The sequence below is a fragment of the Megalops cyprinoides genome, chromosome 10 (assembly GCF_013368585.1).
Source record: "Megalops cyprinoides isolate fMegCyp1 chromosome 10, fMegCyp1.pri, whole genome shotgun sequence".
NCBI lineage: Eukaryota > Metazoa > Chordata > Actinopteri > Elopiformes > Megalopidae > Megalops > Megalops cyprinoides.
Window position 1 is genome coordinate 17,399,869 of NC_050592.1, and position 72,089 is coordinate 17,471,957.

The 72,089-nt window shown below is 39.3% G+C and overlaps 3 protein-coding genes across 4 annotated transcripts; 2 read left to right on the forward strand and 1 right to left on the reverse strand.

Moving 5' to 3' along the window:
• The first annotated feature begins 4,997 nt into the window (after positions 1 to 4,997).
• LOC118783947 (integrin beta-8-like) lies at positions 4,998 to 20,856 on the forward strand. Of its 2 annotated transcripts, none has more exons than XM_036537881.1 (15): positions 4,998 to 5,616; positions 6,120 to 6,205; positions 7,783 to 7,954; positions 9,833 to 10,079; positions 10,636 to 10,801; positions 13,097 to 13,255; positions 13,567 to 13,662; positions 13,762 to 13,851; positions 14,436 to 14,579; positions 15,354 to 15,711; positions 16,882 to 17,104; positions 17,582 to 17,685; positions 17,926 to 18,042; positions 19,496 to 19,653; positions 20,308 to 20,856. In XM_036537881.1, the coding sequence occupies exons 1-15, from the start codon at positions 5,529 to 5,531 to the stop codon at positions 20,419 to 20,421; spliced, it is 2,322 nt and encodes a 773-aa protein (XP_036393774.1). In that variant the 5' UTR covers positions 4,998 to 5,528; the 3' UTR covers positions 20,422 to 20,856. The 2 variants fall into 2 exon arrangements, with proteins under 2 accessions (XP_036393774.1, XP_036393776.1); XM_036537883.1 differs by having other exon boundaries at positions 6,123 to 6,205.
• Positions 20,857 to 26,855: 5,999 nt separating this feature from the next.
• Positions 26,856 to 44,449, forward strand: abcb5 (ATP-binding cassette, sub-family B (MDR/TAP), member 5). Its single transcript, XM_036538069.1, has 29 exons — positions 26,856 to 26,962; positions 27,778 to 27,883; positions 28,072 to 28,186; positions 28,882 to 28,939; positions 29,225 to 29,375; positions 29,820 to 29,898; positions 30,260 to 30,451; positions 30,657 to 30,828; positions 31,024 to 31,148; positions 31,285 to 31,462; positions 31,566 to 31,679; positions 31,791 to 31,901; positions 32,619 to 32,744; positions 33,277 to 33,480; positions 33,937 to 34,107; positions 34,302 to 34,463; positions 35,491 to 35,700; positions 36,255 to 36,398; positions 36,795 to 36,899; positions 37,380 to 37,457; positions 37,608 to 37,691; positions 38,324 to 38,527; positions 39,075 to 39,175; positions 39,726 to 39,866; positions 40,088 to 40,244; positions 40,418 to 40,615; positions 40,969 to 41,175; positions 42,402 to 42,548; positions 43,154 to 44,449. Exons 2-29 carry the CDS (start codon positions 27,841 to 27,843, stop codon positions 43,349 to 43,351), a joined length of 3,975 nt encoding a protein of 1,324 aa, XP_036393962.1. The 5' UTR covers positions 26,856 to 26,962; positions 27,778 to 27,840; the 3' UTR covers positions 43,352 to 44,449.
• Positions 44,450 to 52,184: 7,735 nt separating this feature from the next.
• sp8b (sp8 transcription factor b) lies at positions 52,185 to 54,150 on the reverse strand. The gene is made up of 2 exons (XM_036539677.1): positions 54,116 to 54,150; positions 52,185 to 53,546 (listed from the first exon to the last, which is right to left on the reverse strand). The coding sequence occupies exons 1-2, from the start codon at positions 54,134 to 54,136 to the stop codon at positions 52,185 to 52,187; spliced, it is 1,383 nt and encodes a 460-aa protein (XP_036395570.1). The 5' UTR covers positions 54,137 to 54,150.
• Between the last annotated feature and the right edge of the window lie 17,939 nt (positions 54,151 to 72,089).

Below are 72,089 nucleotides of genomic sequence, written 5' to 3' on the forward strand. Positions count from 1 at the left end.
ATTAAAGTTATATATTGTTTACCTAGGGAATGAGCTATTAGAGTATCCTGACATTTGGCACAGATTGACACTTCATTTCAATTTTTTTTTAATCTGAAGATATCCTTTTTGGACATACCATATGGAATTTGAATATATCATTTTCCTGTACTCCTGTTTGTCTAAGAACTCAGTCAAAGCAAATAACTGCTGAATTAATTGTTTTCATATCTGGGCTCAAATACATCTTTCATGTTTGTTTTCTATGGTGAGTTGGTACCTTAACGACTTTTCAATGTTTTTATTTATTTATTTAAGAAATTATAATGGTGTGGACATCAAAACCCTTTGAATATGAGGATATATTAAAGCAAACATTCTTAAAAAGGACATATTCAGCTGAAGAGAGAAATATATCACTCTCTTTTAGAGCTGCTTGTGATTACAATAATAAATATTTAACTTTTTATTTTATTTTATTTTTAATGCTTTTGCTGTTGCTTGAATCTTTTTGTTATTGCCAGTTGTACACATTCAGCCTCACCATAACACTGTCTGCCCTTACACAGGAGCACAGACATACAACAAATCAAGCATCTGATATACTAACAGATTAATGGCTTTTTTTTACATTACAAATCTCAAAGTTCACAAGGGGCAACTTCAGATACTTTGGCCTGTATGGCCAGCCTGCATTTGGAACAACTGTGTTACCCTACTGAGCTACTTGGGAGCAACTTTTCCATTTTCAATAACATATAGATAATTAAGCAGTGAACTGTGTCATACCATAATCCATATGTTTGTCAAGAATGGATAGTCATTTTAGAAAATGTAATACCAACATTTTATTGAATCTGAGTCATCTAATTTGAACGAATTCTAGGACCTCTTTCTGCAAAAGTTCAAATATCGAACTTGGCATCTGTCTCTGCACAGCCACATCCTGATATCCAACTGTAATTACTTAGGCACAGAAGACATTCTTATAATGCATCTCTTCTTAACACTGATGTGTCCTCAAAACTCCATTGTATGGATGACATGGAAATATCAGCTGGGCAGGTCTATCTATCAACTCAAGACAGGTTTTACACTTGTTATTTTTAGTCACGATGGTCTGCATGTAAAGGTCTACTCTCTGCTGGGTATCACCCATAAGGTCCCAGGATGTTGTTTCTAGCCAGGATTCAAAGATTTATAGAAAACCCTCAAAACAATAGAGAGGGACTCCGTATGGTCTTTTACTGGCCCACTCATTTAATTATGCAGCCTCAGATAGGGCTGGTGCAAACTCATCATTGACAAACGAACTGCTTTCTTCCTGCACTCATTCAGAACTTGAAAAGTAGTTTTCCTTTAGCTGAACCAACTCATTTGGAAGAGGTCAACAGAAGCACTGTTTTTTCTGTCCTAAAATTCTCTGGCATAATTTAGTCAAGCTCTTCATGAACAGTGAGGGCTGTGACCACTAGATCTGGTTTCTTAGTTCCCTGGCCAGAGGTTGTGAGTCATGACCACCCTTCTGATTTTTCACTGAATGACCCCAGCACAGGTGTGGTGGGTTTTTTCCCACAATGAGGATATTCAACATGCATTTTTACAATAATTCCTATTTCCAGAACTCACACTCTTTGTTCCCATAATTTTGATATTCCCAGTCTTGCAACATGGTAGCCACTGATGTCTCAGATGGACTGAAAGTCACAGATTCCTATAACCAGAAGACAGTGGTTTCATGTTGTTGAACTATTGTGGTTCAAGATTGGGATTTAAAAAGGGTGGAGGGGGGCACTGTGACTGAAGTGCTGGTCTGTACACTTTTGGTTATTTAACAGATTAATCGATGTGGCAGTAATTATGGCTGACCGCCTTTTCCAAAGAATGACAAAGCAGTAGGGATTTCCCATTTGAGTGGCTTCCTGTGGTGAATTTAACCAGCAATTTAGAGATTTCTCTGTGGTTCTCATGAATATACACTTTCTGGAAACCCATTCATGTATTTCCATACACTTGAACTTTTTTGGCTTTACCATATGCAGTGTTTATCTGATTTCATTCAACTCAAAGTGGTCAACATTCAGCACTATTTTACTGTACTGTAGTTGCAAACTAAGAAGGGTGCATTTAATCTAACTATTATGACACTTTAATCTAAAAATGTTTACATATTTTACCTTTTTCTCAAGTCTGTGAAATGAACAAAAGAACTATTGTTTAAACTTTAACCTTGGAGTTAACATTGGCCATTAATGCCATTGGTCTTCATGCATGAAAAATGAACATAAATCACATAAAGCATCTTATGAAGCATCCTGATTCATTCATGTACTTGCTTTGTAGATTTTATGCATAATTTACTCTGATAAAGGTAATTACTACTTATGTATTCAAAAATATAAGACTTAGATAGTAAGGAAGGGGTAAAAAGGGGGAATATGTCTAATTCGGCTTTTGCCTTTACTAACTAAATTAACAGTTTTTTAATGTATACATATTACATCTCAATTATATTTCAAGATGCAATAAACTAAAGATGTTGTGCACAAAAGCCTAGAATTATTTCTGTACACATCCGTAGAATGGATAATATGTCAAAAAGGTAAATGAAGAATTAACATAAAATAATACATTAGAATCAGAGAGCGATGATTGACTTCAATGGAACTAGACAATGTCTTCTGTCAATATGCCAGATCTAACTGCATGTATGAAGATTTCTGATCATGTGTGGGCTCATAATTACACAGAATTTTTTTTTGTTGGGTCTAAGTATTAACTTGGGGATTTTCAATCACCCTAATTGGTACACTTTTAAACAGAAGCGCAATATGAAGCTCAAAGGGGAAATTCCAAATGTTAAGCAGAATTTTTCAAAAGACACCAACTCAGGTAAAAGCTGAGTAAAATGGGAAGTGTCCAGTGTACCAGAATGGAACAAAGATAAAGGACCCCTGAAATACAGTGTTATTGCCCCGTTTAAGTGTGCAGCGGAACAAACTGACAGCGACTTCACATATGAGTCAGAACATTTTCAAAACGCCTATGTGACGCCAAAGTACAAAAATCACAAGGTGATATTTTAAGCACATTGCTTCAGAAAGTGAAAATGTGATCATTTTTCCTTTACACAGAACTGTTGTTTTTTTTCTTTTCATTTCACTAAATGATATCACATTTCTAGCTCTATGACCTGTAAATCTCCAAAACATTCACATCATACCACCATTTATAAAACAGTGAAGCAATACCGCATGTACTTAAGTTAGCTAACAGCAACATATTAGCAGACTCAGACAAGTAACTTTTTAAATCTCTGGTTGGGAAACTGCAGCAATGCAGAATCATAGTTTTGCATCCACTGCCCTGACAATCTTCAGGCCATGTAAGATGATTGGTGTGAGCAGCTCTGTGAAGTGAAAGCAGTGTTGACAGTAGTGGTAAGCAGCTACAGAAGCCTTTTAATTTCCAAGCACTGATTCTTAAAATTCAGAAACTATCTTCATCAGTTGTGATTGGCAAAGGAAAGGTGTGTAGCCTCTGAGAGCAATACATGTTCAGTGTTTATAGTGAATAGTAACTGCAACTGTGGTAATATTTTTAAATGTGTAAAACTGATGCTCTGTTTCAGGTACTGCTAGCTAATCACACATGGCACCCCTTAATGTGAATCACTGTCAACAACAGTTTGTTGTTGATTGCATATTAAAATGTAAAGTTGTTAGGCAATTCTCAATAATTTATGGCCAGCCATGCTGTTATTGTGAAAAACAGCACGGCTAGAATGCCAAGCAGACCAATTACATTGCATGGTTGGATCTGCCCATTTTATAATAGAGTGTGACACCCACACACCGGATGCCTGGGTCATTGTGGAGGGGAAGAGACTTATACTGCAACTGTACTCGTGAACAACCACAGTGCAAGTGGACATGTCTTTACTTTGTGTGCCATTTTAACTGTAACAGGTAAGTACACACTTGCAGATGGAGGGGAAGACTTTAGGAACGGGTGCATTTGGGACAGTCACTGTCACCATGTGGCCATGACCCTCATGACCCACTGAACTTGCAGCTGAACTCTTACCAAACCACACATTCTATTTTCAAAGCAACTACCAGAGAGACATCAGTAAAAGCCCTGTCATTTTTTCCAATGGTTTTCTGTTATATGTCCCACATAAAATGCATCATCCCCTTTCTCCCTTCAGTCCTTTTCTATGTGCTCACACAAATTTCCTGAATGATTGGACTGGTTCCCAAACTGTACCACTGCCATCCAATTCAATGTATTCTGTGCCTCAGTCTGGCAAAAAGGGCCCCCATTGTCCCTTGGTTGGTTTCACTCCCTGAAGTGAGGACAAGCTTGGCGGGGAATGTTACTGTGGCCTTTGATTGAATAGATTTCTCAGCACAGAAAAGGTGCTGTTTTGTTGTGGCCTTTTTTCCCAAGTACAATCCGTATTTAACCCTCAAAGTGGGGGATAGCAATGAGACTGACAGCCTTAATGAATGTGGAATGTTTTTTTTTTTTTTTTTTTAAGAAATTATATTTCAATAATTTAATGTCAGTCTTCCCCTGCTGAGTCTGGGATCCTCTCTCGCTCTGCGCATTTTCGCATGGATTATAAATGCATGACTTCTTTGTTATCTGAAATCTGGCGCGAGCGCACAGTAAGCCATCTGCACGTTAACCCTGAAGTTTCCTCCTTGCTCTACGCTTGCCCGAGTGACTAAGCAACGCAGAATTCCTCGTTAATGGCGTCAGTCTTAACACTAAACTGTGAGTTTAAGTGAAAACCGCTTTCTGACGTTTATTACCCCTGCCTGTTTCGTCGACACACTCACACACACAGACATAAAGGGATAAGTCACCCCACAAAAAGAACGAAATAAAAGAAAAGTGATATCATCAAAATTCTTTCTCCCGCCTACTCACTGGTGTAAGCACTTTTATTCATTAAATTCAGCAGTGGGCTGCACCGTTCCCATGGCATTAACTGACTCAATACCGCAAGATAAAGGCGAGCATGGAGCGGAGACTTTCAAACCGAGAGTCGAAGGAGTTTGAAATAAGCAATGATAACAACATCATATCTTTCTGAAAAAACTACTGATGCCCAAAACGAGACTACGCTGCGTTTCTTGTTTCTTCACATTGAGGATGCAGGGTGCTATGAGGGCCGTCACCTGCGATCTGATTTACGGGGAGGACAAATCGCACGCACGTATTGCAGTTAACGAGCTACCTGTTTTCACTTTCTGATAGGCGCTGTTATGAATCCGTTGCGTTGCGGACAAAACAAACGACCCTTGTTTTCAGATTCCCATGATAATCTGCGGCGAGGAATGTGAATGCGGGGGGATTAACGGAGTTTGTTCGTTAAATACAGAAACGTGCTACAATACAATGCGAGCCGTGCGTTCCCGTTCCTGCCTTTTGTTAGAGAGAAAACGGGCTCCCTGTCCTCCCTGTGGAATTTCTCATTAGCGTTTGAAACTCCCTGGCATCACGTCTCAGGCTGAACCGTGTCCGCCTTCAATGCTGCTATGACTTCCTGGCTACGGAAATACTGCCTTCTACATCGTGTGGTGTTTACTGTATCTGTCACTGCCTTGCTTACACCCTCTCTGTCGGGTAAGTGTGGATGAATGACTTCGTGCATACCTACTATATGTGTCTGCTTACCCTAGGAAAAGAGGGCTATTTTAGGAGCACAATCATTCTTTTTCTGTTCAAAATAGTGAAGCTTCTCTTTTGGCAATATGACATTTAATTCTAAAATTGTTTTTCAGTAGCCCGTAAAATGCCCTCATGTATCTCATTAAACAAGGTCATCTGCAGAACATGACAAAGCTACCACCTGCAGTATACGTGCGACTGTAACATCGCAGACCAATGGTGATAAGTGAATAACTATAACTAGGCTATAGGCTATTAACTAGCTACATTAAAGCACAAAGTGCAAAAACTGTGTCTCCGATGTACTGTTTACCTGTAACCTCTTGCATGATTGCATCAAAGGGTCTCTTTAAAATGTTACCTGTCACTTTTCAAAGATTGCATTCAGACCAACTTGTGGAACTCGTGTATTTCCATTCATAAAGTTGTAATTTCACCTTTTAACTTTAACTTGCCAGCAGATAACGGCTGTGCGTCACCTTCCATAACAACCTGTAATGAGTGCCTGTATCGCGGACCTGAGTGCGGTTGGTGTTTTCAAGAGGTATGGTACTTCTGCTCCTGTCTTCTACAATCGTACGGTACCGATCACTTCTTGACGAAAGGGTGATCTAATATTGTACTCTCCGGGGAAAACCGCGCTCAGCTGTTTCATCCAGTCAAATCAGTACCAGAATTTTTCTATCACTTTAGCGAGAGATGATTAACCAAACAAAGCAAAGCTTTGAGGACCTCGAGCATGTCTTTCGTTTGTATACGTCTGCGTAATGTGGGGCTTCCCAGCGAAGCCACGCTTCAGTAGCAGAGAGAAATGCAGTCGTGGTAAAGTAGGCTTTGGGAGCGCTGAAGTGAAAGATTCACAGCCTTGTTCTGGAGCTTATGTGACAAGGTCGGAAAATTCCATGTTTTCTGTTTCTCTATGCACCCAACAGTAACTAAACAATCTAACTGGGATTGCAGGGTAGCCTTTACACATATGTTAGTGACACCTATGTGACTACTGTGGCTTCACTTAAAGTAATGCAGGTCCAGATTAAATGTGGCGTCAATGCCCCTTGCCCTTTACTTAATAGTTAATTAAGCTTGTTTAAGATTGTTTTTCTTGTGTTTTTACACTACACAATGAGTGTTCCTGAAATTAATGTTAAGTATTGTGCAAGTAGTAGATAAGAAACATTGTTACTGGAAACCAGCACGTTATGGTATTGTTGCACAACTGCGGTGTAACTCACTTCAATACTTTGTTTTGTCACTAATGTTTTACTATGATTTCGTCTGAGAGTAAATAAATGACATACCAGAACTCACTTCACTTAGAAACTTAAGCAACAGCAGGAATTTTACTTGCATGTTTGTCAAAGGCATTTTTGTGGTTGTCTGACTGGCATGAATTTATAATTAGACCCTGCAGTTTTGCTCTACTTGTTTTATTGCATGGGTTTCAATCCTCCAGCACTGAGAGGTCAGTACAATTTCAGTTTTAAGATGCATTTTAAAAATGTATCCCTTTGTAGTACTTCGATCACCTCAATTAGTCCTGTAATTACCAAAAATTAAGTGCGCAGGCTTGACAGTGATGTTTACTGCTGCATCTGTCAAATCGAGAACGACTCAACTCTTTTTCCCCTGCGTCTTTGACAGAGGATTCCCCCTTACCCACGTCAGACTCAGACTTTTTTGTTATTGTGAATGTCAGTCTATTATTATATGCAGATTACATTTATTAATGTACCAGGCGGATATTGTTGCTCTTGCACACAGAAAGAAATTATTCTTGGCATTGCTCATCTGAGCATGTTTAATTTCCTCCTCCCTCACTGATAACTACATTAATTGTATTGTTTCACATCAATGAACTCTCAACTCTTACAATTATACATTTGGTAATTGTATAATTATTCATGTGCCTGTGGTGTTTACTAAGATTAGGGTGGTGCCTGCAGGGAGGTCTGGAGGATAGCGACTGAAATACTTGGTCACGTAGTTGAACAAAACTCCACAACCTATTTATAGTGTAAAATATATAGTGTGGGTGGAATACGTGGGGTTCACCTGACCTTTAAAATGATCTAATCAAATCTGCATTCTGTAGAATTGACCTTATTTCTGTCTCTTGTGCAGGGGTTTCTAGACGGAGCACAGGTAAATGAAAGATGTGACATTGTTGCCAACCTGGTGCGAAAAGGCTGCAAAATGGAATTTATTGACCACCCTGAAGTTATAGTGGAAGTGGACACCACTCAGTCCAGCGTACAGGTGACACCCAGAGAGATTACAATTCAGATACGGCCAGGTTTGTTGTCATTCCTTCCTTTTACATTTACATTTACATTCATTTATTTAGCAGATGCTTTTATCCAAAGTGACGTACAAAAGTGCATACAGTAAATATAGTGACAGTATGGGGACAGGATGTGTACAGTTCCACAATGAGACAGTAGTTCTCAGCTGAGAGCAAAGTCTGTTTGAGGATGCAGTGCTAGCTAATTATACAACAGAATAAAGGTGGTAACAAAAAACACACAGCAATTTTTAACAGCACTGATCCAGATGGGGAGCTGAAAGATGACAGCAGACAGGAGTTGGGAAGTGCCTGGTCAGGGGGGGTGATTGTGTGATAGGTCAGTCCAGATAGTCTGAAGAGATGTGTCTTCAGATCACGTCTGAAGGATTGGAGTGATGGAGCTGTCTGTAGCGGGACAGGGAGTTCGTTCCACCACTGGGGAGCGTGGAGGAGAAACGTTGTTGCCTTGCAGAGTGAGAATTTACAGTTGTGAATGGGGGTTCCTCAGTGTGTACCCTGTACTTCGGGTGTTATTATGCTGCATCCCTGGAGTGTGACAGTGGAGGGTCTGTGTGCTGGTTTTTGCTCCAGCCTTGGTGCTTAATTTTGCAACTAGCTCATTCATTTGCTTGTTATGCCATATTAATATCAAATCATACATTTCAGCAAAATATTGCTCATGTGGTGAATACTTAAATGTTTCACTGCAGTCTATGTTATAGAAGTGTATTGGTGTAATTATTGTGAATGTATACATTGCTGGTTAATCACTTGGCCAGATTAATCCATGGTAATTGAAACAAAATCCAGGATATGACACCCTTTCTTTAAGTATCTGTTGAGGCTCTAGTCCAGGGGTGGCCAACCCTCTCCTGGAGAGCCACTTGTCCTGCATGTTTTATATCTCTCCCTGCTCCAACACAGCTGATTCAAATGATCAACTCGTTATGAACTCCTGAAGCTGCTGAATAACAAACTGATCATTTGAATCAGCTGTGTTGGAGCAGGGAGGGATCTAAAACATGCAGGAAAAGTGGCTCTCCAGGAGAGGGTTGGCCACCCCTGCTCTAGTCCCTAATTCTCAGGTGTTCCTTCTTCAGGACAACACATCTCCGATCTTTAAGGGTGGCACTGATGTTACCGATGCAAGCCATATCTCAGATTCGAAGTCACATACTGGTGCATTGTAGGCCTTTATCAGAAGGAACCATTAGACATGCATGGAATTGGACTGTTCTAAGGAAGATTGATCACATATGCTCTATGATTTTACATTTAAATTTAGAACAGTAGAAAGTAATTTATATGAATGTTAGTTTTCATTTGCTCCATCAGTTTCATTTGACTGTATTTTCCCATTTTTGCTGGGATTTGCAACACAGGATTAATAATAATGAAATATGTAACAGAAAACAGAATTATTCAAAAATTAGAGTAAATCTATCATAAAATGAATTAATGTCCTACACCAAAGAGCTGTTTTAAAGTTGTGTATACATTTTTCAAGAACAGATGTGCAGGTCACATGTAAGGAGAATTTTTAGGTGGTCATCGTACAGTGTCAGTTTGTGAATTTGATCAGGATACTGGGATTAACACACTTGCTCTCTCAGTAAATATTAGGGTATTTTTGATGGCCACACTAAGTTTTGACCCCAGTCTCATCATTGGGGATTTACTTGGTCCAGAGGAAAGAGTCCCTCCTACTGGCCCACTAACACTACTTTCAGCAGCAATCTGGTCTTTCCAGGAAGTCTCCCACCAAGCCTAGTCTCATTTAGCATCAGCCATTCAGCTCAAGAAGGAAACAGGGTGGTATGGCTACTACTTGTAAATGGAATCCACCCATTATTGTATAATTGAAAACAGAATTTTATTTCCTTTCAGGCAGTGAGGCCAGCTTCATTTTGGCAGTTCAACAGCTGGACCGATACCCGGTGGACATGTACTACTTGGTGGATGTGTCAGCATCAATGCAGGACAACTTGGACAGGCTGAAGTCTGTGGGCATCGCCCTGTCTCAGCGGATGAAGGAGTACTCCAGTGACTTCAGAGTGGGGTTCGGCTCCTTTGTGGACAAACCAGTCTCCCCTTACATCAATGTTCACCCCTCCAAAATCACCAATCCCTGCAGGTGTGTCTCTTCAGCCTCGCTTAACATTCTACATCTAGTCCATGAGTCCCCATTGAAAAGGCAAATGCTATAACACTTGGCCTGGTCACTTTGCTTTTTTAGCTAAACTCTTGTCTAAGGATAAAGCTGTATATTTGTGATCCATTGTGTTTTGGTCATAAAAGAACATAAGATCATAAGAACATATCCAGTGTAGCACAGCATTGGATTAATCATCACAGGTTTTCAGGTCCAGATGGTGTGTAGGGGACAATTTTTAACCTTTAGTTGCGAGTAGTTGTGTAGTATGTGATAAAAGAGTCCTCTGATTTGTTCTGGTGAGAGGATATTTGTTTCCAAAATGAGTGACAGATTTTAGTTCCCATTAACACACCTGAAGGTGTGGGTCGCATATACTTAGTTGAAGGTTCTTACCATTACAGAATACGGCTGATGAGAAGTGAGATGTCAGCCAACCACACTGAGGTCCAGAGCCTGTTCATTTTCTGAATTGCCTTCTTGTGCTGCTTCTTACTGTCTCTCTTGTTTCTGATATTCTCATGGCGTGACCACTCAGTGACTATGACATCCAGTGCCGCCCCGCGCACGGCTTCATCCATGTCCTCCCCGTGACAGAGAATGTGACAGAGTTCACCCGCGTCATCCAGCAACAGCGGATATCTGGGAACATGGATACACCAGAGGGAGGCTTTGACGCCATGCTGCAAGCCGCTGTGTGCCAAGTGAGCGTCCATTTACCCCTGATTTCCCACCCTCTTTAGAAGACGGCATTATTTTGAATACATTTAATTGTTAATGGCTACAGTTATTACTATAAGTTTGTCCTCATGTGCCCAGCATTTACCCACTTACCTCTTTCATCAGTGCCCTCCAGCCTCCTGACCTTTTTGAGAGAGAGAGAGAGAGAGAGAGAGAGAGAGAGAGAGAGAGAGAGAGAGAGAGAGAGAGAGAGAATATTACTGTCATTGTCCAGGACAACAAAACTACAGTTGGTGTACAGTAAAATTTTTGTGGTTGCCAGTGGCATTGACACATAGTCTCATTTAATGCTTGGTCCAATTTTAGTATAATTCTATTCCCATTTCAATTACACTGAAATGTGCACTTATCAAGCTATAGGTTATGTAATTGGACAAATGGATAATATTCCATGTAAATTGGTGATTTAGAGAATGACATTATAATGATCATTCATTTTATAAGAACATAAGAAGTTTAATGACAAGAAGATGCCAGTCCAGACAGGCTTGTCATTCTTTTCTCAAGCCTGTTCTTATACTCTCTAAGTGCCTCTGCTTTCACTTCAAATGCTGGAAATTATTCCATGCACACAAGCACACTTCCTGCCATGGCAGTGAATGAATCAAGTCACGATAACTGATCACTCAGGAAAGAGCAGAAGATCTCAGAATTAGTCAGAGGTTGACATCTTAACTTGTCATTTCACCAAAATCCAAAAAATAAGATAAAATGGGCTAAATGACCTGGTCTCCTTAGAATGGTCTTGTATTCTCATGCATAGGTAAATCATATAGGCCACCTTCCTTCCAAAGAAACAATAACATTAACACAAACCCAGTACCAACCAATGTTGAATGTGGTTAGTAATACAGTACTCCTTACTGTAAGAGTTTCTGATTTGAATCACTAGCAGGTCACAGGTTGATGTTTAGTCAAGGTCTAGCTCATGTCTGGTTTCTCTTTTCATTGCAGATGAATAAAAGTTGATTTTAGTTTCAATGAACACAGAGGGATTTCTTTTAAGTCCATGGAAACTGAGAATGAAAGAAACACATGATGTAGATCCAGAATGAGGAGACCATTTTGAGTCAACCCTGGGAATTCCCTTGCATTCACTCTGTGATCAGAATAATGTGGGAATGGTGTTAAGAATTTTTGGCTTTGTACTGTAAATGAACTTGACTGGTTATCAGTGGATTGGGTGGGTTTGAATCTCACACAGGGCACTGCGTTTCTATTTTGTAAATAAACATCCTGTGTTAACTGTTAAATTGCAAAAATTATAAGATATGGGCAATAAGGTAACATGAACTTAAGTAACCTTGTTTGTCCCTACTAAGTAAATTTCATAGTATCATTTTTGTATTTTTATTTTTGTTTATTTCAATGCTACTACTATTACAACTACTACTAGTACTGCTAATAATAAATATAGATGCAAGCAGAAATGCTGTGCAAAAAAGCTGTCTTTTCACACTGGTGTTGTAGATGTGATGAGTGAAAAAATGTCTAACAGGTTTCATGATATTTATGTTTGTACTTTATTGACAAGAAGTAAAAAATCCATTATGACCGTATGCAATGTGACCAATACCCATAAGATCTAGTATGGTGACAGTATTGTGTAGAATTGCATCAAATTCTGTAGAAATGGTTTATTAGTATTTCCCAATTGAAACAGTGCTTCAGATTGATTGGCACATAATGATTTTTAGGTGTATCAACCCATCCTTTGCAATTTAGGTCCACACTAAGTATTTTCTTTTAAGATTAGAAAATGACAAGCAATGCCAATTGCTTTTGATGCCTGTGTTTTTAATGGATACTGCTTCAGTGTTGTGTCATGTTTCAGTCCCTTGGCATATCAATTTGACAATGATTGAGCCATTGTTGAATGAGACTGGCTTGTTTGCATATGATGCAAAGTGATTGGCTTGAAGCATCCATGTTTTTGCATGGATTAACTTTCCCTAGCAGTTTACTTTGTAATGAGTGCAAACATTATGTTTGCCAACATAATCTTTGTATCACATGAACAGTTTAGGAGAACCTGCATCATTGACTAAAATGCATTTTAGTCAAAAAAAATTCAACATCATGGTCCCAGCTAATGTAAATTGGACAAAATTGTCATCCCTTGCTTTCTTCATAAAAATGATGATGCTTTTATGTAAAGTTACCCAAAAGTCGTTCAGCTGCCCAGGGATTGAAATACTGAAGCCAGATCCTGTTTTGTTGTTTTCATTGAGGACCTTATAACCTGTTACTGTTTACAGAGTGAAATTGGCTGGCGCCCAGAAGCAAAACATCTGCTCCTTGTAATGACTGACCAGCCCTCTCACCTGGCCTTGGACAGCAAGCTGGCTGGCATTGTTGTGCCCCATGATGGCAACTGTCACCTGGAGAACAACACATACACCCAGTCCTCCAACATGGTGAGGAGTGAGATTTCAAATATTTTACTCAAATATTGGAGAGTTGTTTTCCAAAATTAAATTGCAGAATCGTTCTGCAATGTTCTTTCAACATTTCAGCTCCATGTTTGAAAATGAGCATTTACTTGCACTATCATTTCATTGAAAGTGTTCAGCAAGATGAAGCAAATACACACTCAAATGGCCCATAAGGTAGTTTTGTAAATGCATTTGAGCACCTCCCCTAGTTTTTATTTTGTCACAGAGCAGAAATTAGGTGGCATTTAATCCATGATGCTCTCATCAAGTGATTCTTCTTTGTGTTGTTTCAGGAGCACCCCAGCATTGGCCAACTGGCAGAGAAACTGCTGGAAAACAGCATTTATTCCATTTTTGCTGTGGAACAGGTGCAATATAAGTGGTATGAGGTAATTGTTTTATAAAATGCAGGGTGTAAAGTATTTTTTATGAAGTTGGTTTGGTGTATGATCTGTGGAAATACTGAGCTGTCATTTCTCCCTAAATAGGATCTCATTCCCTTACTGCCAGGTACCTATCTGGGAAAACTGCTGCCTAAAGCATCAAATCTAAAAGATTTAGTCATTGAAGCCTACAAGGTAATAACTTTAACACCTCACTAACTGTGTGAACATTCATTTGTGCAGTATTACAGGCCAGGATTTATCCTGACCTAGCCTAGTTAACCTGAATAACACTGCTTGTCTAAGATGTGTACTAATCCGGGTCTCTGAAACCACAAGGGCATGTGTAAATAAAACATTGTTTTGTCAAAATGCATTGCATTTCAAATATTGTCAAACAGAATGAGCAGGGTTTAATATATATAAAAAACATTTATTTTTAAGATTTGTATTTGGTGTAAAGAATGGAAAAGTACTGCTTTGTTCTAAAATGAGGGGGGTGGGGGTGACAAGAAGTTGTTGGCACGCACAGTAGACATTAATCTCATTGGAGGCACAACAATCTATTGTGCTCTGTTCAGTAACTGCAAAATCCCAGAACTCTGCAAACAGAGGCCTCATTATGAACAAGAGTGACTCAGAACAGCCCAGTTCGCAATTCTAATTAGCGGCAAATACAAAAGTGCTATTTTTAGGCACAATTTTCTGCTTTAAAACCTTCATTTAGATAGCAGATAGAATGATGGATTTGATAGGCGCCCTTTATATTTGTGTTCCAGAAGCTCCTCTCAGATGTGGAGGTGGAGATTGTGGTCCAGGACCATCAGGCACACAGGTTTCAGTTCAACATCACAGCTCTGTGTCCAGACGGGTCCAGAACGCAGGGCCGAGGCAAATGCTCCAATGTCAGGCCTTATCAGAGAGTATGCCGTACTTACCTGTTTTACGTCTCGTAAATTATTTGGTACTTTTGTGAATCCATTTTCTTCTCATTCTTGACCATTTTTTTAATGATGGTCGGCAATGGCCCCATACTTAAGGATTGTGGATTCAAATCCCAGATGAATCCCTGCTGTTATTTTCTTGTTGAAACTTAAGTGCTAATTGCACAAATTTCATTGAAGAGAGTATGGTTTGGATAGCATTTTTCTCTTTATTGAGCGCATGATGAAATCAATGTTTTTAATCTTAGTTACACATGACAGTTTAATCATATATACATTAATATAAAGGATATCACAGCTTGAAAGGACTTCTCAAGTTTATGTGGCCACTTTTGTGAATTTCAGACTATTTTGTGTTTGAATTATGTTTAGTCTGAATTGTGTCCTTGGGACATGGTAAGCTTCACAAAGACAAAAAACACTTCTAGAAGCATGTGCTGCCAGGACTGTGACCTTGATCTCTGAAAGAGGCCAGTGTACTGAGAATGTGATTAAGCTGCATTGAGAAGATTAGAAATGTACATGAGTTACGGGCAGTTGTTCTTTCATTTTGCTGCTTTTCACATGTGAAATAGGTGAAATAATCATGAAATAAGGCATAATTCTTCTAAAGCACGAAAACAACAATTTCGTCTGTACAGTATCCCCAGCTATACCTCTTACTACATTCAGTAGGTACACATCAGATAACTTTCATTGCTCAGACGAAATAAAGATGGTATCTCATCACCGGTGTGTTTTTATCTTTGGAAGGTTTTCTTCAACATCACCATGGGCATGAAAACCTGTCCCGTCATGGAGGAGGAGGTGCTGATCTCAGTCAGGCCCGTGGGGTTTAACGAGACCACGATGGTGCGGGTGAGGCCCTTGTGCAGGTGTGGCTGCTCAGAGCGGGCCGGCTGCCTTGACGAGGGGGGGGGCCCAGCCTGCGACGAACTGGGTGCGGCGGCGGACTGCAAGCCCGCAGGGGCGAATCTGGAGTGCAGCGGCAGAGGAACCTGTGTGTGTGGAAAGTGCGCGTGCGACCGCAGCGGCCTGGGGACCATCCACGGGAAATACTGCCAGCTGGATGACTTCTCCTGCCCCTACGAGCAGGGTCTGCCCTGTGGAGGTCAGCACTTGAGTGTAATCATTACTCCACATGACCACAAGGTTTTTGTAGCATCACGGAGTGTTTCTGATGCACAGCCCAGATGTGGAGCATGTTTGACATTATGGCAATTTTCTAGATAACAGGGATGGGTCTTGGACTCAGCCCACACATGTAAACAAACCTATAGTTGGGCCAAACCCAGACATAAAACAGCCTGCCATTAAACGCAAACAAAGCCAGCGCAAAAGAATTACATGTGTTGCCAACACATTTAAATGCTTGGGCCTCACCGTTTGTCACAGAAATTGTAATGAGACCCATACACTGTCATCAGTGGGAGATTCCATATGCATTTTCACTCCTCCAGGTGGCACATTATAACATCGATCACACAGAAGCGATACAGCAGAACAGTCAGAATAATAGAATTGTAGAGATCACAGAGATCACATCTGGCATGTCTGAATGGTGGTGGTTAGTGAATCCTTTTCAATTCAGAAAGGATGAAAGGAATAATTCTTACACATTCTTAGATTTGTCATACTCCTTCTATTTTGTTATGTTAACACAAGATTATTTATGCTCTCACAATGTCAAACATGATCACCGAAAGACTTCACTACCACTTGTTTTCATGTCATTATACTTCATGTTAATGACAGAGGACAGCTTCTGTTCAGCATTGCTGCCATGCTATTTCATTTGCAGGGTGTGATTTTAAATCCTGCTACAAAAATGTTTGCACTAGTGTTTTCTGAATGTTCGTAACAAATGCAAAATTCCCACAATGTAATTTTAACATGTCTATCACCAGTGCTCAATGGGTCATAGTTAGACTTGGAAATGTTAAATCTGAGTTGAAATAATCCCATGTCTGAGAATTCAAATTGATGAATCCAGTGAGATCAGCATGATTTAGTAACTGTGCATTGACATGAGAGCCCAGTTTGACTGTATTTGTAAGACGCAAGTGCTTATTTTGTGGTTCTCTCTAAACAAAGGCAAGACCCATAATCAAACCTTCAATTTATGAAGCACCAAGAGTATTAATTGGAGAGTTACAGGCAGGTAAAACCAAGGAGAAAGGCCCATCTAAATCCCACAGAGCAGTAGAAAGTCATGGTGTCCTTCCACCTAAATAGTCCTGGATTCTAATGGCTAACGGCTATGCTTTGCTTCCTGTGTCAGGGCGTGGCCAGTGCGTCTTGGGCGAGTGTCAATGCTCGAGTGGCTGGACAGGAGAGAGCTGTGGGTGCCCCACCTCCTCTGATGGCTGTCTCTCAGATGATGGGGTGCTCTGTGGTGGGCGGGGCAGGTGCGTCTGCGGACGGTGCCAGTGTGATGACCCTCGTCGTTCCGGACAGTTCTGCGAGAAGTGTCCCTTGTGCAATGGCTCCTGTCAGTCACACTGGTAATGGCAGCTCTCTCCATTCGCCTCTCTTACATTGTATTACATTCTATCAGAGTTTTTTTTCTTATTAGAGACTGTCTTCGCCTGAGTGATCTTGTGGCGTGGTGTTCCCGTAGTGCATGCATATTGCTTGAAGCTAGAGTCAGGGTTCTCTAAGCCCTTGAAAATCTTGAATATTTTCACCCTGGAACAATATACGAAAATCATTGAAAGTGGCCAAATGAAAACTCACTCACATTTACATTTTACAGGAAGTGAACTATGCCTATCTGTCTTCTTTACTCACAAGATTGACTTTCATCACAAGCTTCATTTATTATGGTGATATGGCTAAAGTTTTTGGTAGGCTTGATAGGTACATTAAGCCCACATTATAAAATGTCATGTGATTGTGTGTTTGTGTGTGCTGGTGAATGCATGTGTTAACATCTGCTTTTTATTCTACTCTCATTTACAGTTGTTTGTATCTTTTTTCAGGCGGTGTGTGCTTTGTCACCTCTCATATGGTCTTTCTGCAATGGGAGCTAAGGAATGCAATACCACCTGTTCCTCTACGGTGCACTATGTTGATGATATTTCTGGTAGGTCTCCCTCTCCCTCAGACTTCTCTTCTAGCAAATCAATGCAACACTTAGGACATGAATTCCTGTGAGAGACATTGCATAGCCATTAGTGGGTAGTGGGATGCAAGTGTCTTTAGATATTGTGCAAGTTAGTGAGTTGGTTAACATATTCAAGTTATGTAATTTTGAGCGTTTTCTTTACTGTCCCATTTGAAGGGGAAGTGTGACTGATGCATTTTGGTCACATGCTCTGTTTAGGTTCTACAGGTGATTCTTCTAAGCGCTGCCTCTACCCAACTCATGAGAGCTGCCACTGCGTATTCCAGATGGACTCTATGCAGGGCATCACAGACATCCTCATCAGCCGGCATCCAGGTGAGAAAACGCCTCACTGGTCTTCTACCTAGAGCATCATAGGACCGTGGGCGTCATTACTGCTGCATTGCTGGAATGCCTATCATAGACTGCTAGCTACCCTACTTGCAGTATACACGCATGGAAAGGCATAAGGACCATATGATTGTAATGATCATTGCAAAAGCTCCTCAAGGCAGCAGTAGTCACTCTTATTAGTGCTTGCTGTTTATTTTACATGTAGTGTTGTTATGTGATTTGGGTTCTGTGATTTAGTGACAGATGTATGGTAGTATGCTTGGCTTTCCTTGTATAGTCAGGTTGAACAGGTTAACTTGGAGTAGGGCTTGAATAGTGTTATGCTCACACTTGTTGGTTTAGCAGTGTTATTAGCCTGGTCTGACACTGTTGCTCATTCAGCTTGAGTGTATTTACTTATGTTCTGTTGTGCTGGAAGTGGGCTAAGGATAACATAATTTATTAGATGAATATAATGTAATGTAATGTTATTTGGCTAGACCTGCTTGAATGTGGCTAACTGCACTTCTATATGTCCAAATTTGCTCTTGTATGGCTAAATGTTTTACAAAGGGATAACATTAAAGCCCATTGTTTAATGACTCAATCCAGTGTACAAGTGCAGTTCTAGAGAAAGAAGAAAAGAGTACAGTCTGTGATATACCGCTGTGTTGTGTTTGTCTCTAGTCCTGTATCAACAGTCCTCAGTCCTCCTGTATCCTCTTCAGTTCAGACACAAAAACATCCCCTTGCGCAACTCCCACTCCCCGCACTCCCACCCTACTGAAAAGCCTAAGCCATTGTGTGTGTCCACCCCTCAACCCCCCCCCTCCCCCCGATGACAGACAGCTCATCAAAATCCTCCCCTCCACCCCACCACCACATCTCATCCCCAACTCTCAAACCACATCTCCATAGCAACTGACAAAATGTCAATACTTTGGGTTCTTTGTTTGTGGGATTCTGTAGCAGTATTCCTCAGTTTAAAACATGTATGGGTTTGGTCAGATCTGCGGGACAGTCCCAAAGAAAGTCAGGACTGGGATTTCCCCACACACACCTCACTTACTGTGAAATGAGTATCAGTTTCTTGTGTGGTTTGTGTGCTTTGCTTCCCTCTGGAAACAGGGGGAAATGGCTGACTGGAAAAAATATCATTTTACGAGCTTGTGTCTGTACCTAACTAGTGTCCCTTCTTACCAATTTATATTAGCTGCCCAGTGTTAGATATTTAGCCATTAGTCATAAATGTTACAAGCTTGCTACCATCAGGTCTGCATATCCTAAACTGTTCAAAAAGAGAACATAAATTGGGCCCATGTCGTCAGAGACCTAAAAAGGACCAGGAAATGGATTGCTGACATCACTGTGGCATCACTGTGGCAGGCTTTTAGAGTCTGTTGGTCCATTCCTGGGAATGGTGGGTCTAAGATGCTTGTTGTTCCTCTTGTTACAGAGTGTTTTTCAAGCCAGCGGTACATCCCTACCTTCACTCTGGTCTTCTTCCTCACGGTTCTCTTGGGTTTGAGCCTCATAGCTGGGCTGAAATTCCTGCTGATTCAGAGATCTCAGACCCCGGGTGAATCCACCATCGCAGTGTACCACGTAACTAAGGTAAACAATTTCTTCTGAGACATTTCACAGGGTTAGGGTGGAGCAGCAAAATAGTGTAATAGTGGCTACCCATTGCACTGACTAGTCATGCCAAGAATTTTGTACACTGCTGTTTTACCCACAACTATGCTGCTTTACTCAGTCTAAAGCAAGAGGATATTATCTATTAATTTTAAAGTTTAAAGTTATTGGAAAACATTTGTACCCAGGATGACATACACACCCCATTTGTATAGCTTGATATTTGCAGAAGTAATCCAGGGTAAGCACCTTATTGAAAGGTTCTATAGCAGTGCCATACCAGTCACAGCCCATCACAACTATGTCACACTATTCATCAACTGTACCAGTAGTTTTAAAGTCCCTGCTTAACGTAGGAGAAGTCATATGTTCTCACTCCCACCGAGAAGACGATAACCTACAGCAGGGAGCATTACATTGCATTATTGGCATTTAGTTACCCATTTATACAGCTGGATATTTACTGACGCAATTCTGGGTTAAGTACATTGCCCGAGTGTACAACAGCAGTGCCTCAGTGGGGAGTCAAACTGGCAGCCTTTTGGTTACGAATCCCGCTCCTTACCACTAAAACACTCTTCTTTCCTGTTACCAACTGAACCAGTAAGTTTTAAAGTCCCTTTTTTAATGTAGGAGAAGTCCTATGTTCCAACTCCCACCGAGAAGATGATAACTTACAGAAGGGAGCAGCCACCGGAGATGCACATCCATGTTCACAAGATGCCCCTGAATGAAGCTTGGCAGTGAGGCACAGGGGATAAAGACCTGTCAAAACAGCACAGCTCCTTATGTTGACTGGTTCAACACCATGGTGAAAAAATGCTCTGTGACTAACAAAACATAACAGGCTGCCCAACCGTGTAGTCGGTTCATTTAACCAAGTGGTCCAGGCCAGCATCTCACATTTTCTGCTTTATTATTTATTAGATGGAGGGGACATTTGTTATTGACTGCCCTTCAGTTCACTGAAATGGTTATGTCTGGATTCTTTTATTCTTTCTAGGGCTCAGGATAAGTAAGCCATAAGTGGTTGGTGGATGATCAGATTTTTTCTAGAACTGGACCCCACATTCATTCTCCACAGGGTATTGAAGTTGAGTAAAGGTACTCGTACATAGACACAAACTGTAATATTATACCTCTATGAATGAGTCTCGGTCATGAGGTTTGCTGAGAGGCTGCAGGGCAGTTGTGAATACTCCTACTCCTGGAGTTCACAGTCCTGAATACCTTTGAAACTGACTAGCAGATGATTAACATCAGGAGCAGCAGGTGAAGGTCAAGTTGCCAAGTGATTCAAGTTCTCCATCTAGGTGATTAAGCAATTCATTATGAAGAGTTAAAATGCCAGAAACATCTGGTTGCGTGTTCTCTGTCTTTATTTTGAACTGAATGCACTCTGATGTTGGACTTTAAGTTTGAGGTGTCAATGTATTTCACTGTCAAAGCAAAACAGGGGAAAGGCAATATTTATTCAGATTGTTTCCTTTAATGGTTTTTGATACAGAGATATAACTTTACACTCTTAAACTGAGAATTAGACTGCCTCTTCCAATAAATCCTCCACCAAGGCACATTTACTGTATTTGAACAACCAATGTACATTTCAAAACACTACGCACTAGTGGTATTTTGATGCCACTACAAATCAGTGAGATGTTTTCATGGATGTGAGAAAAACAAAGCATATGCCACTAGGTGCACCTAATGTAATAAAACCTGAAAATGAATGCTAAGTAAAATTATTTACTTTTTTATATCAATGAAAAAGAGGCACATGTGAAGACATGGTATGCTGAGACATTTTTTGCATTACTATTTTTAAATTAAGAATTCTTGTCTGTTCCATCTCAAATGAATAATCTGATTTTTTCTGTTTTTGGGGTTTTCATTGGATAAGGTTGACTTCATGGCAGAAAAACGTTTCTGAATCAATAGTAAAACCAACCAAAGCCTGCCACCCAGTGGTCAAAGGGTTGTTACTGGATTCTGAATAAGATCAACATTTGGTAGCATTACCAAGGAAACGGTCTGATTCTGTTATGCTTCATATAAAGTGTAACTTCACAAGACTTCATCACAAAGTACAACATTTGCCTATTACTGCCTTAAAAGCTCATGAAAGTCTTATGTGTATTATGAAAGCCTTATATTGCACTTAATATATAATGTGATGCTATATTCTAGCCAACTTCTCAGAAAACAATGAACACATCTAAATATGTGAATCTGATTTCAGTCTCACTCATTGTCAAAGAAGCATAAAATGTGAAGGACTTTGGGTGGTTTGTCTTTGCAATGAAATGCAAATGATGTTGTGTGCCTGTGCTTCAGGAGCATCTTCTCAAATACTGTATTTGACCACATCTTGTTTTCCTCACAGAAATGTAGCATTTTAGTGTAGCATACATAGAAGTACAGTGTTGTGTGTTTTTGGTAGATTCAAATGAAAAGTGCTTTACTACTGTTGTACAACTGGAAATTTGAAGACATGCTATGGTTGAGAAAACCTGTGATGAAACCTTTTTTTATCTGTGGAGCAGTGTGCCACCACCAGGGGGCAATATATGATTGAGCTGATCGTTAACTTCACAGGATCATATGGAGCTACAAAGCAGACTAGCAAATTACACCAGCAGTAATACACTCCTGAGGTTCTTCCCTTGTGTCAGTAGGAGTGACCTCTGCTGTTGTTACTGGCAGACCTTAAGACTGTGTGTAACATTAGGGAGGTGTTGACTGATTCTAGACTCTCAGTACTCAGCAGAAACATTGAAACCAATTCTGAACATGCAACAAGTTGTTGGGCATCAAATAACCTGATTGACTGAACATGAACAAGAGCCATTCTAGAGAGAATGTGTTTTGACTTCCCTTAAGATTGACTTGAGTATGGTTTCCTCAGTGTAATCAAATCTGGTTTGAATGTTTTCACTGAACAACAGGAGCTGTAGGCTTAGAAAGCACCATTCACACTAACGCTACAAAGGGACTGAAGGTCTCCTTATCACAGTGGTTTAGGTTGTATCTGCTGGATTGAATCTGTGTAGCATCTGACTCTTTGAAAATCTGTAAATGAAGTCTGTTAGCTCTAAGCCTTCATCTGCCAGGATTGTTGGAGGTCTCACCCTTTCTGCTTGTCTTTTGAAATTACTTTTAACATTTGTTTACATTAGCTGCTGTGAAAGTTTGTTTCAAACACTAATATTTGTATTTATTGAACGTTTTGAGTTATTTTTTCTTGAAACCAGATTTATTTGTTGTATATTTTGGATTATTTAAGTTCTTTTTCGTAGACATTTTAAGTACCTGAAACATTTATTTTCTAACTGCCATTCTTGTGTTTAATGTACTATTTTCTCTTAGTTTAATGTCATCTAAATCCTGAGCTTACTAGAAAATGTAGATATAGGGTTTTGAATAATTCCTAAAACATCCTCATTCCAATAATTGATACTGTAGAGTATAGGGCATTGCTGTAGTCAAGAGAAATAAGGTGCATTCATGTGACATAAAATGCACTTTTCTGTTGGTTTCTGTTCATTTTTCTTACATCATTTCTAATTCCTGTAAATTGTGCTTTAAGATGTAATAATGTTTAGAGTGTTTCTTAATAAAAACAGCAATGGTGTGGAACATTTCTATTTTTGTGTTAATTTCAGTTTTCTACCTTTTACTTCATAATGTCACACAATCACAATATCAATATGTTTTTGCAAACTGCTCAGTCTAATACATTATCTGTTGTTGCATCCTAGTTGCATTCTGGAGCACTCATCACTCCATATAAAGACACTCTACTGAACACTCTTAACAAAACCAAACAAAAACAAACTGAACCCTAATTTAACTTTTATTGAATATAAGTGTCCAGAATATGTCTACAAGGAAAAACAAAGTATTGTTATGATGTTTGGTTACATAATTGGTTATGATTAATCTGATTAATCTGATTAAAATTGGCTGGATTAACATCAAGAAGAAAATGTCTGTACTTGGAGTGATAAAAATGTTGATTTGCATGAGGGTTGGCTCAAGTCCCATATACATGTGGATAATTCACGTTCCTAGACTCACATGCCTGTACACGTTCAAAGGTGAAAAGAGTTTATCAACTGTTCTGTTTATTTGAGATGATTCAAAACTTGATCATCAGCCGTCTGCTGCAACAATGAGAGAGAAATGACTGAGGAAAAAAAACACATTTCGCAAACATTTCATTCACATGTTTTACTTTGGTATTAACAAAAGCCTGCTTTATTTTTATATCCTGTATTTATAATGGCCTTTAATGCAAATGTTTTTTTTTCCCCAAAATATCAAAACTTGTTGTATAGCCACAGCCTGGGACATGAGACCATCCATATTTAATAAGCATAGTAAAAGCTTTTACTACGACTAAAGACAATTAGTATTTTGATCAGAAAATGTAACTCATTATCTGTTGCCATTGCAATCAGCCAGTGTCTAAAAATCCCTATAAATGGTCAATAATGTTGAATTATTCTTAAGGTTTTTAAGGAGTAGGTGAACTCTGCATCCACCTCTCCTGTGCACCTTTACCTACACAGATGCACTTAGGGATTTTTACCTCTGGCCTTCCTTCTTTGACACACACAAGTTATGTGAGAGATCCACTTTAGTTGCATGAGAAAATGCGACATCCCCACTAACCGGTTTGGTTAGCATCAACAACAAAGGAGAAGCTGGCTAAAGTTCAGAATGTCTCATGCATTTGAGTTCATTACTTAAAAGGTGTCATCCAAAAAAATGTTGAAATATGGTATAAAAAAAACATTTAACACTCTTAAATGATATGTTCAGTAGATTCATCTACTGATAATAAATCATAAGTAGATAAATTTATGAAAAATATCATGCATAGATATAAAAGAGAATTAAAGTGTTAAATCTGATACTCTTTCCAAGACAATCATAGGTTCTGATTCAGAGGTACAATCTGTGGTCTTGTGGTCAGTACATCTGTGTTCTAGAAGTAACTGTTTTCAAGGATGACTGGAGGTTCCATGTGGATAGGTTTAGCAGGATGTGGTGAGGCTCTAAACCAGTTAAAACTGTCTGTTGACCACTAATAACAATGGACAAGTCAGTCTTTTGATTAATTACATGACAGTCAATGACAGTTCCTGAAAGCTATTTGGACAGTACTGTATTTGAATCCCTTTCTATTGTAAATTTTGCCCCTGGATTTAATTCTGAACCAAAGACATTGTTTTATTTTTCTCCTTTATAGTATTTACTTTCAACCTCAATGAAAATTAATTCAATTGTGATGCAACATCATTAAGTATGTGTGTTGAAATGCAAGAGATACAAATCACAGCTATGTTTTCTAATATTGTGCAATATTAACAATAACTGTGTGCATATACAGTTAAGGTAATACAAATGAAACATTCAGGTTCAGACAAGTAAGACATTAAGAAAGGAACTTCCAAATCCATTTCCTCATATTTTTTGTGGTTGCATAAGTTGAAATATATTGTATGTGTCAATGGTATGTGAGTGCATTGCTGTTGGGGAAAAAAAAAATCAAAACTGTGTGTGAAGTTCACATACCAGTCCGTAAATACTAACTTAATCTTGAATATCAGTGTGGGTAGAAGTGCGTTATTATGTTGTGGATGAATGAATCAGTACTCGTGAAAAGTGAGGGACAGAGAGCATCACCTCCAACACACACTCAGAGGCACACACAAACGCACGCACACACCAACCTCCCCCTTTCCCCCAGACATAGAATGCTACACCTTGTACCCTGTAATGTCGCACTTTGTGAAATGCCACACCGAAATCTGAGTTTCATCAGCATATTAATTGCACAACAACAATTTGCTGATGCAATTTGATGCAGTTGATAGACTCCTGTTTGAGAAGAATTAAAAAGAACTGGACTATGGAACCTAAACAATTCTACAAGGCAGGACTGTGAATATGAGACCTTTAGCTGTAGTCATCACAAAATTGAGTAGATAAATTCCACAAGGGATAAAACTACACAAAGGGCACCCAATTAAATTTCAGCAAGCATCATATTCACTTCTCAATCATTGATTTCATTTATTTTCATTAATTTATTTTACCTAGAAAAAAGGTCCCGTCTAGATAAATTCTTTTGAAAGGCAGTCCTGGCCAAGTGGCAGTACCAAACATTTACAATACATTCAAACAATACAGGGCATATTTGGAGAGCTTGGAAATGGGTGTGGAAACAGCAACAGGAACATTCCTAGTTTAGAGTATTGTGGGTCATGACTTTAAATTCAGAAAGGGCAACAAAGGTAACAGTTTGGAGTGTTTTTCAACAGGTTTCTAGCCCAATATGGATCGTAATTTTCAAGCCCTGTTTCCAAGTTGTGAGAATGGTCGAGATATAGGTTATAAAAGATAACATGGAACTAGAATGCAGTTTATAACTTGGTGCTCCAATATAAGCGAGTGCAGAGGTGGTTTAGCTAAACAGCATTCTAGAAATGTGCCATTAAGTGAATCTGTAATTTTAAATTACGTTAACTCACCACCTGATGATGGGTGAGTGACCTTGTATTTATGCCAAAACATAAAGCACCAAGAAACCCTCTGTCTAACGCTTTCACAATTGTAGAAGAAGCAAACATATAGAATAATATCGCCATATGTATTATATCGCCCTTGGCTTCAAATAGAAAAGCAAGATTTGTTATGAAAGCAGATAGCCAATTTTAGGGTTTTTATTGTCAATTCCTTTTTTGTTTTAACCTGAGAAGCAATTTAAATATTTATATTATTACTTTTTTGTAAGCCATCCTTCATCACAATTCAAGATGTCAGACAAGGGGTCAAGGATCACCCAAGTCCCGAATCTTTCGCAAATATGTGAGAATGCTTACCTATTATCATTCCTATTTCTTTCCTCTCACTTTCATGTTGCTCTGTTTCGGAAACATAATTTATTTTGACAAAACTAGAAATATGTATAGTTGGTGCTTCATACACCAATCGCGATGATAAATACCTTTATGAGCAGAGCGTCGTATTTTAGTCACGTGTTCCTTTCAGATGTAGTTGGCAAGTGTCATCGGTGCTACCACCGGCGGTGATACCTGACACTGCGGCTTTAAGAGGCGAGGTCACACTTCAAGCAATGGCGCGGAGGATATAAACTACCGCTGAACTGAAAAGTCGATCTTAAGGGACCTCTCATGTTTCATTAGAGCAAGCTCACCTCGAGGAATGATTCCGCAAGAAACCTGACATAGGCTGCCTAAATTCCAGGAAACCGTTTCACGTGAGTTGCGTATGCCGTTATTGTGGTTGCTTTGTAGATTTTGTAGTTTTATTAATTAGTCAGAGCCATAATATTTATTCAAAGAAGGAAAAAATGCAATGCTTGCCGTTTTTCTGTCATGGTATTTCATTACTAACATTTCGAGTGGATACTTTGAAATTAGCCTCTGAGAATAAAAATAGATGTAAATAGCTCTTAAAACGGTTTACATTTGCGCTTTCAAAGTTTAAAAGTGTCATTTTATTTAACGATGTAATAATTGTGTAAAATATAACAAATATAAAATAAGTATGACCAGTTGTATTTTCACAGTGCGTTTTAATAGCCTACACACATCATTCGTTTGAAAAACGAATGATACCATTCATTCGGTTTTGACGTGACAATGATTTAAATATATGAAACGCGGATTTACCTTGTAGGCCTACATTTTAGCGTCAATTATTCAAGTATGAATTAATAAATCAGGATTTGTGTTTTCAACAAAAATCCCTTTAACAATCCTTTCACATCAGTTCCTTAAGTAGATTAATTTAACTTGCATCGTGATGTACAGTACTATACACAGTGCCCACTGCTTCCGAATGAAGGTTAACAATGGACGTGTGCGTTTAAAACAACTTTGTTTTTTTTGTTTGTTTTGTTTTTTACAATGAGAAATGTACCTGGCCCTGCTCTTCAGATATGTAAAAGAAACATGTTTTACGTGTAATAGAAGAATAGCATGTAACACAAATATGTATGTATGTATGTATGTATGTATTCATTTATTCATTCATTTAGGCCTATTTATTCATTCATTCATTCATATACAGTGTATCAGTTGGAGGAGCTGCGTTTGTTTCAGAAGCTGAGTAAATCTACGCAACGGAACTATAATGAGAGACACTGTAGTCGAACTTCAAACAACACCCCAGGATGGTATGTGCTACCTCTCGACAATCAATAATTTAATATGTTGTTTGAAATATTTGATGTGCTGTTTAAATATGCATTGGACTACAGTTCCTACAACTAAAGAACAGCAGTGTATTACAAGAACTCAGCATGTCAACATTAAGGATACGCACGACGGAAAAAATATAACCCCGGCCTGATTCTGTTCTCAGAACTCTTTCCAGAAGGGTACACCAACCTGGCTTTCGTGCAGGACGAGAAACCCAAAGAGGAGCCTCCTCCCCCTGTTGAAACACCCCCCAAACAGAAGAGACAGGGACTGTTCAGGTGACGGGAGATTCACGTTCTTTCTTCTCTTTCTTTCGGATCGGAGGTGAAATAAATTGACGCTGCATGCTTCTGATCGCAGCTATGATGTATCGGCAATGGAATATTTGGCATGCTAAGTGGAGAAAAATTAGACCCCAGGGTCAGACCAACACCCGAAATGAATTCAATCATAGAGAAATCCATTCATTCTTATAAATCGATGATAATCATTCTAAACTTACAAATGATCTTTTGTTATGTCTTCTTGCTTTATTACTTGTTGTTTAATGCATCGCTATGCAGTATCAATTACATTTAATTGTGTGATGTTGAATTAATTCACTAATGTATGTGTAATTCACACCTCTTCCCTGTGCAACTCACAGTGGTGCAGTATCATAGTGGGTACTGCAATACTGCACAGATAAATAGTGATAGTACTAAATTGTATCATATTGTTGCTCTTTAACTCTGAGTTGCAAAATAAAGTGTAACCAATAGTTTTGCTGTTAAGACCAATGTATTCTGCATACAGCCTGTACAACACTACAAAGGTATTGACTGCTGTGAATTCAATATCATCATGCTAGTTTAAACAGCCAGTTGTTGGTGTAGCACTGATAGCAATTGTATTTTGCCCAAACATAACAAGGAGTGTATGTTTTTATTTGATCATTGGTCATTATAAAGGCAATTCTCTGTTTATAAATTAGGAAGAAAAAACCTGATGAACCAAAAGAGCCTATGAAAACAGTTGGATTCTTCCAGCTGGTAAGATGACAAGTCACTCTAAAGGCACAGAGCAAATAAAGCAACATTTTCATTCTCTAATTTAAAAGTGTTCCATGATTGATTGGATCTATTAAGAAGCCTTTGTTCAATATATTAGCAATGCGCTTTACAGTCTGCCCAGGAACTGCTACGCTGTCAATTCTACACAGTTGTATAAATACACTTAAAGGCACAGTACATATTTGCCAAGTGTTGCTGCTCAGGGTAACAGTGTCCATCAGCTCCCATTGCGTGACAGAGTTTGTGTCTGTGACGTCTGTGTAGTTTCGCTATGCCACGCCCCTGGAGATCATCCTGATGATTGTGGGGTTACTCTGTGCTGCGGCGCACGGCGTCGCCCTGCCACTCATGACAGTCGTCTTCGGACAGATGACGGACAGCTTTGTCCAGAGCAGCCAGCACATCAACCTGACAGGTGAAAGTCTATTTTAAGGCTTGTCTCCAACCTCTCTCTGCCTGCACAGGTGTCATTTTAAGGCAGAGTGCTGAACTGAAAAAGTACTTACTAATTTAACATATTTCTTGCTATTCTTGCTGTTCTCAATTCCATAGAGATTGGGTTTGACAAATACTGCAAAGCAAACCACTTTACAATTTTTTAATACGGTATTTTTATTTTTATACTATATAGGATATAGTATTTTAATGTGGTATATTAATTATTCAGGGACTTAAATGGTTTACACACAAAATAAACAGTTTTGTGGTTGGAAATATCTCAGTGAATTACTGAAGAGAACAGCCCTATGTGTTCTTTAGCAGGTGTTAGTCTATTTTTTCCCTCACTTGGTGGGCTCCTTAGATATCTAATGGATAAGGTTTGCAGGTACACTTGTTAAATGGCTTTTTCTTTCCACAGACAATTCTACTTTGGCTTTCCTAAATTCCTCAGAATGTGTCACACTCCCTGGGATTGATATTGAAGCTGCAATGACCAGGTAAGCTGACAACAGTGATTTCAGTTCATAACTGTCTTGACTTATTTACTTGCATTAAGTCAGAGGATTTGATAATAAAAGGCACCTATAGATAGAGTACTTCTATGATCCAATTTAAATCAGGAAATATGTTTAATTGGGTGTGCCAGCTGTCTATACACATACCTTCTAAGAGTTGTTAGAATGAAAAATTTAAGTAAACCTCTGTCTCCAATGTGATATACGCATGGGGTGACAAATGTAAAATGAAAGAAACTGCTGACATCTTTCTCGTAGTCTTTTTTAAGCTTTCAATTCATATGGGATCTGTATGCTGGACTCAAATCGAAATACTTGCCTAATGTGTGTTTCTCTATCTCAGACACTCATATTACTTTGTGGGAATCGGAGCAGCAGTACTTGTCCTTGGAACCTTTCAGGTGATGCTGTTTCTGATAACAGCCACCAAACAGACTAAAAGGATTCGGTCAAAATTCTTCCATGCCGTCCTCCACCAGCCAATGGAATGGTTTGATACACACCAGATTGGTGTGTTAAACACCAGATTAACAGAGTGAGTACTACTGAGCTGTGAAAATGATGCCTACACAGTAATTGTAAAAACACCTCTGATTGCTGCAACATCACAATACGTGTAACTACACGATCATGAAGCTCTTTTCGTCTCACGTGAAATTAATACCACCATTTTATCATAGAATTTTTCAGTCTAGAATTGTTTTAATGCTGATATTCTTTCTCTCTTTTGTTCCTATTAGCGACATTAACACAATCAATGATGGCCTGGGAGACAAAATTTGCATATTTGTGCAGTTTTTCTGCTCATTTGTGGCGGGATTCATTATTGGATTTATCCACGGCTGGAAACTCACCTTGGTCATCCTGGCAGTCAGCCCCCTTCTGGCAGGGTCTGCTGCAGTCTGGTCCAAGGTAATAACGTGCGAAATTTCACACATAAACTGAGTAATTAGAAGATAAGTAATTTAACAATCAAAAATGAGTGTGAATGACATTTAAAAACCCTAACTCCTATGTGCGTGTGTTTGCGCGTGCATGTGTGTGTGTGTGTGTTTGTGTGTGCGTGTGTGTCTATGTGTGGGTGTATGCATGCCTGCCTCCCTCCAGATCCTTGCATCCCTGACCAGCAAGGAGCTTTCTGCATATGCTAAGGCTGGGGCAGTGGCTGAAGAAATCCTTGTGTCAATTAGGACAGTAATGGCTTTCAATGGACAGAAGAAAGCAGTAGAAAAGTAATGTTCCTATTTTGCATATTCTGAACAACACAGAATAACCTATAGTTCAACATCATTCTCCTGAAGTATGATTGTGAAGAGTGCTATCACAGAATAAGTCAAATTTGAATAATAAAAATCATATCTTTTTTAGATATGAAACCAACTTGGTGGAAGCTAAAAACTTTGGCATAAAGAAGGCCATCACAACCAATGGATCCATGGGCATAACACAATTCATAATATTTGGGACATATGCGCTGGCCTTCTGGTATGGAACCAAACTCTCTGTTGATGAACCAGAAAACTACTCCATTGGAAGAGTTCTTACTGTAAGCATAGGGCACTGGCTTATCATTAACTGTCTAAGTATTGCCCTCTTAGGTAAAGGTGATTGTAAATGTAATTGAGGGGTGTGTTTCTGACTCTCCCCAGGTGTTCTTTTCAGTCATGATTGGAGCTTTCTCTTTGGGCCAGGGAGCCCCAAACCTGGAAGCGGTAGCAAAGGCCCGGGGTGCAGCCTATGAGGTCTACAACACAATCGATATGGTAGTAACTTATATGATTCTCTCGCCAAAAAAATCATGCAGTCATTCGCAATAGGCACAATGAACAGACAGAGCAAGCCCTGTCAGTTCACACGAATTGTCTGTGTCACAGCCTCGTCCAATTGACAGCAGTTCAAAGGAAGGCCACAAACCAGACTGCGTGAAGGGTGATATTGAATTCAAGAATGTCCACTTCAATTACCCCTCCAGAAAGAACACAAAGGTAGGTGCAGCGCTAAGACTGATAACCAACCATAACAATGATAATGATATGGGCCAGTGCTAACACTTTGACTGCACCTGAATGAGAACCTTTGGCTGTTCTCTTAAAAAGTGTCTAGGGTAACCTCCAATTAATATATTTAGATATGGTTGGAGCTTGAAAGTGTTTTTTTGTATGCACATAAGTATTTGGACATGAGTCTCAGGAAAAGTATTTAGTTGGATGAACCAAGTATGCGCTATCCTAATTGTTCATATCATGCAGTACATTAATTAATTATACCAAATGAGAATGATACAGTAATGTCAGCCACATTATACCAAACCCTTTCCAAGGGTTTTACATTCTCACATTCCAACCCTTAGTACTACTGAGAGCTAAGGCCTCTTATGCACAAGAAATCCATGAATAAAATCAGTAGGGGTTTGAAAATTAATGTATGTTATAGTCGATGTTGCCAAGCAACCTTAAATAGAATCCTAACCCTAAATAAAAATAGAGTAGTTTGACACTGTTCAACCCTGCAAATGTCTAGCCATAGTTGTTTAGTCTTACATGTTCAATGAAATAATTTAAAATGATAATACTGTGCAAGATCATTGCAAAAACAGTAAAGATGAAGTTTAATGAGAATCTCTGTGTCATGGTCTACTGTGATTGATCAAGGCGGTGGTGCTTTTTGAAGCATGTTTCCACTTGTGATCTGTTCTCTGGCAGATCCTGCAGGGCTTGAACTTGAAGATTCCCCATGGGAAGACCATTGCCTTGGTGGGGGCTAGCGGTTGTGGGAAAAGTACCACCATCCAGCTCTTGCAGCGCTTCTACGACCCTGACACAGGAGAGGTGAGAGGTCAGAGGTCACAAACTAACAACAAGTCTGAAAATCGTTGATCAACAAGTGCATGTTATTAGCTTTGCCCAGACATGAAACAGGAATCTGCAAAGCAAATGGATGTTATCATGATCTTCAGTCTTATCATAAATCTTAATCTGACCATGTCCTTCACAATCCTATGTGTGTGGTGTAGATTGCATATTCGCTAGATCTGAGGAACTTCAGGTGGTTATATAAGAATAAACCCCAAGGACAGTAGTTGGATGCATTTGGCATTTATACATGAGCTTTCTATCGACTGATCTCTTGACATTCGTTGATATACCAAACTAAACGTGCCACATTGATATGCCAAACTAAACACGGTCTCACTGGTGCATTTTCAAATATTTAATTTTTCTTCATATTACTTTAAAAGTTTAATTAGATGCACTTCTTACCTTTGATACCTTTACCTTGATACCTTTGTAAGAGAGCAGCATTAAAAATGTTCAGGGGCACTGTGGCTATCTGTTTGACTGTGATGTGGCTCCCTGACAGATCACGCTGGATGGCCACGATATCCGTTCCCTCAACGTGAAGTGGCTGCGGGAGAACATGGGCATCGTGAGTCAGGAACCTGTGCTCTTTGGCACCACCATCGCCGAGAACATCCGCTACGGCCGCGAGGACGCCACTGACCAGGACATTGAACGCGCTATCAGGGAGGCCAATGCCTACGATTTCATCTCCAAGCTCCCAGACGTGAGTACACAGGACATCAGTACAGCACTGGTTATGAACCTGGGTTTGTGAGGTTGTTGAGGTTCAAATCCAAGCATGTTGCTGTCGTGGAAAAATCGGGCTGAGAAAAGGGAATATGTGGAGATTAGCTAACCCAGGTCTCCATGGATCAGGTCACGTGCTAAGCAAATGAATAAAATCATCATCAGTGCATTAAATTTTCATTTGTTTATCTCAGTTAAGATGGGGTCCAACTGTATTTGTCCAAACTGTATTTATATAAGGTGAAAATTGAGTGAGGTTCTTGAGGCTACTACAATTGGATCACCATTGGGTTGTTGTGACACAGGTTGATCACGGACAGTTGCCATTCATTCAGCCTGTTGACTGTGTTTCTTAGTGAGAACTCCCTCACACAGAGAGACAGATGTATGCTGATGGCATGCTGACGCTTCACCTTTTCTCTGGCTGAGACAGAAGTTGAACACCATGGTGGGGGAGCGGGGGGCCCAACTGAGTGGGGGGCAGAAACAGAGGATCGCCATTGCCCGTGCGCTGGTCAAAAACCCCAAGATCCTCCTGCTGGATGAGGCCACATCTGCACTGGACACACAGAGCGAGTCCATCGTACAGGCAGCACTGGACAAGGTGGGACTGACCACCAGGGCAAATACACAAGTATTGTCTGTGCGTAGCAGTGTTCACTATAGCAAAGGAATTGTCTACACAAGTTTTGTTATCCAATCAAAATGTGGCAAGCTGGAGTCATTTTACTAAAAAGCCTTTCTGTGAGATATAAATTGAAACAATTGCATGATGCTCATTTGAAATCTTGTGGGCAGGCAAGAGCTGGCCGCACGACAATTGTCATCGCTCACCGCCTATCGACAATTAGGACGGCAGATCTCATCGCTGGGTTCGACAATGGTGTGGTTGCGGAGCTGGGGACACACAGAGAACTCATGAACTTGAAGGGAATCTACTACTCCCTCGTCATGCAGCAGGTACATGTCAGAAGTAGGAACACTTTTCATTTCTTTTTTCAGAAATGAAATGCTGACTCCTTCAAAGCATCAGTTAGGCTGTGTTCACATGTAGCGTCTTTTTTGAAGCTTTCAGCGACTGTTTTACAGAATAATCCTATGGAGTAGACTGTGTTTTTAAAAACGACCTGAGCGTTTTTTTTAACGCCGTCGCCAGCGTCTTTGTCTGCAGCTCAGGGCGTTTTTTTTCAGTTGAAAAAAGTTCAACAAGAAAAACAACACCCTACGTCAAGCGCTTTTTTGACAGCTGACCAATCACAGGTGGAGATGGAGAAGGTAGCGGTGGAGAAGTTAATTGTGCTAGTTTCTGAGCACAGTGAACTGCACAACATGACAGTTAAACAGTATCATAACATTCATCGTAAAGATGCCGTCTGGAGTCAAATTGGATGGAGTTTCTGGAAAGTGTTTGTGTTTACTGCTTGTTGTTAGCAAAACTAGCCTGTTACCTAATGTTAGCTCTGCAACAATGTATAGCCAGCTAGATCGCTAACAACATGCTACTGTACATGCTACTGTTGTTATGGCAACAAAAGACGCTCTCAACAACTTTTTGGAAAAAAAAAACGCTGCCTGCATTTTTTTTACTTGAAAAAATGCTCTGGCCAGTGTTTTTCATCAAAAAAAGACGCAACGTGTGAACACAGCCTTAGAACTACATTAGTGCAATATTTTTTTTTTCATCAAAATGAGGTGATTAATAAAACTCACTCAAACTCATTCAATGACACAGAAGCACACTTTGTGGCCATATTGATCTAAGTGAGAAGTCCCTAAATAACAGCATAGTTGTGATTGTAAGGTAGTGTTGTGTTTTGTCAGTACTTTCACATCATTTTCTATTTTTAAAAGACTTGCCCCTGTTGCATTTAATTGGAGTCAATTTCTCAATTATTTTCCTTGCTCTGTCAAATCCAAATTATGGAAATAGAGATAACACAGTAAACCCAATGGTGCTAACTGTTTCATTGCATTTTAAATGATTTAGAGTTCAGGTAACACAGACATTGAAAAAGAGTCCAGTGAGGGGGACACTTTCGATGACTCATCCGAAGAAGAAAATGAAGCACATCAAAACCAGGAAGTGTCAGAAAATGGCGAGCTTGAGAGGACAAACAGTGTCAGAAACAGCCTCCGACGGAGATCAACCAAGAAAAAATCCAGAAGGTCGAAGAAATCCGCCAAGGAGGAGAAAAAGGTAAAACATGGCCATGATCATAAGTATGACCTGGCCGGGTACCTGCTCAGTACATCCAGCCACAAAACAATCCAGAGTTTTGTTTTTTATTGACTAAATTTAAAAGGAAGCTAAAAGGTGCAGCCATTGCTATGGTGCGTGCGAGTGATCGGTTAGAGAGTCATCACAAACCTTGAAACAGATGTAGCTATTTGGATCAACAATAGTGTTTTGCTTTGACGAGCAAAGTTGCTTGATTGGTTCACCAAGCAGAGATTGAGGACACGCGGTAGCTCCATCCAGTTTGTGATGGTATGTGCATGGTGGTGTGTGCATGGTATTTACAAATAAAACTTTTCTTGAAACCTATTTCCTTGTTTTTCCAGGAAGCATAAAACTAATATTAGTAACTCAGGTTATGCATGCATGTTAGACAACAGCAGAAGGGTGCACTGCTGACCTGTTTTTCATAGATTTGCCCTTGCATGCACTAGGCATCAATATGTGCTGGACGTGTCAGTAATATTGTAAAAGTAAAGTAGGTTGACATAGCTTGTCTGTGTGGTCTCTCTCAGGAGGTGCTCCCAGAAGTGTCCTTCGGCAGGATCCTGGCCCTGAACAAGCCTGAGTGGCCATACCTGGTGATCGGAACGCTCTTCAGCTTAGTGGGAGGAGCTGTTTATCCTTGTGTTGCCATCCTGTTTGCTAAAATCATTGGTGTGAGTAGTAGGAGGCGGCTAATGAATCAGGAGTATCTATCAGTGAATATGGTATTTAAGAATGAGTTCCGAAACTTACATTTAACCAGATACACATGCATACAGTGTATACATACATACATACATGCACACACACACACACCTATACATGCATACATAGACATACATACATACGTATGAGTAAATATTAAAAATGTATTATTTTTCAGGTACGAAATCTGAATTTCACCTAAACCAAAATTAATTTTGAGCACATGCATGCCTAGCAGAGAAAGTGAGAATGAAAATCTGTGTTGAGTCTTGCAAGAGTAGTTCAGTTCTTACATTTCCAGTTTACATATCTTTCTGAAGCTGCCCAGTATATACGTATGTAAATGTTCATTTTTGGTGCTGTAGGTGTTTGCTGAAATTGACCCTGAGGTGAAACGTCAGAGGACACTGATGTTCTCACTGCTCTTCCTTCTCATTGGTGGAGTGGCCTTTGTGACCTACTTTGTACAGGTTTGTGACTTACCAAAACTGATAATCAGATCAGACTTCAATGCTCTGACGTTCCTGTCTTGGCTCTGTAAAAAATAAATAAATAAAATAAATAGAAATAGCCTTTTTTTGCAGTTAAGGTTTCATTTTTGACTGTTTACTTTGTTGTGTTTTGTATTATAGTTAAAGGGGTAAAGGAGTAATAATGTAATAAAATGTAATAATTTTGCAGGTCTATGCTAAGTAGGTACCTGAATTTCCCCCACAGTTTTTTATATTGCATTTTATATTACATTATGTTTTATCCAGGTAAAACAGTTCCACATTATCTTAAATATGCAGCTGTATAATTGGACCATACTCTGAATATAAAATTTAAGGTGTGTCCATTTACCTGGATAAGAACGTAAATGATGTTATGTAAGACGTGAGTCATTTGTACAGTTAAATACGTGTTATGCTTGTTATGCTTTGTTGAAATATGTTAATTTACTGTTTCAGGGCTATATGTTTGGTAAATCTGGAGAGATTCTGACAATGAGGCTGCGAAGCCAGTCTTTCCATGCCATGATGAGACAGGTATAGAAAGCTGTTTAATACACCTCTTCCACCCCAGTTGGACATAAACATAATTGCTGACTTAGCATTCAAATTTTTAAATTCAAAGCTGAAGGGTTTTTTTTAATAACATGAAGATCACGTTGTGTATCCCCATATGTTCCTCTTTAGGAAATTGGTTGGTTTGATGACAGCAGTAATGCCGTGGGAGTTTTAACCACCAAGCTGGCCACTGATGCTTCTCTGGTCAAAGGGGTGAGTGTCCAAGTTATTGTTTTTCACATCTGTTTAGAAATCAGGATCGCACCAGCACCAAAATACACTGTGTATTTTTGTGCCAGTGTAGTCAAGTGTAGCCAACCTTCCTCTTAGAGTGCTTTGGTCTTGTAGTATTTTGCAGTCTGTCTGAATGGTGAAACACTGACTCCCTTCATGACATGGTTCCTGATTTCAGTTAAGTGGGCAGTTGATTCAATTACATTGTTAAGTAACTGAGTTGTGACAGATGTAAAAGAAAGAAGCATCTCCATCAGGTTGGGCTCTCTGCCCCTGAAATGAGTAACCACCTATCAATCAATGTGTGTGTATGAATGGTTTGATTTTCTCTGAAGATTTGGCTCAATATCAATTTCCTGCAAGGGAGTCATACTTTGTTTTGATGTGTAGTAGTTTCGACCAATCCCAGTGGCTGAATCATAACATTTTTTATAGGTTGTTTAGGTTCACACCTGTGCATTTCTCCAGACACAATGCCGTCTTTTTAACATTTGCAGTATGATGAGGAAATGAGAGCTACCTTAATTGACTGGTGGTCATATAATGTTCACAGTGCCTGAATGAGGGTAATGTGGCTCGTCTCAGTGCTTTTCTCTCTCTCCCCACTGTAGGCAGCGGGATCCAGACTTGGCCTGGCCACCAACGCGATCTGCAGTCTCACCATTGCTGTCATTGTGGCCTTCATCCACAGCTGGCAGCTCACCCTCCTCATCCTCGCCTGTGTGCCCTTCCTCACAGGTGCCAACGTCATTCAGATGAGGGCCATGGCTGGACATGCATCCAAAGACCAGAGTGCGCTGGAGCTGTCTGGAAAGGTATGACAAATTTACTGGTGTGTTAAAGGACAAAGGGCCATATGAGTGCCTTTCCTCTTTCTATGGTTGCATTTTGGAGAACAATTCTTCCTTCTAAGGATTATTGCAACACCACACATAGGAAGCAGGAAGATGTTATGAAATACATTTCATAACCACAACCTCTGTGTGACATTTATGCAGATATAAAATCTGCTGAAATGTGATACACACGGAAGGAGTCCTGGAAAAGGTATTTGACCTGGCTGTTTTGTAAAATGGAAAATGAAAGGATGACTGGTTTTATGAGCCCCAAACTGGTTAATCTGGATTGTGTGTTTTGTGACTCAACTGGAGCAAAGAGCAGGGCTGTACAGTAGGAATACTGTTTTATGATAGGCTAGGATATGATCCAATAGTTTGCATATGACCCACCCTCTCATAGCACATTATAAAACAAATGTAAATAGGCTGGTTGGCTCACTCTGAGAGTGTAGAGTGTCATTGTTATTGAGCACACATAGTGTGATTCTGTCAGCAGTTATCTCTTGTATTTTATTTTGTGCAGATATCCACTGAAACAGTGGAAAACTTCAGGACAGTTGTGGCGTTGACACGGGAGGATGTCTTCTTTAAGAAGTTCACTGACAGCCTGAGCAATCCATACCGGTAATGATTTTACTCATTTGTGACAAATGTCCAGTTAAACCCTGATAAAACACATTCAATTAAAACGTCATGATAAGACTCTGACTCATTTCTGAAGCCTAACATGAATACCCTTTACCCTGGAAGCAACAGGCTTAATGTATACATACCTTTTCTGGAGAAAATGAAATGCGGGGGAAATGTTTTCGTGGTCACTTTAAGCATTCACAAATCTGTCTTGCAGGCATCATTGACTTTATGTGTCTTGGTACATCCATCCAATGAAACAGAATACTTTCTGTGGAATTCATTCTTATTGACTTCTTTCAGAAAACTTCAATAAGATGTAGATCAGTTTCCGATAAGATATAGATAATATGATAAATAATATAGATGAGACATTATATAGATGATGTTAAATGATAATCGCATGGTAAACAAATTTTTGGAGAAAAGGTCAAGGTGTCCTTTAGGTCAGTATGAATAATAAATGTAAATATGTAATGCAACCACTGCAACACCTGCCCAAATGCAATCCATTCCTGACAAACACTGAATTTGGCTGTTCCAGGGCTGGCTTGCTGAAAGCACCCATCTATGGACTGACCTTTGCCATTGCTCAAGCCATACCTTACTTTGTCAACGCTGCAGTCTTCCGCTTTGGTGCTTGGCTGATTGCTCACTGTCACACTGAGTATGAAAATGTTTTCCTGTAAGTACTCCTTTACTGTAACTACTCTGCTGTTTATCTCAGTCATTGTTATCAATCTGTAAATACAAACACATGTTTGGATGTGTATGTCTGGTTTGTCTGATTTGTGATTTTTTGAGTACCACCCCAATGATCAATGCACAAGTTCTCTGCTCACTCCTAATTGTTATTATTACAAACTGAGCTATTCGTTGTCATAATTATGAATTCTGTCTTTTTAGGGTCTTCTCTGTAATTGTCTTTGCTGCCATGAGTATCGGACAGTCCTCGTCTTTCGCTCCGGATTTTGCCAAAGCAAAGTCCTCGACACAGAGGATATTGGCCCTGCTGGAGCGGAAGCCAGAGATTGACATCTACAGTGAGGAAGGAGAGAAACCAGTGAGTGGCGCACACATCTGACGAGCACCTCCCCCACTCATAATCAACCCCTTGCTTCTGCTGTCATTTGGCATACTGGCATTAAATAATGCAATTTATTTGAGCTGTGGGAGTTATGTAGAACGAGGCTCCTTTCTCCTCTTGATTGCCGCTCCTCCTTTTTTTTTTTTTAGGCCAACTTTGTGGGTGACATCGAGTTCCGCGGGGTCCACTTTGTGTATCCAACCCGACCGAATGTGAAGGTTCTGCAGGGCTTGAATGTGTCAGTGGGGCGGGGCCAGACCCTGGCGCTGGTAGGCGGGAGTGGCTGTGGGAAGAGCACTTCAGTGCAGCTGCTGGAGCGCTTCTATGACCCCGTCTCTGGACACGTGGTGAGCACGCGTGCGCCCCCTCTGTCTGTCCACCATGTACCCCTCTTAAATAACCTCCAGGTACAGCACAACTGTGCAGGGAAGTGGTCTTGACACTGAATAAATTCTCGGAAGATCAGTCCTCATGCTGGACTAGTGTCCCCAAACTAATATTTGGGGACTAATACATGTTAGTCTTAGTCTATAAAAACCCTTGTTAATTCTTTTTTGCGTTGTGTTTTTTTGTTGCATACTTAAATGGTGCTCTTCATTTTTTGTACTACATTTAAATGGGACAGAACATTCTTTTAAAGTCTTGTATCTGCCTCGTGCACTTTTGATGAATGTGGCACCTATTTTCTTGCCTGTTGCAGTACATGGATGGAAAGGAAACTAAGAAGCTGAACCTTGCATGGCTTCGCAACCAGCTTGGCCTGGTGTCCCAGGAACCCATTTTGTTTGACTGCACCATCGCTGAAAACATCCAGTATGGCGACAATAGCCGTGTTGTCTCTCATGAAGAGATAGAGGAAGCTGCCAAGAGTGCCAACATCCACAACTTTATTGAGAATCTGCCAGAGGTGTGTGACTCATGATTAATGGGAAAGAGATTAGAATAACACCAGCATTCCTCAAGAGCTGATTAAGGATCTTTTAAAGCGCAGGTATTGTGCAATGCTTAGGGTGTAAGAGTGGTTATGTCATCAAGTAAGACCATGTAAGGAGTCAACAATTTTTAGAAGTGCTGCATAAGAAACAAGAACTTTATCACATGCACAGTTATAAAAAGTATACAACTTGCAGTGAAGTGTTCAACTGGTCCAACTCAGACTGTGCAAAGTAGCAGAGATAAAAATAGATAAAAGGAGAAAAGTATGTACAGCAAGAATAAAAAACTAGAGAGTAAAAACATGTACAATAAGAATAAGAATAATGGAAATAAAAACTAGAAAGTATCACATCTTTCAGTCAAGAGTATGTGTTTAAGATTAGTGTGGCGGGCATGTCCGTGTTGAGGAATCTGATGGCCTGGGGGAAGTTGTTCCTCCGGAGCCTCTCAGTTTTTGCCATCAGCCAGGTTTGAATAGCTAGACAGACAAGGTACAAGCTAGCTGCTAGAGATAAGAGTGCATTAAACCAATTGTTTTTTTTTTTTTTTTAATAAAGGAAAGCAAAGTTTAAAACATAAGAAAATGCTGTAAGTGGTAGTGTCTCAGGTGATTAGGTGAGTCATTGTAATGTGCTTGATAAAGTTTAGCTGGTCATAAAATACAACCCCCAGGTTCCTTGCAGACCTGGACAGAGTTACTGACATAGAGCCAAACTGCATACCTCTTGTAACAATGGCTATGGATGGACTCAAGTGCAAGGAGAGACAGGCATCCTGGAGAAAAACAGGGCTTTACTTGGGAATGTCCAGTCTTTTAGTTAAAAATAGCCAGGAGATCTTATACATGGAAACAGTAAAATCCAGCAAAGGTACAAAAATACAAGGCAAGAGCAAGGTCCAAAAATATAGAAAGGACAAACTGAATCCAGAGAAAATCCAAGAGCAACAAGAACACAAGACAAGGAAAGAATAGACAGTGTATATATACACAAAGGGGCAATCAACAAACGGGGTGCAAGTGTGCAAAGCCAGCATGGAATGCAACAGGTTGTGCACACCTGATTTCAATCAACATGAAATGAGTCTCTGTTGCCCTCTGGTGGCTGGCAGGGGGAACTCGGCCAGCAGTCCTAACACGCATGCATGCCTGGCCCAACCAAACAAGCATTGTGATAATGTAATGTTTTGTTTCCACAGAAATATAACACCAGAGTCGGGGACAAAGGCACCCAGCTTTCAGGGGGACAGAAGCAGCGGATTGCCATTGCTCGGGCGCTGGTCCGTCGGCCCAAAGTCCTGCTACTGGATGAGGCCACCTCTGCGCTTGATACAGAGAGTGAGAAGGTCAGAGAAGACCTGTTCTGTCAGATATATATATTTTTATCCAAGGCAACTAACATAGCTTACATTGTAGATACTGTCCATTCACACAGTTGAATTTCTCAAGTTTCTTACGTAAGCATTGCATAATTCTGGGAATGAGTGTGCCGCTTTCCTGGCTGCAGTCTGTTAGTCAGACACTGCAGCTGTAGGTTGCTTTAATGGAAGCCTTAGCTCTGAGGTGCGTTCAAATTAGCAAACAAAGGAAAACGTTTGCGAACATTTTCAAGCAGTTTTCTGTTTGCTTTGAGTTCACTGTGAACGTTTGCGAATGCACATAAACAGTCTGAGGTAATAGTTCTCGGCGAACAGACATGGGCGCTGGGCTAAGGAAGACCGAACAATTTGGTATGTCCACACAGAACTGTTTGAAGTTAAAAGCTGAAAGAAAACCCGTTCGCCTGGAACGTTTGCCTCAGTTTGCCGAATTTGAACGCACCTCTGTCAATGTATTTTATGCAAGATACATCCAGTTACTTTCAGTAAGTCATTTACTAAGAAAAAAACAAAAAACATGCTGGTCATGTCTCCTGTGGGGTCAAGTCTTCCTTTTCCCTCCCTGAAATCAGATTGTGCAGCAGGCCCTAGACAATGCAAGGCTCGGCCGCACCTGCATCGTCATCGCCCATCGCCTGACCACCGTCCAGAACGCAGACATCATCGCAGTCATCCAGAATGGGGTGGTCACCGAACAAGGCACACATGCGCAGCTGATGGCCAGACAGGGGGCGTATTACGCCCTGGTGAACGCTCAGGTCTCTCACTGAAATGTAGATAACATCTAAAAGGATATGGCAGTGGTTAATTGTGCTACCTAGTAAGCGCAATAAGTATAAGTGCAATAAGCTCATTTTGTGTCATTTTTCAATATGTTATTTTATTGGCGCAGTACTTTAATTTACACTTACGTGTATGAATACATGGTACCTGCATTTTTTATTGTTCTGTTGTTTCATGTTGTGTGATTCTGATTTCCCACATGCTTGACTGATGACAAAGCAAATTCCTTTTTGGATTAGTACTCAGTACTGGTACTGTCTTATCTTATCTTATAGTCAGCATCACTGAGCTTGTAACAAGGACGTTGCCTGATTGGTGTTTTCCACTCCACTGGAATATTCTGTGCCTTACTAAGCCTTTTTAAACATGCATATATTTAATTAATGGCAACTGTTTCTGTAACTAACTTACCAAAGAAGCAAACAATGTTGAAGCTGCAGTCCTTTCACAATCACAATCAGTGGATTGCCATTCAGATTTTGTAAAAAATCTTTGTATCCTTTGGAGGATTTAAGCTATCAACATATGTAGGTAATTAGTTCTTCACTGAGTCACTCCTATTCTCTGCTCCTGATCAATTTTGCATGGCTTTGCTGTCAGCTGCTGTTGTTTTAGCCCCATACACATTGGCTACTTGTCATATTATAACTGGCTCTTTATTATGCATTTACATTAGCACTTTACTGATTATTTATTGCTTACCAAGATTTAGTTTGTCTGGTAGGTGTACATCAACACAACTGAAGTGATAGTAGCATAGCTAGCAGAGTTCTTACTCAATGAAAGAAGAATAACAGGCAGGACTGGTGGTAGGTAGCTAGTGCATGGCTAGCCTCCATATGGTATGCAGCTGAATCACCACAGACAGTGTTTCCCTCCCTGGCCCTGGGGGAACACTGTATATGCTGACATTCGTTGAATGCCGATCTTGATTTGAAATTCACGTGACGAGGTCTGCTGTTAGTATTCTTCAAACAATGTTATTTATTTCTAAAGTTTTTTGTTACAGGTACACTTTGTTGGAAGTATGTTTCAAATGAAGATGTCTCTGTAAGTTGCCTATATTAATTTGGACACATTGAATAAATTGGCTGTAGAGAAACATACTCAAATTTAACAACTTAATGAGTTTAATATAGGTGGCTAACCTGAATTTGTTCAGGGTACATACTAAATAAATATTTAGTTTTGCATAAATACATCTCCAATATCATGTTGTTCACAAAGAATTTATTTCAGATTAATTATAGAGATGTCACTTAAAGGTGAGTATTCACTTAAAAGCTTGTTAACACCTGATTAATGAAGTTTAATGAAAACCTGCACTTTGAAAACCAGTTTTTCCTCAAGGCTGGGAAGTAATGGGAACTAAGGTATACTGAAAAGGGCGATTGCAGTTGGTTATGATAAAACATGAACAGGACAGATGTGTACTTCACATATTTGTGAGAATAAAGCATTTCCTTTGTGTTGGTGGTTCCAGTCTAATAATCTTCCCACCCTTTTACGTCTTTGCCTGTTTGGCAGGCTTTGAAATTGAGCATTTACATTTATTCATTTGGCATATGCTTTCATCCAAAGCGACTTACAAGTGAGGCAGAGTACAACACAAGCAAATTACCATATAAGGAGTCAACAATATTAGAAGTGCTGCATGACCAGGTTTCAATAGTTAGACAGACAAGGTACAAGCTAGCTACTAGAGATACAAGTGCATGAAGCCATATTTTAAAGGTAGTTTATCAAAATGTATGACATTACTAAAGGCACAAACAAAAGTCATCATTGACTCTTACAGGCATTTTCTGTCTTCTGTCTGTCGGGACCCAAGTATTGTTTATTTATCTGTTTTTAATATAATCCGCAATATAAAAAACCTATATGCATAAAATTATACATGTATAAATATAAATATAAATTATTTTTTTCTAGATTTTGAGTATTTGCTATTGTAATTACGTGTATGTATGTTCTCACATGATGTAGATAAAGTAGAACTCTTGCTGATAGTGGAATAGGCAAAGAGGACTCAAGATAGAAATGTTTGATAGTCTTTATTCTGTAAATGAACTATGGTTAGCCTTTTTTCATCCATATGTGGTTGATTAAGTGGAGATTATCTCTGTGAATGAAACTAAAACATTTTTAATGAATGAATGAATGAAGTTGTTTTATTTTATTTAACTATTATTGTTATTACAGACTAGTTTAACTATGTGTGAAAATATATTTGTATTCAGACTTTTTCACAAAATACTGTAATGGGTGTGATTAAAAAGAATGCTTTGTGTGTGTAATATTTTTTAATCACAAACAAATGTGATGAAAACCATCTCCGGATATATTTACAGTGCATGTACTATATATTGTTTTAATTGTTGATAGTGCGTTTGCATGACAACGCCATGTATTGAAAAAAATAAATATAAGATCATTTTAAGTGAATTGTAGTGGTACGTGTACAGAAGTCTTCCTTCATGATTTGGCGCTTGAAGAACTAGTACTGCCCCCTAATGTCAAACGAGAGCGGCAACACCTTGCGCTTTGCCGGCTATTCTTGTGCACAGAAGTGGTCCGTTCAGTGGTTCCCCTGGCAACTAAAGAGTTAGAGAAAAATGTATTGGTCTGCTTTGCGCGCGCATACACACACGCACACACATACACATACATCCGAGCAAACAATAAAATTGTATTATTTTTAAGGTAAGCAAACTAAATTTCACTAAAGGCCAGAAATGACGTTGAGCACGTCGGTTCCTACCAGAGAAAGCGAGAATAAAAGCCTTGTTGAGTCTTGCTACTGTAATTAAGTTCCTACACTTCCGGTTTACAAATTTAAATGTAAGTGTGTGTGTGGGCTGTTTTAGGTGAGGAAACTTAACGAAATGAGATTATGTTTCTGGTGTTTGCTGCCCTGCCACAACTACTCTCCAAATTTTAACGGTGGACGTGTGAGTTCAGGTAGCTTTAATCAAGATTTCTGGAGATACAACCTCGAATTAATCCCTATTCCCAGGGAGCTGCCACTTACCCACTATGAAGCTGCAGGTAAATGGCTAGAAATACCTATGACTGAAACGACAGTAGAGTATCTCAGTTTATTAAAAGTTCTACTCTACATAGCTCTGAGGAAAAAGTCCAACGTATACTGTAGATATTTACAACTTTGTGAGGTTCGTGGCAATTCAGACAATTCAATTCTAGCATTCTAAAATTGCGTTTGCAAAATTTACACACATTTACATTGAAAATGTCTATCAATTTTACCGAAGACTGAGATGACGCAATTTGCTTTCTTTAACAGTCAGTATTCCTTTGTGCATGAACGCATGTGAGGATATATTCTTCTGCTGACCTGTACGGTTAGTGTTGAGGCGTGATAATAACTGAACCATATATGCTGTTCCTCACAGGTGTCTAAGCAGTTTGCAGGACTGCAACCTTGTTTGTTCCAATTATTAGTTATTCCTTTATGTGTAAAATAACCGCTGTCGGTTTTACCTTCCGTCAATAATGCATTTCACTGCTCATCTATGACGCTCACCGCTAGATTTCCTTATGACTGACATATTAAGGGGTTGATGGAAGAGACTGCAATATTGTGAGTGGAACATTTACGTTGACATGGCATCCACCGTGTACTGCAAAGCACTGTGTAGGGAAAGCATGTTACTGGGGTTTTGGTCAAAGATTAAATATTATTAAGATTAAAGATGAAATAAACATTAACATATTCCATATACTTTCCCCCCCAATATTTTCATCTTATATTCTTAATGATAGTGGTGTATATGAGGTTCTATCTAACTGCCGATCGCTTTGTACCTCCAATGGTATTTTTGAACATTAGATGTCGCTAAACTTTTTAGTGTACGTTAATTAAATAGACATCACGCTTAAATTTGCTATTCGGGGCAAGGACAACATCCATGCGTTGAATTGTACAGATCTATGACAGAATATAATTTGTGCTGAAGTACTGTGACCTCAATGCAATATATATGAATGTTATTTGTCATTTACTACTCAACAACAATGATCCATCAGTTGTTGTTGTCTTGGGGCAGAAAGTGGGAGACAGATGTGGAAAACCGAGACCTACAGTTGAACTCTAAGAAACATCCGTGCTCACCCTACTCAAACAAAAGCTACATATTTTCCATTTCTGTCCAACTTGTGGTTCTCTTTTGAGACTGACCTCCTTTTACCACTGTGTACGGTTTTCCACATCTGTCTCCTGTTTAACATCTGTTTAACAGAATCATAGCAGGATGGAAGAAACAGCCAGGTGTTTTTATCAAAACATTAGATGATTTTGCATGATTACTTGGCAATACAACTAGTTCTACAGAAAACAGTTATAACTGCAGCCGCATTCTAAGGAGGTGTCTTTATAGCGACTTGACTATTTCAAGTCTTTGTACTGTATCAGCGCAAACGAAGCCAATAACCAATTGTGTCGGGTATACACCACGCAGTCCACCTTTTGCTGGTTTTAAATAAATAAATAAATAATACGGTTTGTTCTAGACTATAGTAGGACCCTACAAGAAGTCAAGGAAACTAGATTAAGATGACATTTACCGTATGAGCACTAGATGGCGCAATTTGTTAATGAAAAGCGTCTGTCTGCCTTGGGTGAAGAATTGTCTTGGTGGTGATACATGACGTGAATAGAAGAGATACAAATCAGAGATTGAAATCTTAGGCTGTTTTCCTGAAAAGTTAACTGAGATCCATACACGTGTTCGGTTTGGACCATATATCTCTGAACCTAAAAATGATTATGGCTGTTTGACAACTATATCCCATACAAAACATACAGAGAATATATTTTCGAAAACATGTTTTTAGCTCAGTCAGTACATTGCAAATATATAAAGTATTGTCGCTGTAGTATATTTCAATACATTCTGGAATTTATGTATTTTAAATACATTGAATGCATTGAATTTTATTAAGAACAATAAGAACTGAACTTAAAAGTTTAATTCCAGTGTGTATTTTTCATGACATTTCAATTGCCCTTGTCTTCGATATGATTTGTATGTTACAAGGCCTACCTTTAATATTAATACTTGTAACATTTAAATGTTAACTTTATGATATATGTAAACAACTACTCAGTAAACGCATAAAGCAGTTTCTCATACTCTTTCTCTTGTATTTCCTTGCATTCTGTGGTGTCCATTGGCAATGTTATACACTCGTCTTTGTGAGCAGATATGTCTCAGTGTTACTGCCATCAGTGGTTTTGTCTGTTTCACTATTACTCGCTGTATAAATATGCATTTGGATTTTGCTATTGTTACGTAAATAAGAGTAAAATCTAAGCAGCTCTGTAAACACAAAAACGGTTGCCTAGTTAAATACACTTTGATTATATTTTTCAAGGGAAAATGATTCAAGAAAAACTGAACCTGGACAGAATTGAGATGATGCTTCATTATAGCGCAATACGTGAAAACGTGACAGTCTTTCTCCTTTACTTTGACTTTGACAAGACTATTAGGAGCTTTAGTTATAGTTTTAGTTCATTTGCATTTTAAAATAACTATAGGTCAGTATACATACAGTAGCATCTGATACCATTACATTTGACCTCTAAAACATGGGATGCATTCACCGAACTCATTGGGTAGGGAGGTCAAATTTGGCACAGAAGTCAAAGATTTGTCATTTAGCATTTTTTAATTTTATCAAAATAACTTTTTAAGAACAACTTTAGCCATTGTCACAAAGCACCTGATTAAATCTAACTTACCGTTTTGATATTCAAGACGATAAACGATTACTTTGAATGGGGCCTAAAGCTGGGTCTTAAAAATGTTTAATAAAACACTACATTTGGTTTAAGGCTGTAGTTCCCAAAACCGCTCATTATGTCATTGGGTAGAGAGCGTGGGCTTGGATATTATTTGGATGTGAGATCAAACAAAATCAGATAACCCCTGGAAGAAAATTTACATTTCCCGACATGGGACTCTTCCCGCTGGACAAAATATAAACTCATGTTCCATCGCAGTAATGGAGACACGGCTATAGGGGGCGCTGCCATTTGGATAAGATGCCCATATGCTGTTTGACTGTGGTCACTAAATATCCCATCCTATTTATTACTTTGATATTAGCAAAAGTTATATAACGATTCTAGGACTCTGGCCCTCAAATTATCCCCCAGTCTGACTAATCAAAATCTGTGTCTCTCAAGCATCAGCTCAGGAGTGGCAAACAGTAAAATTTCTGAAATCAACGGAAATGTCGATGTTGCAAAAAAATCTGGGTTATGCTTCGTTCAGTTTGTCATTCAAAAGTTAGGTTAAAACTGGAGAGCGGCAAGAAGGAAATTCAACCAAAGAAATGTTCTTCTTTACTTACACAACATGTGTTTATTTCCTGAAAAACAAAATGAATGCGTAAAGAATCAATAATTTCTGTAATGGCATGAGACATTGGCGAATCATTTTCCTTAATACATTTTGAGTTTTGATACATTTTGAATGCATCAGGCAGACTTCAGGAAACAGTAAACTCCGCGCTTTATTTTTTGTCTAATCGTTTCTCTGCTGACCTAGGACGAACTTATTATTAGTAGTCGTGGTAGGAAGTAGTATTGTGTGTGTGTGTGTGTGTGTGTGTGTGTGTGTGTGTGTGTGTGTGTGTGTGTGTGTATGTGTGTGTTTGCGTATATTACTAAAAATCCACAGCATCTTATCTGAAAATGACATCTTCAAAATCAATTACTGCTCTGTATTACGTTTAACAGTCATTAAGTTAGTGACAAGAACACAATATCAAAAGTAACCTGTAAAATAGTAAAATTAAGATGTAACATGAAAACGTTACCGATAATTACTACTTGAAATACATCTTTTACCGTGTAGTTAAAAAAAAGCAGCGCATGTTGTTTCGTTTTGTCCGCTTATCTTGTGCAAGTCAATTTGTTGCGGTGATCCATTTTGTATTTTATAATTTTCCAGCAATACGTGTGGGTATGGTTCTGTTTTGCAGTAATTTTAGACAAAAACAGCTTGAAATTGCTGCGACACTAATGTGGGTTTTTATAGACAAGCTGTTTTAGATTTGCCCATATTCAAGACAGTACAGTGATGCGCACATCTTAATACTTAATACGTTCATACTGTCAATTTTTAACGTAAACCTACTGTATTTAGTCGAATATTTTATGCATATACACTACATGTAACACAATGCCGCATGGGAAAATCAACTAATGTCCTCCAAAAGACTATTCTAAGAGAATGAATGGCTTTGAAATTTAGTATTCACCTCCAGTCTGTGGCGTCACCAAACGTACAATATTAAATCAGCAACAACTGGACGTTTAACTTAAATCTGTATTTCGAAGTGAGATTTTAATTCAAAATCTAACTTCTAAAAGATTTCAGTTTAATTTTGGAATCTAACAGAAAATATTTCGGAAAACATTACACAAAGGGGGAAACGATTATTTGAATTCCTTCAGAAATCCTGAAACACCCCTATCTCAAAAATAATGATGTAGGTATTTAAGCCAGTTATTCAGAGGAAATAGTTATCACAACCTGTTGTACCCTTATTTCAATATGTATTCATATTTCATTTGAAAACAAATAAACTGAGTCTACAGTTAATACACTGACTTTATTATGAGGCTTCAATTGCAAAGCCAATCCGCTGTGAAATTATCGCAAAATGCTAAGACGGTCAGTATACAATAGTTGCATGCTCTCTTAAATAAAAACGGGATTAAACACAATGCACTTAATCAAAGAAAATTGATTCTAAACGTTACAAATAAATTCAAAGTGCGTCTGATAGACCTCAAGTTACAAGTCCGGCTCGAGGATAAATACCACTGCCACAGTAATATACATTTTTCTTTTTGTTTTTGACAAAGAAAAAAATCAAAATGCACTCCCATATATTTTCAGATATTTACTAGAATCAATGTACAACTAGAAAATACTATACAAAAATCGTCTCCCGGACAAATACATTACTCACATTTACATGAGTATCGTATAATAATAATATGCTAACCCACTCTATTACATTCTCCCAGTATTATTATTATTTTTTTTATTTTTTTGGTTTTGTTTTTTGTTTATTTTTTTTTCTCTCAGCAACGTGTATACTATTACTACAGGTCTGAAAAATAAACTCCATTCCAGTCAGACTCCATTCCGCCAAATATGTCCAATTTGCAAGAAACCTTTTGTGTCCTTAAATAAAACATAGACCACCAATTACTCCACAAAGGAAGTGATAAAGGTAAATAAGGACATTACGAAGAATACATAACACTACTGCCATTTGTTCTGATAAAGTTAGCCCATTAAAAGGACACATCGTTAAAATCTAACAGTGTAAAGTGCCACAGTTTGGTTCTGAATGAAAAGTTACAGGAAAGTACAGCCTACAGGTCATTTCGCCCAGTCTTGCATGTTATCTTCAGTATTGGCTCCCTTATTTTAATTTCCAATTTTGACTTTCTTTTCGTCGACGAAGCCCAGGAATTAGCCGCTATTGAAAAGTTTACCATGTTAAATACGCCACAAATTTCCTCATGTCGAGTTTATTTTCAATTATGTAATCTGGGCAGTAAACCACCCAGCGTGATCCATAATCATATTATTACAGATAGTTTCGATGGAATAGTCCTTAACGCTACATGAACAGAAAGCGAAATGACTTTTCATTCATAACATCTTGGGGAACATCGCTACGACTCATCTTGATTTTGTCAGCAGGTTTTCTGCATACGAAATTTACACTTCATTGAAAAGTCTTTTTCCCCTTTAAGTCTTAAGTTTTTACTCATTCGATAGGGTTATTGTGGCCGTTCATGACCGCTGTCTGGACAGATTCGGGCGGCTGCAACAGGTCCGGGGAATGGCACGGAGGGCTGCCTGGTGCACTGTGCTCGCTGTCGGTGTCGCTCCCCCGTTTCCCTCCGCTGCCACCGGAGCCCGACCCAGCCGATCCCCCGGCGCTGTGAGTTTTTACATGTTTACTGAGGTGGTCGCTGCGCATAAATCGCTTGTTGCAGACCGGGCAAGCGAACCTTTTCTCACCGGTATGTGTGCGGAGGTGTCGCTGGAGCTCGTCAGACCGCGTGAACCTCTTTCCGCAAAATAACCAGTTACACACAAATGGTCTCTCCCCAGTGTGCCATCTTAAATGAGCCTTGAGATGCGAAGTTTTGCCGTATACTTTCCCGCACCCAGGGATATGGCAGCTATGAAGCCCTTTGCGGCGCAGGCTTGCTCCCGCCGGCCCCAGTCTCTCTGCTTCCTGGCAGTTTGGACAGTCGCAGGTGGCTCTGCCGGAATACCGCCGCGCTGACGACCGAGGAGACCCCGCTAAGGAAGACGTGGGACCTCCAGTCAACATAGTTCCGCCTGCCCCTGCTAAAGGAGACGGGCTGGAATCTGGGTACGAGGGAAGTACGGGCTTGAACCCGTCCATCAGATGCTGACCGGTTGTCAAGAGGTGCGGAGATGCGCTTGTACTGAAGGCGGAGTGGCTCAAACCAGAATAGTCTGAATTGTAGCCCCCCAAAGGAGAGTGCAGCGACGTCTGAAGTCCCCCGGAGTGCAGGGATGTCTGCAGCGTCGCCCCATTCGGGTTCTGTACATCAATCCACCCTGCACCTACATCCCACCACGCTGAAGCGCCTGTGGTACCGACATCCCCCGTAGGTATGCCAGGATGGGACGACTTGAACCACGATTCGTACGGATGCGCAACGCTCATTCTCGGATAGATGCCTTGCAAACTGTCCACCGACGTATGAACCTTGGAAATAAAAACGGGCTGGTGGTTAGGCTCTTGAGAACTGTTTGAAACAGAGGCTTGGAAAACAGAGTAATCGTTTCCAAAGTGGGAATTCGATGAGGTGCCGGACGTCAAAGAAAAGGCACTGGATCCAGTGGAACTGTTCGCGCCAAATGAGTCCGACAGACCGGCTCCGTTCCTGGAGACCCCGGAGACGCCGAAACCGGATAGGCTGGATCCTAGGTTGCAGCTACTGGCGGTGGCTCTTTTCCACGGGTGAAAGCCTTTCCCAAACGAAGAGGAACTATCCGAAATGGAGGACGGCGAAGGGCTCGGACTCCCAATCTTGTTACAGGTAGCAGCTAACATGGCTAAAGGAGTCGATCCCAACCTCGGCTCCTCCTAGACAGAAACAAACAATGGTAAGTTATTTTGAACAAACAGAGCTTTTCATAACAAATGTAAAAATGTAGGCTACTTGAGTATGTCGTGTCCGTATGTGCCTATTTGAATGCGATGTAGTGCGATACAAATGTAGACGATTAAAGTAAGGACTATCAGCGCAGATCACTGGAATTAAACGTACGAATACTTATGCATGGTGCGATTATCAGGTTACTCAAACTTAACTTCCCGTGTTGCTCTGTGTTACTGTATTCGCAAATAGCAACATACCTGTAGATCGGGGTGAACAAGAACACACAAAAAATTAAAAAATGAAGAAAACGTAACGTTTATGAAAAAAACTGTTTATCTAACACATAAATGTCGTTGGCGCATCAGTAGTTGGGTGACAGAAAAGTTCACTCCAGTTTCCTTCTTGTAAACGTAACTCGGTCTCTCACTCGCGACCCACTTGCTTAAAACATAATCAAGTGACTGACTTTCCTACTCTGACCGAAGTAATTTTAATCCCCTCCGCTGGACAATAAAAGAACTAATTAAACCAGCAAGAAAATCCTCAGACTCACCCCTAGAAGTGAAGTAGCCATCACAAAAAGTGCCCTCCTCCGAGGATCTTTTTATATTTATAAATCAGAGCTCTGTTTTTTTAGAGGTGTGCAATACAATGATGTGTTCCGCCCATTCCACCACAATTGTAGGTCCTCTCCGGCTTTGAAGTACCGCTGGGACACGGGCGACCAATCAGAATTTCGGCACCTCCACTCTGCCACATTCTAGCGTGAGGTCATCAATAGACTACTTCAGACAATCTCCCCTCCCCCTCCCCCACCCCCTCTCTCATAAAAAGAACGGAAGAAGGTAAAGTTAAGGGAGAATGGAATAAACACTTTGAAAAAAAGTTTCCTTGACATCGGGTATTCTTCTTCTTCTTCTATTATTATTATTATTACTATTATTATTATTATTGCTCTTGTTCTTGTTGATGATGATTATGGTGATGATGATGATGATGATGATGATGAGGAGGAGGATGATGTTCGTACTGTTGTTTCGTAGTACTAGATAGCCAACAGCTTCACTGCATCACGGGTTAATAATAATGATAATAATAAAACCCTCGAACTTTGTCTTCCTTATACGTGCTCCAAATGCCAAATGGACAAGTGTAAAACAGCAAGATGCATTTTACGTTTTCTGGACATATTTGGTATAAATTTCCTTTAAAGTTTTACATTAAGTGGCCATAATTTGGCCTACTCAAAACCAGTTAATAAAAACAACTATTAAACTGCATACAAAGGATCTTATTGTTTTCAGGAGACCAAAGCTTGTATTATGAAAAGTTCACTGAACTGTAATTGTATTCAATTAAGTTGCCTACTTTGATTAAAGCAGGAGAATGTGGTATATTCCAATATTGGTATACTCACGTTTTTTTTCTCTTCATACAGAAGGCGCAGTTTAGGGCAAGAAATTAAACGGGCTCGTGCAACCAAAGACGGTAAGCTCACATTTACGTGCAAAAGTGCACTTCAGCTAACACTGCGACGTTGTGTTGAAGCCCTGTTTTTCTATATCCTTATTGACACACTTCGCACAGCCATGAATATGAATGGTTTGTTATCATAATTGATATTTGAGAGTTTCTCAGGTGCCCGCGGATGCGTAAGTGAATGCAGTGTTTATTTGAGCTTGCTGTTGAATGACTTAAGCATGTTGAGAGGGCGTGGCTGTCCGGCCTTGGAGGAGGGAGGGGTGGGACGTGGAGAGAGCGCGGCTTAACAAATAAAAAGGAATTAACTTCATCGCTTTAGCCCTTCTCGTTTAATTTCATTCACCCCGAATGTAGACATTTGTTTTATGTGGTATTTCACTGCTGATACATTTTAGCCTCTTTCTTCCCAGGAAGGTTGCATTTCCAGGTTATTCCATTTACCTTTTATTTTCAGAGAAGCAATTCAGAACATCACATTTTAACAATTTTACCTTCGTGTTGCAATAACCCAATATGAAAGGATGTTTATGCGCAGGCTATTAGTATAGAAATATAATGATGTAGTGATTGACTGGGATAAGGTAGAATGCAAGCTCGGATACTTATTTTTTTAGTTGCTGAGAATGGTTTCTTTCTACACTTTGTTAGTTGTCCCATGTGATTTTAAGATCAGATGCACACACACACACACACACACACACACGCACACACACACACACACGCACTGTATATATATACAGTGTATATATATATATATATATATATATATATATATATATATATATATAGATAGATAGATAGATAGGAGATAAATCATTCGGCGCAGTATGATACGTTATTACGCAATGCACAGTATATCCAGGTAGAGCACGTGCATGCCTTGAACTCTTGTGTCCTTTCTCAGTAATGGTTGGACTCCATTACTATGCAGTGAGCATGGACGGCATAAATTTCATTTGAATTTCAAATTTAATAAAGCGGGAGGTTTTTAATCATCCGCAGTTTTATTTGTTTGATATTAACATGCTTATTGACCGAGTCTGTTGACCAGCTTGGTCATTACAGGACAGCGAAAAGTTAATTAAAACGACCACGGATTATTCATCATATCATCTGCCTAACCCATGTCGCCTCCTTTATTGCACACTATGATGGATGGGGGGTCAGATTAATTTCTCTGTTTCTTCGATTTGGACAGCAGCTTTTTGGATGTAATTTACAATGGCCGATCAACCAAAGACACGACCGAATAAACAAAAATGGGAACAGGATGGTTAGAAAAAAATAAAACAACAATAACAGCACTGATCACAAGGCAACAGAATGTCCTTTTCCCCGAAAGATGTCACAGCTAGAGTTTAAGCAACCATTTAAAATATTGTTGGACGACTGTTTTGTATAGGCCTATTATTTATGTATCAAAGTATTAAGATTTTATCATTTTCAAGGTGACGCGCGGGGATTTGTCAAAGTGATCAATTAGGTTGTAGTTAGTAAATTATTTTGAAAATCATATACATACGTGCCCCCAGCGCGTATTTGATTTGAATGTAAAACTTCACAGATTCCAAAATTAAATTTCTCTCGAAAATTATATATTTATTCTATTTGACTGTATAGTTTTGTAAATTAAGTCAAGAGTAACAAGAACAATATTGTTTCACTTTTCGACTAACAGTTTCACAAGACAAACATATTCGCAAACACTAGCCAATACCGTGAAACACATTGTATAGGCTTGTATTGATTTAATTATTTGCCTTTTCCAAACATCTGTTGCGCTGGACCGCAATTCGATTTGGAAAAGGATTTTCGAAGTAAAAAATATGATATTCAGTTTTGATCGATAATGTTACAAGTAAAATTCTAAAAGTCTATTGGCTGTAACTACTGCAAACACCATCTAATTAATAATTTACATTATATCAAAAAATAAGCGCCTACAAAGCTGTGATATGTAGTCCACTATAAAGGTTCACCGGGGAATATACAGGATTTTTAGCAAAATAGAAGCAATTGGTAGATAAAATCACAATGTTATTCCTTTAAATGTAAATTTTAACAAAATTGCATTAAACGGTGTTATATTAAACAGCAAAGCTGAAAGATTAAATGTCTACGTACCGTGTTTTTATCCTCGGCATAATCGATTAAGCGTCGGTGTGTTCAGTCACATGCAGGAGCATGTAAGCTAACACGAGGCGACTGCGCAGCATCTCCTCCAGACGGTCTACCGTTACAACAGCAGCCCCTGGAAGATAAATATTACTTTGGGAATTGACTTTAATTACGAATAACCGAGGAGTGGCTCGGCCACCACTGGTGTAATCAAAACATGTGTTCAAGCCCTTCGACAAGGTTTCAGGATCGTGTGGGACGGAAGAGGTGGCTATTTACCTAAAGATCCACAGATACGTTGCCATCTGAGAGGGGAAGCCACAGGCACTTGATGCAGTGCACTTGTCTTTGTTGGCAGAGAGAACCTGTGAGTTTAAATTTTGAAAAAAGGGAAGTATTTTCAACTCTAAGATATTACTTCGTGAATCGATTTTTAAATGTGCGCTTGGCCTACACTTAAAGAGCATAAAAAAGTTTAGCTACCTGAAGAATGTAAGTGTTGGCCCCTTCTGGGATTTGATTTAGGGAAAGAATGAGCATGTTGACGTAGCCCCACGTTAAGTATTTTGCCCAGAAAAAGTCTCTCATTTACAATACGGTTTATTTGCATAAGAGAAGAAGCTATGTGTGCGTGAGCGCACATAAACACTGAAAACCATAATTTCCACGCTGACTATAAATCTGCATTTTAAACTATTAATGTTACCTAACGGCTGTAATAGCTGTATATATTTGACTTCCTTGAGGAACCTCGGTGAACCTTGCGCGCTCAAGAGTTCCTGTAAGTTCAAAAGGTGGCGCGCAGGTTGTTCTTTTCGGTCAGGCCCAACTGTAAGCCACATTGAACAGATGTCCCCATTTACAGCCTTCTTTTCCCACATGTATGGTCTATATTGCCATCATGAAATCAAGCTTAAAACCTGTCCCACTCATTGCCATAATGGCCGCGTTAGTCTGGACCACTGAGCACGAACAAAATGTGTTTAATATCGCATGCTTTCGAATAATTCTGTGGAGAGAAAAGAAAAGGAACTCGGCTCTGCACCGGGAAATGGATCGAGAAGATTTTTTTTCAAATATGGTAATTTACAAAGCAACTCAATAATCCGAAGGGCACTTGTAAAAGCCCTCTGCGACGTAAACTGCGCGTAATTACCTGCCACCGCAATTAGCTGATCATGGAGAAATTAGATCGCTCAGCCTAGCATAAAATAATGCGAATAATTGTATAAGAAGAATGGACCCCCTCCCCTCTCCAGAATGGTGTTTCTTTTATCACAATAACAGAGCACCACTAACTTAAAGAAAAGAAAAAAAATACAAACTTGATATTGAAAGTCAACTTTATGCTAGTAGTGTAAGGAAAATGTGAGAGATTTATTTTTTTTTTATCCAATTTTGTTACAGTTAAGGATAGGTTATTGTGAAAACGCAAAATAGTTTCCAAAGTTTTATTCCATCTGATTTCTGTGAGTTATTTCCTCTCTTATGCCCTCTCAGGTTATTTCAGGACGGCATATAACCTATTAACGTTTTGCTTTTAAACATTTAAGGTTTAGTGCATGGCTTCACAATGACTGGAAATCAATACAACAATTTATTTAATTTGTTATCAGTTAAGCTTTAATAATTGCTAACGAAACTGATATTCTGGACATCCTCTGGTGGAAGGGTCATGTCAATGCCCTGTCGTCTAAGTGTGTTTGATACAAAGACCATTTATATAGACGGTCCATTAGAATAAAGTATACTTCCACTAAGTCTTTAAAATGTACATTTAAAGTTGCATTGTCTTTCAGAATGCAACCTTATCTACCGCAATATGATTTTTGACTTTATTGCATATTTCTGTACTCGTTCACTAATAGAAGTTTTCTTGAAAATCAGTGCAAATGCTGTTACGCTCCCTTTTTTCTTGGGGAGTGCAAAATCACCTCACTGTCAGCTGTTCTTCTAGAGCTTATTTTTTCCACCCAGAAACAGACCTTTGTACGTGCATTACTTGGTATAGGCTCCAGTCATAAAAACCCGGTTGGACTCGAATGATAACTGATTTCTCTAATATCTTATTTACACTTAGGTCTGCGCCTCAAATTTGAAAGACTCGGCCGTACGTCTTCGAACATATAGTGGCTCCCCTAGACTTGGTTTCAACATTTTTACTCTGCGCTGACGAATACTTGCGCAAGACTCTGGTGACTTAAGCGGGCCCATTCCCTATTAAGTTTTGACACCGTTGTGTTCTCTTATTTATGGTGAACTCATCTCAACCGTTAATTGCGCAACTGTAAACGATCGATTTCATGTCCTTATATTCATCATAAATGGGAGCATAAGTATGAACAAGGTGCCCGTTGGTAAAAATAAAAAAGAGCCGCTGAAATTATTCGTGAGCTGATACTACTGCATAGTAAAACTATTAAACCACATTACTCGGCCCACGGGTGTAGAGACAATCATTTAGTATTTCTTTTACAGTAGATCTTTCAGTGCTCTCTTAGTTGTGTTTGTCCCCATCCATTGCGCTGTTATCTGAATGGATGTTGTTATACTTAGGCAATTTCGGTCAAAAAATAAGAGTTAATTGACAGCTGGAAGCAGGTTGGACAATTTTGTGCATTGTTACCAAGCAGCTCTGAGCACAGATCTCTGCAATTATGTTTTCACCGGCGGAAGTGTTATGGACAAATTGTTCAAATAAATTTTATGAATCTCTTTAGGACTGGGTCATTTTTTGTTTGCCTTGGTTTATTTGAGCACAATGCAGATTTTATGTACAAATATGATAAGGTGAATGCCTATCATGTGTAGGTTACCCGTATTACACGACGGTTGTAATTCAACAGAGCTCAACTCCGTGTGTAGCTCAACTCTGTGATATGATGTAGAAGGCACGAAGTTGAATATTTCACAATAAAGGACTTTCAATTTTTTTGACTTCATCGAAACGTTAAAATCATTCTGTTTACAGTAAGTTCGCTGCAGCTTTTTTCCTGAAGAGCAGACGTCACTACTACTTAACAGATGTCCCACCGGTCCCTAGGGTCACTGCTTTCAGTCAGCCTAAATAATTGTCCTGCAGTACGTCTCAGTTGTAAATTTTTGACAAAAGGCCATTCCGCGTGCAAGCTGGTCGGGGAAACACTGGGTCCAACATCGTCGTGACTCGGGAAGATTGGCTATCAACAGGCGGAGGGAGGATTGTAACCCGTGCACAGGAAGGCATATGCACCAACAGAGGACTCTTTCTGTCAAAAGATGTCATCTAATCATTGGCTGCGACGGGCTTGCATTAAGTAGAACACTTAAAAAAATAATTACAGCCTACATTCCAACATTTCAAATCTCACCTTTTCAGACAGTGCTGTTTGTGAGAAATTGAATGAAATCCTGCAACAACAGGCTATGAAAAGAACTAATACTGTGATACAAATTTGTTGTTTATTTGGTACATACTGAATAATTACAAAGACATATACCCACCGAATGAAAACTAGTGCCTAAGAGTAAAAAGAAATTGCAAGCCAATTCAAACATTAGAAGTTTAAATGCCAGCAGTGTAATTCATTTTATACCATAACCCAAGCCCTTATTTACTGACCTGTTTAGCCATTAAATTCCATATAAATGTAAGGCCTAATGCTTAAGTTAACCCATTCTGGAGCCCCAATCTTTCTTTAAGAGGAATCCTGCCCCATTGAATGATACAAGTTTATTACAGTGTCAATGAGGATCATACATTAGAAATTATCCTGAAGAATGATTTAGAATTTGAAGTTGTGAATATGAAGTATGATCAAAAAGTGCAATTTTATGCCTTAAGATATACCTGCTGCATTTTGCAGTAAAGGCTGAAATCTTCTAGATTGACTGCTGACAATGTGCTCTTCACTTTCCTGTAAGTAGCAAATGTTGACCTGGAAAACAATAATTTAATTTATATATTATGTTGTTTCTCTTTGAATAGTCATGGAATCATGAGTCTCATTGTTTTTATATGGTGAAACTTGTTCCATGGTTTGGAGAGTAGCCAAATTGCCAGATTCCTTGGTTTTGTACATCCAGTGAAATTTCTGAGACCGCAGCTACGGTCCATTTTCAGCCAGTATCTGTTTGACTGGCATACCCATGTCACAGTGTTGAAAAGTACAGGATTAGGAGAGCAACGCTTCAACCATTCGGGTGGCTGTGGGTTTCGTGGATGGAAGTGCCGCTTTTTCTTGACACGAGTATGATGGCTTAAATAGCTGCTGTGCGCATGTCACGGTCCCATCCGTTCGCCAGGAGGTCGAGTGGAGCAGATGTCCGTCTGCTGCACGCGCTGCCAAGTGAGTCCGGAGAAGTAGTGCCACACACACAAGGGCCCAAATGGTGCGACAAAGGATGTTCAGGAAGCCTTTCTCCGCCTCGATGAGCCCCAGAGAGGCCGCTCCTCTGCCAGAGATGGGGGAGAAAAGCGAGGCAGTCGGAGCGGGGGCAACAGCTCCATGTGGCGACTTCTGATGCGAAGCACATGTGTTGCATATGCACATGGTTACACACATTCTATTACACACAGTTACAGACTGAACTGCAAAATTGAGTTTCAACACCGAAAATTTTGGATTGTGCAGCTTTTCTTATTTTTATCATTAACTTGTGGGTAAAACTCATTAAAAGTTAAACGTGATGATAAGCTTGGAACAATTACAGTAATGTTTGTGCTTATCACAATGTCTTACTTATTAGATACAACAAATGTGATTTTACACTGTTTCTCTCTCATGTTTTCCATAAAAAACAGCAGGTTATATAGAGATTTTTAAAAAATTTAATTATAGAGAAATGTTTACATGTTGGTATCATTCATGAAGGGAGTGGCAGTGAGAATGCCTACGCAAAGAGATGTGAAATGGAGCAAATCTGTTCAATTTAACTGTTTTGAAGAGGAGTCCAGAGGCTAGTGGCTGAATTGTGTTGCTGTGGTACTGTAGGTGTTGCCATTAAGGTAATTAAATCTGTGCTTTCAGATGATAAAATGGTTGAAGTGAAACAACTGGGAGCCCTGTTCAGAAATATCCAGAAAGATAATTATTTTATATCTTTGGAAATTGTAGAAGGATTTACAGATGTCTTAGATGATATGTTAGACATCTTAGATGATGTGACAGTGTTTAGATGTGTTATAATGATTGGTTTAGACTGTCATATCTTTAGGTAGGTGCTGTAACATATACATTATCTGTGTTTTCATGTAAGGATCGGAATGAAAAAGGTCAATGCTCAGAACAAACAACATTGCATTTATCCTTGGTTTGGAGTTAGTAGTATTTTCTTTATTGTGACTTAACTACACATTTTTCATTCATTTCAGTAATATATATTACTTATTACTCAAATGAAATGCATTGTGGTTAGAGTCAATCTGGGATTCTCTTTAAAAGTGGTAATACTCTTTGTCAAGTTATGTGTGTTGATGGTCATGTGGCTTTGCGTGGGCAAGTGAGCCAAATGCTGGCTGCTTTTGGGACAGTGAGCTGTTTTAAACATGGGCCTGACAGGCTCTCTCATAATCCAAGCACAGGTGTGCAGCATTGCCTGTATTGAGGGGGTGCGTTGGACCGTAAACAATGATATAAATGTCTGGAAAATAAAATGGCCAGTTAACAATCTTTTGACTGCCCTAACCTCTGGGCCTTTGTTAGGAATCGATCAGCCAGCTGCCTCTGAAATCGTCAGCCTGGCCTGAAGCCCTTCTGGCTGGTAAGTGGGGTGCACTCTTAAAAGCTCTTTTTTTCTGAAGTTTTCATTAAAAATGTAGCCACAGGGAACCTGAGGATCAAAAAGATGATGTGCTCTTATTTTTTGTCAAACTTGAATCATTGTTTGACCACTGAAATTACAAGAATGTATTCTCCAGATATACATTCACAAAGACCAGTTAGTATAATTCTTGAATTTCCCACAGCATTAATTTGGCAGGTCCCAGATCAACTGTTACAGGTACAGATTAACTGTATTTTAAAGTCCCTATATTACACCAGTCTTTGATACTGACAAGATATTGTGCAATGTTTGGATTCAGGCACAGTAGCTGCAAACATCTTGTTGTGTATATGCTGATTAACTGATTATTGTCATTTAGCAGGTGCTCTTATCCAGAGCTACTTACATAGGTTACAATTTCATCAATTTATACAGCTGGATATTCACTGAGTCAATTGTGGGTACCTTGCCGGGTATAACAGCGGCTCTCCCATGGAGGAATTGAAATGAAATCTTTCGGTTGCAAGTCCTGCTCCTTATCACTACACTGTACTGCTGCCCACTGTCGAAGTACTCATACAAATACTGGTGTGTTGTCCAGCACTTCCTTTTGTGTCTTGCACCTGGATGACCGCTAGCTAGCCTGATTTAGAGCAGCAGTATAACTTTGATAACTTACTGGATGAGCAACATGTTGATTTCTAGTTACTACCTCTGACTCTGTAGACAGCTGTTAAAATGGGGAATTATCCAATGCCAGACACTGCAGAGGATGATGGTGAAGGTAGGCAGGTATGCTTGTGTAGGAACAGAGGAAATGTACAATAACTGAAGAAACTTACACAAGTGTCACCCAGACGTTAAATTCCCTTTAATTTAGAATAATTGATACCGATGACTATAAAAAGATGTCTGTTTTTCAAAGTAGGTGAATTCCTTATGAATTATGGATTGTCTTCAAATGCTGTATATCACAAATGAATAATTCATAGTGTAATGATAACAATGTGGCTATGACCAATAAACAGCATTCTTACAACAACATTGATTCAAACTGAGACTGAACATATAAATTGCACTGGATCCTGTCAACATATTGATCAATACACATTGATAACACACCTGGCAAAACAAGCAGCCTCATAACTCCAAAGAGCTCTGACAAAAAAAATATTATGCCTTGGAGGGGTCTGGCAGTGCAGTGCTTATGTGGTAAGACTTATTCCTGGTACATGTCTTACCACCGAATGCCCAAGACCAGAAAAGCTACCGTGCTGAGGATAGGCTATCCCTTGGTTGCAGGAACCGGGAAAGGCCTGTATCACTCTGCCAGCTCTCTTTCCATTCTATTGTCTGTGCTAGTCACTTGTGATTCAAACATTTCAAACCCTACTTTCAGATCAATGTAAGTGTTATCATACAGGCACATTATAGGCATATTCTATTCTCAGTTTCTTTCCTCTCTGATTTCGTTACTTCCGATTAAACTCCTCTTTCCCTTGGATTGAACTGGGTTCAGGGCATACACTAAAGTGCAGAACTGTTGTTTTTTTTAATCCTGCACAATTCTCAACTTTTATCCAACAAACCAATTCAAACTGCTTAATTCCCCAAGGAATCATTTCTCCTTGGTATTTAATAATATGGAGTATATGTGAGTTAGTTCAGACAAAATATAAAGTTAGTAAACGCTGTTAAATAAAAAAGCTGTAAAATATTAAATAAATAATAAATTGACCTCACTGACCTATGGTAGATGCATAGTAATGACAAAAATAGGCCTAAAACCTACTTACCAAGGAACAGTAGTTGCTGTAACTGTAATTTTTTTATGTAACAGCATATAAAATTGAACAAACGTGTATTTCACCAAGAGCAACGACTTTCCTTTAAATGCGTATGTATCAGGACATGTCCATTCAGGGGGTTTAGAAGCAGACAATTGTGCAAAGCCCTCTGTAGATTTATATTAGAGTGAGTCAGAAAGTTAATGACAAACTCAAACATTCCCAGGCCAGCTTTACTGTGGCGCGTCCCAGCCGTCAAGTCTTTTTATTGACACTCTCTCAGAGCAAAGCTCCGCTCTCTGTCAATATGGCCAGCAGTCTTGGAGACAAATACGTGAGGCAGCCACATAAAGTTAAGCACCCAGGATTAGCCCTCCTTTTTGAACTTCCAGTAATTATCCTCTCGAAGGCATTTCATCCGTCCGGGATAACTGTGGAACTCTGTGTGTCTGCCTGTCACTTCTGAAGTGTGGGAGGAGGGAGCAAGCGAGAGGTGCAGGAGGAAGAACAAAAAAAATGTTTGCCTTCATTGTTAGTTTGATAGCACAAGGGCAAAGGAGAAAAAAGGATGAACTCTTTTGTTTTGTTTTACATAGTAGAAAAAAATCTATTTGATACTGTATTCCTTTCGCTTATCGGAAATGGTCAATTTAGTAAATTTTACAATATTGAAAAAGCCAAGTGCTTGTTTGATTAGTTTCTTTTTTTTCATTTGATTAAACAGTTGGATTTGTTCAATCAAGAAGAAGCTTGAATGACATTTATTTGACAAATTTGATCAGTACAATTACATGTACCTTAAGTGTTCCAAATATAAAAGCATAATGAATGCCTGCTTAATTTGATTACACTTCTATTGCTAGTAATAGTAACAACAGCAATAATATGAAGATACATTTTCTGTACTTGTATGGTTAGGCTAGTTTCACATAATATCTTGAGGTTAGGCTAGTTTCTCTTAATACCTCTTGTTCATTTCATATTCCCCTCACAAATACATAATTTTAATATGAAGACTGGCGTTCTCATTGCTTCACAGTATAGCAGAATCTGGCAACAATGGATGACCTGTGATATCACATTCTGGTGTTTTCAATAAAATATGGGATTGTGTGTATTATATATGTTAATTTGTGTGTAGCATGTTAAATTACTGTATGCAAGCTGGTATGCGTAAATCACTGACAATAATCTCAATCACAATTCCGCTAAGTGCTCCAAAAATATATAGGGGAGCGTATTGTAGTATTTATCTGATATATTCACCTCTGAGAGTGTTTCTTTCATAATCTTCCCCAGATGCACAAACCTCACATCAACAGGAGGAACCAGGATGGTTTAATTAGGGTTCAGACTGCCATTTCCCAGAAGAGAAAGTGTCTTTTTCCATTAGGTTTGTTTATCATGCAATAAATAGGCTCCTTTGTCCTTCCCTTCTCTTACGATTGTTTTAATCAGGCAGCATCCCTCTCCTTGCTGATAATTTATGCTAAATTGACAGAGATACCAGGCAGATATCCCAGGAAATCATTATGACGGAGCCTAGGTCACTAACCATCACTGTCACTAGGCTTTGAGCTTATGATTATTCCGGGAGAACTTAATTGCTTCAGGTTTATAGTGTTTTCCCCGTCTCTCTCCTGATTCTTCTAAAAGGCAGTGCTGTTTTACTTTAAAATAGGTCTCTTTTTATTTGTCTATCCATTTGTCTATGTGCTTCCAGGGACAACCAAGATCATAATGTTGTGTGAAAGCTGAAAGAAATGGTTGAATCAATTTGTTACTCGGTTTTGTGGTGAAAGCACACTGTGGTTAGATTGAATTCACACCACAAAGTAACTTGTGTCCTATATTTGTGGAAATACCATGTTTCCTATCTAAATCTGCTCCCATTCAATAAAAAACAGGGATTATTGAATGTCACAATTTTGATTGACACATAGGCAAAAAGATGAGGTGATGTCACGACCATTGGCTATTACTATCAAGCAGTCAATATCCCCAGAAATGAGCATTTCAGACATTATTTATCAACAGGTAGCTCCGTGTTTTTCTCCATAAGATTTTCAATGATGAAAGTGTTCTTTTACTAATTCAGGGGAGAGACAAATTGTATACACCGAAGCTGATATGGTATCCATTGGCTGTTTCAAAGCATCTGTCTGACTGACTTCAAAGCAATTATTATGTCTCCATACCACTTTCGATATCCAAAATATCTTACCCCCAGCTTCAAAAGTGCAGTGAAAGTAAGACTGTGATTTTGAAAGTGGGGGTTGGGGGGGGGGGGGGGGCATCGGACGAGGGGGGTTGGGTACAAGGAGGGAGCAGCGACACACATCTAGCCTTGCAATTTAATCACTGTATACCCAGGGAAGTATTGACAGTTGTCCTGTGGAAGCTATTAAAGTTGCTGTCCAAGGTTAAATGAAATTGCAGTTTATCAGGGAAGCATTGAGAAAATAAGGGAATCTGTTCATGGCTGTTGATTAATGTGGAGCGTGATCAACACAAGGGGTTCATTAAGCCATACATCACGGGGGTAATTCAACATGTCATCACGCCTGCTGTCTCTTCCCTCAACACATTGCAAGCACGTGCGTGTGTGTGTATGTATGTCTGTGTGTGTGTGTGTGTGTGTGTGTGTGTGTGTGTGTGTGTGTGTGTGTGTGTGTGAGAGAGAGAGAGAGAGAGAGAGAGATGCTCCCCATGGTCGTTCTCATCAGGTGACACAAAGATTGTATCAGGGACAACGTGAACATGCCCCAGTATGTGTCTGCATTGTGCAACTTGCAGACCTTTGATTTATTTATTCACTGCATCTTTACAATAACGGCAACATAAAGGACATGACAAGATTTCTAGCAGAATCTTCTTATTAATTCTGTGAGTAAAATAAAATACATTTGATATAAAGTAAAAGTATATAGATGTATATAAATACACACATATGTGCATAGGTAATAGATGGATATCATGTATCCCACAATACACACAATAAAATGATAAAGTGATAAAATTATATTATGTATCTCAAATATATGTATATATTCAAGTGACATCAAGTATTTTTTGTTTTGATTGTGGGGTAAAGATGCAGGTATAATCCTGGATAATATGCCCTCCTCAGGATCTGATTCGTTTCATTTGTCAAAATTTTGCCATAATATTTTTAATGTTTTTTTTTTCTGCTGTTTTCATATTTTTGACAATTGTTGTTGATGTCCAGCTTCCTAATCATAAGGCTTTTTGGATCATTTGCAGCGTTGCGAGCAGCAGATGCACATAAATAAGGCTATGCTAATAAGACCCAGTTCCTGATGTCATTTATTATCAGGGATTTGTTTATAGGGGGATAATTGATGACGCCAGAGGGACAGCAGAGAGTCGGACATGAATCATGGCCGACGAGTCTCTTGATAAGAAGCTGAGAGTCGGCTGTAATTAAGCAGGGCACTGGAGACCAATTGTTTGTAGAGCGATTTTGCCAGGGCTAATTGACACTAATTGTTTAATCTGATTTTCTTCCCCTCCACGCCACGACCAACGTGTGAACAGCGAGCTCCCGCGCTCAGTCATCCAAGGTGGCACATTAATAAAGCAGTGTACAGTGAGAAGGCAAGTGTGGATATTTTGGAATTTGCCCCTGTGTATTTAATCAACTCACATAACGCCAGACAACCTCCCCTCCCCATCTGTGAGCAGACAGTGACAAAGAGGGAAATTAATTAGCGAAAATGACAGACAGGCTATCACAGACCTCAGTAGGTCTAGGTTACAGGGGTGCTGCAATGATTTTTTTTTTTTTGCCATGAAACAAAAATAAAATGTGAAAAATCATCTCCAGATCCAAGATAAACAGACACCCGTGAAAATACTGCTAAATCGCCAAAGGCCATGATCACATCATATTAAATTTAATAACATCAAACAACCTTCTCAGAAAAAAAAGAAATACTCCTCCTTAGTGGAGGATTAAGTTAATGATGTTGATTATTCAGTAATCTTCCCCAGATATGCTTTATTTTTGCCTGAAAAAAAAAATGCGTAGCATAATTCCCACCCCCTCACTCCCACCAATCTATCTGCGTACCTGGACTTGTGTTGTCAAAGCCGTTGTGGGGATGAGCTTCTTAAGAGGGTTGATTTACAGGCATTCCACACTGGCCTATAAATTAACACAGTAATACCAATCGCCCACTTCTCCTCCCAGTTTCTCCTCCCAGTATGACGAGTGTTAACTAGTGGGGCGCAACTCACAGTCTGATTTAGATGCGGACTCATATTAAAAAAGCACAACATCACAGCTGGGTGAACTGTTCCTTTTTTGCTGGCTTTTACTGATATCCTCATCTTACCTTACAATTAGGAGGATCAAGAAAAAAAACCTTTAAAATATATTTTAGGCCTGGTTTAACAAAAACGTTGACTCACAAAACAATCTACAGTTCCATCATTTAATGTCCAAGATGTTAGAGTGGGAGAAATGTGGAGATTTTGCACTGTGCTGGAGTGGAGTCCCAAGGGGCTGCTTGTAATTTCATGATGCATGAAAACATGTCTCAACCAAATAGGGGAGCTTTGTGCCCATAAATGGTCATGTGAATGCCCATGAACACGTGTAATGGCTGTAGTGTCCACAGATCAGTTAAAATTGCATGGAATTCTTTGGAGGTGTTTAACAGACTATGATGGAATTTCTGCAGCTCAGACTAATTTTGATTTACATTTACATTTGAGTTACATTTTTTTCAGTTACAACTCATCATGCATTGAGAAACTGAAATAACAATGGATTATAAAAGTGTAAAAAACATGTAACAAAAAAATAAATATGTTTTAATCAGTGTTAAGAACAAAAGACCACAGTGGCTGGATTGCATGTCCCTATAAGAGTGCAAATCAGTTCTCTCACCTCATGTAAGATAATTCATGAACAATGGAAAAGCAATAATTCTTTCTTTTTGAATTTCAACTTTGTACCTTAAGAGTTAAGTCTAGCTCCATATAAGTTCTACCCCAAGGCAAATCTGGAAGTGGGAAATCCCAGTGGGCAGAGTTTTTAGTCTAGGAAGAGTTTGATTCAACTCACTTGAGGGAAAATACTGAAATAATGACAATAATATTACAGATAATATAAGCAGATTGTGCATGTCCCCATTCAAAATCGATTACTGTACAGCAACCAGGTCCAGAGCCAGGTAGGTACTTTACATACCAGAAGCTCCACAAAGCATTTTATTTTTTTTAACCATAGCATATTTTGTGAAAAACATCATTAATATGAACAAAGTAAAAAGGAAAAAGAAAGCTGTTTGCTGCCTTCTTACGTTCTGTGATAATTAAATAACCAAAAAGTGTTTCAACTGAGAATCTGCCCATTCCACATTGTATATTAAGCATATGAAGTGTATCCTATTTTAGTGTATTTAAAAGAGACAGAAGAGACAGAATGATTGTCCCTCTGCTAGTTGTACCAGACAAGTCTGTGAGCTGCACCTCGGCACTGCCACCTGCACAGCATCAAATATGATGAAGACAGTCAAAAATAATTAATGGAAGTCTAATTACAAATTTAATTTTTGCAAGAGTTTAATTAAGGACATTGACTGTGCTGTGGCAGTTTACACAATGACACTCACTCATTTTTTATATGTAAATAGACTATACTTTGCCTGCTTTAAGAATTCTAACCATACCATTATTCGGTATAATAATTCTCAACGTGCCCCACTATACCTGCAAAATACCACAATACCATCAAGACTTCCTCCTATACAATACTATACCATAACCTCCAACATTAAAATACATTTATACACGGTTGATATTAAGCCTACAAATAGTATATTTACCAATATCGAAAATACTGTAGGAAATGTAAAATTCCAGTCATGCATCACATAATCTACCAATAATTTCTAACAGATGTGGCTATTTTCTGTTAAAGGAAATACAGCAGAATCCACAAACATTATCATGGATTGCATTTGAGGCCCGCACCACAGTGCCGGGTTTTGTCTGCGCAGGTTGAATAATGAAGTAAAAGAGACCATTAAAGGCAAGGAGATAAGGCTCCCCTCTCCATGTGATTAGATCCAGCAAGTCATGAGTAATGGGACGATGATAGATGAATCCCTACAAATGAACATTAGATCCAACATCATTACATTTAACTGCAATTAAGCTTGTAGCTTTTTTTAATTAACACAAACTATGGCAGGATATTAATGATTATTACAGAGGGAGGTTAAGAAAACAGCAGAGCACATGCTATGCTGTCACCATGACCTGTCCCCTCCGTGTTGAGGGCTCCTATTGGACACCTGCGAGTGTAAGGAGATGTGGTAATGGCCCCTGGGCTGTATTAGGGTTGGAACCGATCCGCCCTCTTAGAACCATCAGCTGTAGGTCAGCCACATCATGTCTTTCTACATCTCAGCAAAGTGGTTGTTGCTTTTCTCCTCTTGCACAACATATACACACACACACACACACACACACACACACACATCTATGATTGACCTGGGCAGGCTCCATTCAGTGTGCTGCTCCATTCAGTGTGCTGTCCGTTTTCAGTGTGCTTTTCTCAAAGCAGTTGTGCTTGGTGGACTTGCTCCTGACAGCATTAGGGACCCCTTTATAATGATCTCTGCAACCTGCCAGACAGTCAAGGGTAGACTCCCATAAAGGGCTGTGCCCATCCCACTTAGTGCCGTGCATGTACTCTTTCTCAGTCCAATCACTGCTCGTTCAGCAGGAACGTCTGGAAAGGTTTTCACCCCAACTTAAAGCTGCAGGCGAACCAGACTTCTTTTTGTCCAGCGTTTACAGTTTAGAAGCCCTGATTGTATTGCCATTTTAAAATTCTACCACCATCTGAGACTCTGTTCCAATGATCAAATCTGTTCCATATTACCCACAATTGCAGCTGTCCTCTTTATATTGGCTCAAAGCAAGGACAAAACTGGTGATTAATGAGGGGGAGGTAGTAGAGATGGCCTTTAATTGCTCTGACGGTATCTTATCAGAACTCTTTCCTTTTTTTGTTTTATGTTTTCTTTTATTTTTTTGCTATCATATATGTGTGCAGAGAGAATAACTGATGGCAAACGAGGACAGCTTTAAAAAGGCGGAGTTCCATCTCAGTATGGAAAAGGCACGGTGAAACTGAAAATAACAAATTTACTTTAAATTAACTTTAAATGTGGAACAGCAGTTTCACGGACAGAAACCCAATTTGTGTCTGGCCTCACCACATAGCTATGATTAGTGAAGGTTTTCACTTAGGATTGTCTGCTTTTTAAAAATCCTATCTCAGAAATACAACCTTCAGTGCAAGAATCAGTTCTGAGAGAGTAACAGTTTCAACAAACTTTATCTGAAGTTTACGTA

Bases quoted from the DNA above. Each gene is read 5' to 3' on its own strand.
- LOC118783947 (XM_036537881.1), top strand. From the start codon at position 5,529: ATGACTTCCTGGCTACGGAAATACTGCCTTCTACATCGTGTGGTGTTT. The intron at 10,080-10,635 runs GTGTGTCTCTTC...GTGACCACTCAG, and splicing joins AAAATCACCAATCCCTGCAG to TGACTATGACATCCAGTGCC. The intron at 19,654-20,307 runs GTAAACAATTTC...TTTTTAATGTAG, and splicing joins CAGTGTACCACGTAACTAAG to GAGAAGTCCTATGTTCCAAC.
- abcb5 (XM_036538069.1), top strand. From the start codon at position 27,841: ATGAGAGACACTGTAGTCGAACTTCAAACAACACCCCAGGATG. The intron at 31,680-31,790 runs GTAGTAACTTAT...TCTGTGTCACAG, and splicing joins TCTACAACACAATCGATATG to CCTCGTCCAATTGACAGCAG. The intron at 40,245-40,417 runs GTGAGTGGCGCA...TTTTTTTTTTAG, and splicing joins GTGAGGAAGGAGAGAAACCA to GCCAACTTTGTGGGTGACAT.
- sp8b (XM_036539677.1), bottom strand. From the start codon at position 54,136: ATGGCTACTTCACTTCTAGGG. The intron at 53,547-54,115 runs GTGAGTCTGAGG...GTTTCTGTCTAG, and splicing joins TGGCTACTTCACTTCTAGGG to GAGGAGCCGAGGTTGGGATC.